A 70,454-nucleotide genomic window follows, 5' to 3' on the forward strand; every position below is an offset into this window, starting at 1 on the left:
TCCAAAGAATTATTTTGCTTAAAGAGGCTGCCATCTTATACATTCTCATCCTTCAAAATGTGGGGGCCATGAAAGCTAAGTCTGGGCAGGTCATCCAAAGGGAGCTCTTAACTTCCAACCATCATCACCTGGGACTCTGGCCATCCATAGATTTAAATGGAGTCTGGAGTCTCAATAGTTTACCCTGAGATGATGCCTGGTACTGAAATTACCCGACCTCCACCCAAGAGCAGACCATTCAAAGGAAATCCCTGCATTCCAAGCACCATAGATAGAAACATCTGCCAGTATTTCACCAGGACACCCCTAGACAAATGTCAGCCAATCAGGGGTCCTGAACCTCAGAGACCCCTCACCCCCACCCCCCCACCTTTACTACTATAAAAACCCAATTCTAATTGAATTCGGGGCTCTCTGGATATCCCAATACGTTGGACATGCGGAGAGACCGAGTTTGCAAACTTGATTAAAATAAAGGCTCTTTGCTTTTACATATGGGACTCGGTCTTCTCTGTTGGCTTTTGTGGGGACCCCACGGATTTGGGCATAAGGAAAGTCCACACCAAATTTCCCAAAGGGAAAGGGTATAAAGAAACTGTTATGCCCATTTGCAGCCCCCCCCCCCAACACCAACAAGAACACTGAGTCCTGTGTGTAAAAGCAAAGAGCCTTTATTTATTCAAGTTCAAACTTGGACTCCCTATGTGCCCAATGCATTAACACAATCAGAGAACCTTGGGCTAAGTTGAGGTAGGGCTTTTATAATAACAGAGTTTGGGGTGAGGGATTTCTAAGGTTCAGGACCCCTCATTAGCTGACATTTTTCTAGGGGTGTCTTGGTGAAGGAGGATGGGTGTGCTGGGCCAAGAGACATCAGGTGATTAAATCTACAAATCTAGAAATTTCCCTTGGGTGGTCTGTTCCTGGGTGGTACCTGGGTGGTCTCAGTTTGTGGAATCAGGTATTGCTTTAGGGCAAACTTCTGAGCCTCAGGCCTCTTTTGAGCTTGTAGTGGCTGGGCCCAACAGAAACTCCCCAGAACACATAGGGAGAATCATTAAAAACGAAAGTGAAAAAGTGTTGGGAAATTGTGATCCAAAAAGTCGGAATACTGGAACTTTGTCAAGCAGCAATGGTCTCCATGAAGTTCATGCTACAACTCTTGAGCCCCTTTGTTAGGTTTTTGAGACAGGACCTCCTTTGGGCTAGCCTTATAATTGATATGTAGCCGAGGTTGGCCTTGTGCTCCAGACCCCCTCACGTCCTAAGACTAAAGCATACGCCATCACCCACGGAATTCTTCGCTCAGCCTGTGGCTTTTAAGTCCTCACTTGGCTTTCTGGTAGTCACGAATTGAGCAGCATCTGTGCCTCCTTCAGTCTTGACAAAAGTCTTCTTAACCTGTGACTCTATCTTAGTGTGGTCTTGGGCTCAAGGCAGTCCTCCTGCCTCAGCCTCCCAAGAGCAATATTACAGGCATGAACCACCAGGGTGGCTGCTACTCTTTTTTTTTTTTTTTTTAATTACCCACGAGATACTAAATGCATGCTGTCTATGGAAGGTTTAAAGTGTCCCTTCTCAAAGGCATTCCCACAGTTGAATCTGGGAACCAATGCTCTGTCATGTAACCAGGGCATTTAGGCTTCTGAAGCTATTTTAGATTCCAGACAGGCGGGAGAAGAATCCTGCCTTTTACAAACATCTAGTTTGCCCTCACGCTTGCTCTTTGAATGCCTTCTGTGAAGTCTGAGTTAGTCCGCAGGAGGATCGTTTGCTGTACAATCCTGGGAACTTGAATTCTATCCCGAAGCCCAAGTCGAGGCAAAAGGAAGAAAACCAACACCACAAAGTAGTTGAACCCTGTGTGTGCAGCGGTATGATGCAACCCCCTTCGTGACCATGCAGCCACATGGTAACAATAAACACATTTTAATGTTGGAAAAGAAAAATTGAGAAAATAAGGACTTTCTGCCCACAGTCAGGCAAATAGTTGCCAAATCTATTAAGATCAAGAAAAGTACAGGAGGGCCCAGCGGTGGGAGGGCCCATCCCAACACTAGGGAGGCAGAGGCAGGTGAATCCCTGTGAGTTCGAGGCCAGCCTGGTCTACAAGAGCTAGTTCCAGGGCAGCTAGGACTGTTACACAGGGAAACCTTGTCTCAAAAAGAAAGAAAGAAAGAAAGAAAGAAAGAAAGAGAGAGAGAGAGAGAGAGAGAGAGAGAGAGAGAAAGAAAGAAAAGGAAAATTACAGGAAAGTGTGTGGGGGGGATCCAGCTGTGGAGGGGGGAGGTACTAGTGGAATAGACAGGTGGCTCAGAGGTTAAGAGCATTGAATACGCCTCTTCTGGGAGGTCCTGAGTTCAATTCCCAGAAACCACATGATGGCTGGCAGTCATCTATGATGAGATATGGTAACTTCTGTCCTGCAGGCATACAGGCAGACAGAACACTGTATACATAATGAGAAATGCTGAGTACGGGGTCACACGGCTTTAATCCCAGCACTTGGGGGACAAAGGCAAGCTGAAGCTAGCCAGGAGTAAACCCTGTTTCCACACACACAGCTGCTGCTGGGCCTACGTGCACACACACACACACACACACACACACACACACACACACACAAAAGGAAGACTTGCCAGTCATGCCTGCAGTTTCAACACTAGGGAGACAGGCAGAGGCAGATCTTTGAAAGTTCGGGGTAACCTGAGCTACATAGTGAGTTCTGGGCTAGCCAGAGTTACTTAGAGAGACCTTGCCTGGAAAAAAAAAAAAAAAAAAAAAAACAAAAAAAACAAAGCACAGAGCTGGAGAGCTGGCTCAGCACTTGAGTACCTGCTCAAGTGCTTAGAATCTTGCATGGAATGTGGGTTTGATTCCCAGCACTCACACGATTGCTCACAAAACTGTAACTCCAGTTCCAGGGGTGTCCTTTTCTTAATTACTTGACACCCACTTTTGACCTCCTTGGTGTCCAGGTATGCATAGATAACATACCAAGTACTGCTTAGATAACATACATAGGCAAAACATTCAAACACAAAGAAACTAAAATAGGCTTGCCGGGCGTGGTGGCATGCTTCTGCAGAGGCGGGGGGGGGGGGGGGGGGGGGGGGGGGGGGGGGGGGGGGGGGGGGGGGGGGGGGGGGGGGGGGGGGGGGGGGGGGGGGGGGGGGGGGGGGGGGGGGGGGGGGGGGGGGCAAAGGTGGGCAAATCTCTGTGAGTTCAAGGCTAGCCTGGTCTCTGCAGGGAGTTCAGGGACAGCCAAAGACTCACGTACAAAGAAAGCTTATCTTGAAAAAAACCAAAATTAAGCCAGGCGGTGGTGGCTGGCACACGCCTTTAATCCCAGCACTTGGGAGGCGGAGGCAGGTGGATCTCTGTGAGTTCTAGGCCAGCCTGGTCTACAAGAGCTAGTTCCAGGACAGGCTCCAAAGCTACAGAGAAACCCTGTCTCGAAAAACTAAATTAAAAAAAAAGAAAAGAAAAGAAAAAGAAAAAAAAACAAAATTAAATTAAATTAAGTTAAATAATTGGTTTGAAGATTTGATTTGTGTTCTTTCTCTTTTGCCGTATCTTACGTGACTCTGCCTTGGAACCTGACTAGAGGCCGTGAGGTGGGGATAAAGAAAGGGCAGATGCACAGACCATGAACAGCAAAGCTGAGATCAGGTAGCTACACTCAGACAGAGTCCCACCAATACCAACCCAGAACCTCAGAGTGTTATGTTCGGCACGGAGGCAAGAGTTGGTCTACACAGGCGGAACCAGTGGGTGAGCAGCCTCAGTCTGTGAACATCTGGGAGGGGAAGCAGTAGTTGCTACACCCTGACCAATCTTTCTCACTTGGACCCCCAGGAAGCCTTTGTCACCCCTCTGAACCTGGCCAAGAGAAGGCTTTGCCACTCCCACGGGGCTGAGGCATCAGGGTCTTTGGTATAGCAATGCCCCGGTCAGCAATACACATTCACTCTGGATTTTACTTACTCAGCGATTCTTCCGCTCCCTACATTTAAAATACATATTTATAATGCATGATTGTGGGGGTGGCCATGGTACCCCATGTGCGCATGAGTACAGGTGCCCGTGGAGGCCAGAGGAGGCGTCAGATACCCTGGAGCTGGAGTAACAGGCAGTGGTAAGCCAACCGGCTGCAGGTGTTAGGAACTGAACCTGGGTCTTCTGCAAGAGCAATATGTGCCCTAAACTGCCCAGCCATTTCTGCAGTCCTTCACTTTCTTTTTCATGTATAAAAACTCTATGTGAAGCCAGGTGGTGATGGCGCACACCTTTAATCCCAGCACTTGGGAGGCAGAGGCAGGCGGATCTCTGTGAGTTTGAGGCCATCCTGGTCTACAAGAGCTAGTTCCAGGACAGGCACCAAAAACTACAGAGAAACTATCTCGAAAATCAAAAACAAACAAAAAACCAACTCTATGTGATAGTTCCAGCTGGAGCCTGGGTCCTCTGCACTAGCAGTACTGGGGTTCACATCATGCTTGGTGGTTTCCTAACAGGGAGACTTGGGAAACAGATTCTTTTTACACGGGTCAGTGGTCAGATACTTGTAGGTCTTGGAGATAGCATCAAAGGTGGCCTTGGTGAAGTTGCCCGGGGTGGCAGTGCAGTCTGGGCAGTGGTCTGTCACCTTGCATGGGACAGCATGGGACTTTTCACTCTTGTTCCCCTGATAGTCTCTCCACATAAAAACATTGGAAAGCTTTGGCAAGATGGCAGGCTCTGGGATGGCCAGTGGCTACCTCCTTAGAGGACTCAATGCCCAAACCAAGGTGACCATTTTAGTTCCCAGCAGTGACAAAAGACAAAACAAACAAACATTGAACCTGGTTCGTTTCTTCTCTACTGCCACGATTTTTCAAAACTTCGACCTTAAGGTATGCAACCCAGAAAAAAAATTCATGATCTCAGACTGTTTGATGGCAAGGAGAACAGAGATCCATCTCTCCCAGGGACTGGATCTGTTTGTCCTTGACAGGAGGCCCAGCTTGGTGTCATGGATGCCTTCACAAGGATGCCCCCCCCACCTCAGCCCAAAGCTGGGGTCCCCTGGTCACGGTGGCTCTCCAGCAGCACTAGGGTTACCTACTATTTCTATTTGGTGGTTTCCCTTTTTAAAATTATTTATTTATTTATTTGGTTTTTCGAGACAGGGTTTCTCTGTGGTTTTGGAGCCTGTCGTGGAACTAGCTCTAGACCAGGCTGGCCTTGAACTTACAGAGGTCTCCCTGCTTCTACCTCCGGAGTGCTGGGATTAAAGGTGCGTGTCACCACTGCCCAGCATATTTTCCCAAAGAGACCTTAGATAACTTTGTGGAACTGCTTCTTTGTTTTCCCTTTATTGTGGGTTCTGGGATTCAAAACCAGGTCATCAGGCCATCCTGCTAGCCCAGAGAAAATACATTTTTATGTATTTTAAATTAAAATAGACAGAGGTAAGTGTCCATTGTCTTGGCTAGTACAGATGACTGCCTCTGGGTGAACCAGATGTGGACAATTGGAAGAAGGAAGAGTAAGTGACCAGTGTGGGAGCATCCTTGCTAATATTAGTTGTTTGGTAGCAATTGCTGCCTTCTCTCTACCTTTAGTCCTGCCCAGCCAGGCCCTTCCCATCGGAAATGACTTGGGCTTTTTGGACTTTCAGTTCCTTGGGACAAGAGGGTGCCGAGGGACTTTTCTCCAACATTTAGATTCCTGTCTCTGGAATTACACAGGGTTCCCAGGGTGTAGATTGTTTCCGAGCCCGGGTTGAGGAAGATAGCACTGAATGAATGATCAGAGGAAGAAGAGTCTGCGGATTCCACTGAGATATCACTGGGGTTTTGCTTGCTTGCTTGCTTGCTTGGTTTGGTTTTCCAAGACAGGGTTTCTCTGTGTAGCCCTGGTTGTCCTGGAACCCTCTTGGTAGACCAGGCTGGCCTCGAACTCACAGAGATTCACTTGCCTTTGCCTCTGAGTGCTGGGACTGCAGGCACATGCCACCACGCCCAGCTGTTATCACTGGTTTCTAATATACATGCTATTTTATAAACTGCTAGCTTAAACACTTGGGCTAAGCAAAAATTTCATTAAATAAACCTGAGACGTTATGGGTCATGCCAGTTACCCCAGGACACAGAAGTTTGAGGGAGGAGGATAAAAAGCACAGGGTAACCCTCAGCTACATAGCAAGTTTGAGGCCAGCCTGGGCTATATGAAATCCTACATCCTCCAAAAAAAAAAAAAAAAAAAAAAAAAAGAAAGAAAGAAAGAAAGAAAGAAAGAAAGAAAGAAATCCTACATCCTGCCTTACTCCATCACCCGTAAGTATTATTGAGAAATGGATGCTCAAAGCACTTTGACAAAAATATAACAAGGCAGCTTCACAGAGGTGTTTTAGCCCATGTAGTAGACGGTTGTATGTGTCCCCTGGCACACAGAAGGGCTCATGGACTATCTCTGGCCTGGGGATATGATCAGTGATCTGTTGTGGCCGCACCACGGGACCCCCAAACAAGACCACCACAGAGTCAGTATTCAAGGCAAACATACTGGGGTTTATTGATTACAAGCTGGATTGACCTCAATCCAACACACCACCACAGAGGGTGGGGGAGATCAGCCCCGAGGCTTCAGGATAAGGAGACTGATTTTAAAAGGAAAACCGGCAAGGTGGGGTAGTATCAGCCTTGGCGCGTTTTGGGATTGGGTAAAAGTATACATTTTTTGAATTCATTGATGGGGGTATAAGGGAATTTCAAAACAGTAGTCATCAAAATAACAAATAAATAAAAGCACAAGAAAAACAGTAGTCACTTTGATCAGGGCAGGAACAGTTCCTTGGGAATGTTTATGACTTTGCTGGGCTGAATTCACCGACCCCACCCCTTCCCCCAGTTAGGTCCTGTCTAAAATGGAGTTCTTTTTCAAAATGGAGTTTGTTCTGCTCCTTCAGTACAGTGGTTTCCTAGCATTCCTGAGGCTTTGGGTTCTATCCCCAGGGCTAGGGGAAGAAAGGGGATGCTGGGCTTGTAGCTCATGCTTATAACAGCAGCACTTGGAGGCCTAGGACTACCCTCAGTGTGAGGCCATCATGGACGAGACAACTGTAAGACTTTAAGACAATCCTGAAGCCATTTTTGACAATTCTGAATCCTCTCAGCCTCTGTGCCATAGTGCTTCCCCTCCTCCCCTGGGAACCAAGGACCTAACAGCTACACTCGCATATACTCAGTTCCTGAACAATTACCCATATACATATGTTTTGATTCAGTCGCCTGGGAAACGGGGTCAAAATGACCTCTTACCTCATCTGATCTGGCAACAGCTCTCCAGTCAATTATTGGTAATAGCCCTTTCAAATAAGCCAATCAGAATAGTCAAAGAACAACCCCCCCTTGCTTCTGTGGCCCCTTTAAAAGTAGACTGTACCAGCTATTCGAGGTCTCTCGGCTTCTCGAATGCTGAGGGACCCTGTCATGACAGAATTAATAAAATCCTCATGCTTTTGCATCGGCTGTGGTGTATGAGGTGGTCTCTGGGGACGACTCCTCCTCGGTGTTTGGACTCTACAGTCCAACACAGCAAGGCCCTGTCTCAGGAAAGCCAAAGAAAAAATAAAGGAATCTGCCAACGATCTCCCTTGTGGTGCAGGTGCTTTTATAGAACACGTTTCTTGGTTTCAGGGAGACTTCCACACCAAGGAAGGATGCCTGAAAAGCAGCCATGAAGAGCTCTTTCCCTGGAAGGTATAAGGGAGGAAGACAAGAAGATGAAGGCTGGGAGCTCATGGTGCAGACCCATTCCAGGGCCTCTGTCTTTCAGCCCCCAGACACGGTGAAACTCGGGAACTGAGGAGAGACCGCAGTTTCTGTTTCTACTTCTCTGCATTCTAAGTGAGAACGAGCAGAAGAGTGGGCTCTAGGGGGGCTAAGGCCGTCGATGGTCATCTCACTTTCTAGGCCTTCTCTTCCTCATCATAAAATAAGTTCGAGGGTAGGGGATGTATCTTTAAGAACTCATGCCGGGCTGGGTGGTGGTGGCACAAACCTTTAATCCCAGCACTCAGGAAGCAGAGGCAGGTGGATCTCTGTGAGTTCCAGGCCAGCCTAGTCTTCAAGAGTTAGTTCCAGGACAGGCTCCAAAGCTACAGAGAAACCCTGTCTCGAAAAATAAAAACAAACAAAGAAACAAACAAAAAGAATTCTTATGACTTAGCAAGAATCCTAAAATCCTAATTGTGTGATTGCACACATTTCTTTTTTTCTTTTTTCTTTCTTTTTCTTTTACTTTTGGTTTGTTTCCATGTGTAACAGTCCTAGCTGTCCTGGAACTAGCCCTTGTAGACCAGGGTGGCCTCGAACTCACAGGGATCCGCCTGCCTCTGCCTCCTGAGTGCTGGGATTAAAGGCGCGTGCCATCACCTCCCAGCACTACTGTGTTTTTAAATAGTGGGGGTTTTGTTTTAGCCAAGGCTTTTAAGCCTGGACAGCCTGATCCTTTTGTCTCTACATCTGGGACCACAGGTGTGCCTTGTTACACCTGGGTTAGTCTTGCTACTGGGGTTTGATCCATGGCTTTGAAGAGGCAGGATCTCTGCCAATCAACCGAGCTACAGTTCCACATTCCTATTCCTCATCCTCCTTCTTCTTTTGGTGCTTGACTTGATGTCACTGAAATGTGCCCATTACTTTGGTAAAGTTTTAGTCTCAAGAAGTAAGACAGAGCCAGGCGGTGGTGGCACACGCCTTTAATCCCAGCACTTGGGAGGCAGAGGCAGGTGGATCTCCATGAGTTCAAGGCCAGCCTGGTCTACAGGAGCTAGTTCCAGGACAGAAACCAAAAGCTACGGAGAAACCCCGTCTCAAAAATCAAAAAAAAAAAAAAAAAAAAAAAAAAAAAAAAAAAGAAGTAAGACAGTGAGCAATCCTTATTGCTGAGAACTTTTGCAAACCACTTGAGAGGAAACACAGGCAAGAGAAGCACAGAAACATTATCTTCAAGCACCAAGGGAAGTGGCAGGAGCAACATATCTGATGGAGAGACTGTCCAAATTAATCCAGGGTTGTTGCAGAATATTCCTTTACCCTGTGTGACGATGCGTCACGGTGATTAGTTTAATAAAGAGCTGAATGGCCAATAGCTAGGCAGGAAGAAATTAGGCGGGACTTCTGGGGACAAAGAGGCTCAGAGGAAGAAGAGAGGCACAGTCATTGGCCAATAAGAAGTCTCTGTGTTGTTATTTGGGAGATGGCAGTACAGCGAAAGACTTCCTACATGCTACAGGTCTCAGCAGCTTTACTGAGAACAGTGTGCCCTGGAGTTATACAGTAATGGGTAAATGCAGGTGAAGGGGGGTAAGGGGACAGCACCAAGGTAGGAATGGTAGCACGAATCTCTAATCTGTCATCCCAGGCCAAAAAAAAAACCTCACCAATGAGGGCTGGAGAAATGGCTCAGTGGTTAAGAGCACTGACTGCTCTTCCAGAGGTCCTGAGTTCAATTCCCAGCAACCACATGGTGGCTCATAGCCATCTATAATGAGACCTGGCGCCCCCTTCTGGCATGCAGGCACATATGGAAGGAATGTTGTACACATAATAAATAAAAAGCTTCTTTCTCATTGCCCAGGGAAGAAAGGTTCGGAGCACTTAAGTTAGGAAGTCAGGAACAGCAACAAAACCCCCACCAACATAGTCTAAAACCATTTCAGAGTGAAAGCACTACAGGCACAGTGACTGGAGAGGAATTTCTTTTGTTTTTGGTCTTCAAGATAGAGGTTATCTGTGGCTTTGGATCCTGTCCAGCAACTCATTCTGTAGACCAGGCTGGCCTCAAACTTACAGAGATCCACCTGCCTCTGCCACCTAAGTGCACTGTCACCGCCTCAGAATTTCTCATTATCTGAACAAAGCATTCATCATAAAGATAGTTTAGCCCTGAGGACAATGGCAGCCTGTGTTCTGTTTACATTTATCCTGGAGTAAATAGAGGAATCAAGGTGAATCAAGAGCCATCTGCTACTCTTCCATAAACCTCCACACCATCCACACCCCGCCCCCGCCCGCCTTCTCTCTTCCCAGCCTCCTCTCTGGTGCCTTAAGGGCCCAAGTGACCTCCACCAACTAGCCAGCCACCCGGCAGCAGCTTCAGCTCCGTCACCCTCCCCACCCCTCCCCCACCATCTTTTTACTTTCCCAGTATTTCACCAATCTGTTCTACTGGGCTGAGGTTTCAGCTTCCATGCATCCCACCCCCACCCCATCCCTCTGGAGCCATATTGTGATGGAAATGAAGGAGAGGAACTGGACCGAACAGCAAAGATTTACGGTTTGCAGAGGATCTCCATAAACCCCCCTGACGGCCAGTTATTTATGAAAGAATAGGCTGCAAAGGGAACTACTAGGCTGACGTCTTGCGAGGCTGTCCTTTCAGGGGTGGTGACAGGAACAAGCAAGGTGAGCCTTAGAGCCGCCCCAACAGTAGGCCAAAGCAGCAGGCTCCTACATTCAGGCACACCCGCAGGCCCAAGACCAGCAGTTGAGAAGTCCTTTGTGCTACCTGTGTTTTCCAGAGACTGGGAAACCAGCTGGGTGGAGTATGTCACTGATTCGTAAGGCTAGAAGCAACCTGGAAATGGCTGAAGCAGAATTGGGAACCCGATAGCCAGGATTACACGAAAATTCTATCTCAGCATTGGTGACAAAGGGAGACCCTGACTCAAAAACAAAAACAAAAATGTGAAAACTCAAACAGAGCCCATGTGGTTTTTATATGCCTCTATTCCCAGCACTCAGAAGTATCTCAGCCAGCACAGGCGAAGTGTTGAAAGTTTGAGGCCGCACCTTGGGCTGCATAGGGAGTTCTAGGCCAGCCAGAATCACAGAGTGAGACTCTGTCCCAAAGAATAAGTTTATCCATTGCACTCCCAAATGGGCTCTTCCCCGTGATTTCCCCAAACGCGGGAAATTTGCCAGCATGGAGTGGGAGGTGGCGTGGCATGCACCCTTTCCCCCTAAGAACAAAGGAAAACTACATTAGTAAATAAATAAATAAGCAGGGAAGGGGAACTGAAAGAAGAGAGGGGAGTGCAAAGGGAGATAAAGGAGGGAAGGAAAGGAGCGCTGGAGACATAGCTCAATTGGCAGAGTGCTTCCCTAGCAAGCTCGAAGTCCTGGGTTCAATTCCCCGGCAGCTCTTAAACAGGGTGTTGTGGTACATGCACTCAGGAAGCAGAGGCATCACTAAGTAGGGGAATCAGAAATTCAACATCATCTTCAGCTATCTCATTAGTTCAAGGTCTGCCTGGATACTGAGACTCTGTCTTGGGACAAAGAGACAAAGAAGAAATGCCTCTTTTGAGTTAGGAGCGCTTTTTAGGCCTAGGTGTGAGAAATTGAAGCAGAGTGTTGAGAGTCTTCCCAGCTGTCAAAATATTTAAATTGGGTCCCCGCCTGAACACTCCAAATAAGCAACAACTGTGTTTGTGTGTGTGTGTGTGTGTGAGAGAGAGAGAGAGAGAGAGTGAGAGAGAGAGAGAGAGAGAGAGAGAGCAGCCTGTTATTTTCACTGTTGCTTTTGTTCCTAAGGCACCCACCTGACTCTGACTCAGTAAATAGCGAGGCAACAAAGAACTTAAGAAGTTTCATTTGCCCAGCAACCGACATGCAGTCTCTTTTCCAGGATCAGGGTTTCAAGTTTTTAATTACAAAAAAAAAAAATTTTTATTCTGATCCCCAAATCAGAGTCCATCCCAACAATGCTTTCTTCCTGGGATGGTCGAAATAAAGCCAAAGACAGATTGAGGGTAGAGAATGGGGAAGAAGCAGGGGTACTAAGGTGGTGAAACTTTGCATACCACCAATGTATTTTTCTTCAAGTCTATAGTTCCCGTGGGGATGTTGTAGAAACGTATACAACTGGGTGGGGACAATATCTCATTCCATTAAGTCCCTGTAGCACAAACATAAATTCAGACCCCTATTAGAAAGTCAGGCGGGATAGTGTGTATGTGCCTATAATTCTAATATGGGAGAGGTAGAGTCAGGAGGATTGCTGGAGCTTGCTGGGTGGTTAGTTAGTCTTGCCTGATTGCTGAGCTTCAGATTCAGGAACAGACCCTACCTCAGCGAGTAAGGATGGAAATCATGGAAAGCTATGATGACGTGGGTTGCCTCCTCACAGAGAGATTTGCCACACTTGGACCTGAGCTCTTACATATTTGTTGTTTCTGTTACTGAGATAAAACATCATGACTGAGGAAATTAGAAGGAGAAAGGGTTTATTTGATCTCACAGTTATCGAAAGAGGACCCATGATGGCAGAGTGGAGGTAGTAGGCGTGGCTGCTGGAGGAACAGCTAAGAGTGCACATCTTGTACCTCAGCAAGAAGCAGAGGGAACAAACTAGCAATGGTGTGAGTTTTTAAACTCTCAAAGCCTGCTGTAGGCAGACTTTATGGCTGTCAGTTCACAAATACAGAGACTTAATATAATTTAGAAATGCTTGCCAGGTGGTGTTGGCAGCACACACCTTTAATTCCACACCTGGGAGGCAGAGGTAGGCAGATCTCTATGAGTTCGAGGCCAACCTAACTACAGAGCAAGTTCCAGGACAGGCTCCAAAGCTACAGAGAAAATCTATCTCGAAAAACCAAAAAGTAAAAAAAAAGTAAAAAATTATAAATGCTTGCCCGGTAGTTCAGGCTTATTACTAACCAGCTCTTACAACTTAAATTCACCTGTTTCTATTAGCCTATGTATTGCCATGAGGCTCATGGCTTTACCTGTCCTCCAGCACGTCTTACTCCCTCTGTTTCTCCTGCTGAGCTCTCAGACTTTGCCCTTTTTCTTCCCAGTCTTCTTAGTCTGGTTTTTCTGCCTAACCTTATCCTGTCCAGCTATTGAGCAGTCAGCTTCTTTATTAAATTAAGCACAGCATAATTTGCACAGTGTACAGAAGGATTATTCCTCAGCAGCCTGCTACCAGTGACAGGTTTCCTCCACTAAGACCACATCTCCTAAACCTTTCAAGTAGTGCTGCCAGATGGGAGTCAAGTGTTCAAATGCCTGAGACTATGGGGGGCCATCATGGAATTGCTAATGGCTATAAGGCAGCCCAATATGGTCTCCTTTGCTACCAGTATGTGCCTTGAATTGTCTTAGACACTGTGTCTATAATCTGGAGACTAGACTGCATCCCTTTGGCAATAAGTAAAGATTAAAAACTAATAATGAAGTAGAGATGGGCTGGGGAGATTAAAGTGCTTGCTGGACAAACATGAAGACCAGAGTTCTGATCCCCAGTAACCCACTTAAATAATATGTAAGCGTGGGTGTTGTCTGTAATTCCTGCCCCAGAGGGTGTTCACAGGATTACCCAGAACAAACTGACTAGCAAGGCTAAGCATGAACTCTGGGATTGACTGAGAGACCTTGCCTCGGTGAAAAGGGTGGGAAAGCATTCTTGAATATTTTCTTGCTGGCCTTGAACTCACAGAGACCCTCCCGCCTCTGGCTCCTGACTGCTGGGATGAAGGCTTGTGCCACCACAGCCCAGCTATGAGTGATTTTTAAAATGTAATATGTGTCTTTTTAAAAAAGATTTATTTAGGGCTGGAGAGATGGCTCAGTGGTTAAGAGCATTGCCTGCCCTTCCTAAGGTCCTGAGTTCAATTCCTGGCAACCACATGGTGGCTCACAGCCATCTGTAGTGAGGTCTGGTGCCCTCTTCTGGCCTGCAGGCATACACACAGACAGAATATTGTACGCATGATAAATAAAAAATATTAAAAAAAATAATTTTTTAAAAATGTTTTAAAAAATTAAATAAATAAAAGATTTATTTATTATGTATACAGTGTTCTGCCTACACATATTCCTGTATTCCCACGGGCCAGAAGAGGGCACCTGATCTCATTATGGATTGTTGTGAGTCACCATGTGGTTGCTAGGAATTGAACGTAGGTCCTGTGGAAGAGCAGCCCGTGTTCTTAACTGCTGAGACATCTCTCCAGCCCAGTGAATAATTCTTTTTTTTTTCCTTCTTAAAAAGAGAGAATTGCACTTGGGAGGCAGAGGCAGGCGGATCTCTGTGAGTTCGAGACCAGCCTGGTCTACAAGAACTAGTTCTAGGACAGGCTCCAAAGCCACAGAAATACCCTGTCTCGAAAAACCAAAAGAGAGAGAGAGAGAGAGAGAGAGAGAGAGAGAGAGAGAGAGAGAATTATTTCTGTTATTTTGCTCTTTGCTTTCTTTTTTTTTTTTTTTTTTTTTTTGGTTTTTTTCAAGACAGGATTTCTCTGTGGTTTTGGTTCCTGTCCTGGAACTAGCTCTTGTAGACCAGGCTGGTCTTGAACTCACAGAGATCCGCTTGCCTCTGCCTCCCAAGTACAGTGAATAATTCTTGATATCAGCTTTGAACCTCCACATGTGTTCGCACACACATCCACACAAGTGTACCTACACACACACACACAAAAACTATTTTTACATAAACCCCCCCCACAAAAATAATAAGGAAAAAAAGGGCAAGAAAATATGATGGGGTGTGATGGGGAAGGTACCCACCTCACCTATGTCTTGCACATGTACACATTCAAGTGTGCACACAGATGGCATGCATACAACATGCACATACATAAAAAGAAATGTATGCGGCCAAAACCAAAAAAGAAAAAAAATTAAAAACACAGTAGCTTCAAATCAATCCTTTTTTTTTTTTTTTTTTGAGATAGGGTTTCTCTGTGGCTTTGGAGCCTGTCCTGGAACTAGCTCTGTAGACCAGGCTGGTCTCGAACGCACAGAGATCCGCCTGCCTCTGCCTCCCGAGTGAATCCTTTGGTCTTTTAGCAAATTCTGAATCAACACTTGCAGGAACAGCAGGGTTTGTTGTTGCTTTTGTTTTTGTTTTGTTTTTATGCCTGTCTTTCTTTGCAAGCAGTTTGACAGGTGGGCAGTATAGGTCAAAACAGGAGGAATCCAGTCACTACCGAGGTTCCCCACTATAAATACAATCATATGAGACCCCTGCCCTCCTGCCCCCTTAAGTCTCAACTGACTCTTCAGTCGGGTGTGGGCAGATCTTTTACTGGTCAGTTCAGGGCAAACCATGACCCATCCAAATTCTGGAGGGGACGTCATGATTCAAAATGTCCGAGCGCCTCTTTATAGCTTTACAATACTCATTTTACTGTGAAAGAAAACCCTCGGAGAGCCAAAGGCCTCCACAGTTACAAAAATGTCTGATAAACTACTGAGTTCACTCCCTCAATCCACGGCTCTCTCGCAGAGCATCCAGCTTCTAATCTGGAGTAAATACCGTCTCTAGAGAATCTAAAAGCAAAGCAAGCCTCTCTCCCAGTCGACTTTCCACCCGCATCTGCGCAGGGGTCCCCACAACGCCCGAACCCAGCCGCACGCCTGCAGGGGGCGCGGACGGGGCGGGGCCAGTCAGAGCGTCCTCCGCGTCTCCAGGGACAACCTAGGCGCTACCCTCTGCGGGCACTGCGACGGTTAATCAGATTCCCGACGGAGGGGGCATGGCCGCCAGCTGCAGGGGCCAATCGAAACCCTGGGAGGCCCTATATGCAAATATGGGGACCGGGAGGACCCGAGGTTAGGAGGGGCGCGGGTTGGGGTCGCCGTACCGACCGTGAGGCCCCCAGAGGGAACCTGGTTCCTAGCACCGATGAAGTGTGGGCCAGATAGGGTGGATCAGAATCGTCCAGCCGGGGAGAGCCGGGGCAGTAGCTATCGCGGGTAAGGAAGCTCGGAAACCGGGTGCTGGCCCTAAATCGCCGCCTCCCGGTGCCGTCTCCCTAAATACTGGCTCTACCCAGGGCCACCCCTCTGGCTTTCTCGGTGGCGTTCCACGTTGTCAGCCTCCCACCCTCATGAGAAGTAGTCCATCACTTCTCTGTCCCTGGTGCTGGTACTCACTTCTCGCTCTTCCCAATTTTTCATACCTAAGGCAGCCTGGGGGCAGGCCCTTAGATACCAATCATCTCTGGGACATCATCCCTCCCCCTTTGTCCGAAGAGTCCTTCCAGAAAGACAGTTTTGTTTATTTTTCATGCCTGGAATAACCCTATGCCTACATCGACCCGTCCTGAATAATCTTCTACCCTCGAGAAAGTTATCTAGAATTTGAGCCCCAGGGAAATGCATCCTTTACATTTGAGAATGAAAGGGAACTAAATGTTCATTAATTACTGTTGTGTGCCAGGAGCTCCAACAATTTTACTTAGAGTTTGTACCAGTTCTATCATCGTCGTCGTCGTCGTCATCTTTTTGGGGTGCTGGGGATTGAACCCAGGGACCTGGACAGGCGCTTCAACACTGAACCCCTCCCCCCATATCCTCACTTGACAATAGGATACTTATTTTGAGCCATGCACAGCTTGAAGAGCAGTAGAAATACCAGCTGGATCTTTAGAACGAGATGAGTAGTGTCCATTTATTTAGGAGGACAGCGAAGTATAGAGAGGCCATTACCCAGGGTCCCCACTGTAGAAAGCAAGAGAATGGAAGGCATGGCTGTCACTCATCTGCCATCCCAGCCTCGTGGGAGGCTGAGGCGAGAGAACTTCAACTGGGGTCAGCCTAGGCTGCATAGGGAGACCCTGTGAAAAGGAAAATCAAGGAGAGATGGGATGTGGACCCAGGATTGTCTTGGCTAATATTCTCCTGAGTGTCGTGGAGGAAATGGCTGGCCATGACCCTGGCCTGAAAACTGCATTTTTAAAAATAATTAATTTACTTTTATTTTATGTGCATTAGTGTGAGGGTGTCAGATTCCTTGGAACTGGAGTTGCAGACAGTTGTGAGCTGCCATGTGGGTGCTGGGAATTGAACCTGGGTCGTCTGGAAGAGCAGCCAGTGTTCTTAACTGTTGAGCCATCTCTCTAGCCCTGAAAACTGCATCTTCAAAACAAACAAATGTATGAAAGAAAGAAAATTGCATCTTCTAATATCACAAATTTCCCCTGTTTCTAGCAGAATAAAAGGTGATGTCTGAGTGGGCAAGAATCTTATTGTCCCCAGTACGTCTGGCTGGCCTGTTATTCTCCACACTAGCTGGACTGCCTGGGTAGATCTAATGAAATCACTAGGTCCTCCTCTGGCTCCTTTCTGAGAGTCTTGCCATGTTTCTCAGCTAACCTGGAGCTTGTCATGTAGCCCCAGCTCTCAGCTCTCTTGCTGCCTCAGCCTCCCGCGTCCTGAGCTTACACACAGGAGCCACTGTGCCTCTGGGTGTGACATTTCTTCCTCCTGGTGCGCCTGTATTCACAGAGAAGACGAGAATGAATAAGGAAATAATAACTCTGGCCAGGCGGTGGCACACAACTTTAATCCCAGCACTCGGGAGGCAGAAGCAAGTGGATCTCTGTGAGTTCGAGGCCAGCCTGGTCTGCAAAGTGAGTTCCAGGGCAGCCAAGGCTGTTATGCAGAGAAACCCTGGCTCGAAACCCGCCCACCCACATACACACAAAGGAAAAAGGAAATAATAACTCAGCTGTTTGTGCTCTGTTTATTCAGAAGGCTAAGCCAAAACTAGATCCGGGGAGCTCACTGCCACTGAGTATTTTCCCCACGGTTGTCCGCTGGAGACCTTCATAAGGATGCTGCCTACTGGGAAATGACAGAAAGGGGTTGATGAAGGAAAGTCTATTGTTGAGGAAGGAGAAGGAAGTCATGGGCAGACATTACAGGAAAGCCTTTGACTATATGTGTTCCTGCGGACTCAAAAGTGTGGCCTGTGAGACTCAGAGATGAAAGAGCTTGGCTGACTGTTGAGATAGCGCCCTCCAGCATTCTTGTTAGTCAACCCTCCAACCATCCTTTCCTGCTGTGGAGGGGACTCTGGTATTCGTTCAGTCTTGCAAAAGAAAGTGCTAAAAAATTTTCCGCCCTTTGGATCAGTGCCAGGGGACGAAGAGTAGAAAGCATTTACAGTCCCTCAGATGTGAACACAAAAGCCTGCTTGGTGGGAGATCAAGGCCAACCAGCCTGGGTTACAGGAGACCCTAAGGCACAAAGCAAAAACAAAAACATAACGCAAAAAAAAAACACAAACTTTCCCTCAAAAAAAAAAAAAGTAAATAAAAGAAAAAGAACCTAGTTACCAACTGTTCTCCTAGACAACCAGCAGAACGTTTGTTCTGGCCATGGCATTACTCATTGCTTCCCCCTGGTGGCCAGTGCATGCCACTGTCATGCTGTCAGTCTAGATTTGGTTGGCCTGGAAGATCTCAAAATCAAACCGGTGCTACCATGGGAGGAGTCTTCAGTGTCTTTTTTTTTGGGGGGGGGGAATTGTTTGCTTTTGTATTTTGGGTTTTAGAGACAGGGTTTCTCTGTAGGTTTGGAGCCTGTACTGGCACTCACTTTGTAGACCAGGCTGGCCTAGAACTAATTCACAGAGATCTGCCTGCCTCTGCCTCTCAAGTACTGGGACTAAAGGTGTGCACCCCCACCACCCCACTTGTTATGTTTTTGAGGTAGGGTCTCACTATGTATTTCTGACTGGCCTGCAACTTTACAATTAGACCAGGCTGGCCTTGAACTCACAGAAATCTGACTGCTTCTGCTTCCCAAGTGTTGCGATTAAAACTGTGTATTATCTTGCTTAATGTGTGTATATAAACATACTTTTTGCTTGTAACCCAGGCTTGCCTGGAACTCCTCCCACGCGCTTGGGTTGTAGGCCTACACCACACAGTGCCTAACTTTAACCTTCTCTCCCGAGCTCTCCAAGGGTCTTGGTTTATTTTGTCTGCTGCTGTCTTCACTAAAAGAAAGACAATGGGATGGGCGCTTGAATTTTGGTTCTGGTCTCTATGACTTAGTCTCTTAGCTATAGTCAGTTACCCTTCCCTAATCCAGGCACGTGTAGGTGTGTGCAGGCTTTTGCCCGAGAGAAAGCTGTTCTGAGAGTAAGTGGGTGGTTGATTAGACTTTCTTCAAGGTCTCTCCCTCTGGTAAAGTTGAGGATTTCCTTGAGATCTTAGAATCTCAAGGTTGTTTTTGAAACCATTCTTGGGTGACCCTCGGCATTCCATAAACTGGGTGTGATGGCTCACGCCTTAATTCCCGCACTTGGGAGGCAGAGGCAGGTGGGTTTCAGTGAGATCAAGGCCAGTTTGGTCTACAGATTAAGTTCCAGGACAGCTAGGACTACACGCAGAAACCTCGTGTCTTGAAAAAAAAAAGAAAAGAAAGAAAGAAAAGGAGAAAGTTAAAGGTCATTCTTGGTTGCTTAGTGAGTTTGAGTCTAGCCTGGATTTAGCTGGGTCAATTCTAATTCATTTTTCTGATATCGGAAAATTAAAATGATTTAGGGGGATAATGGGGGTATGGATTAATGGTAGACCATGTACCTAGTTTTTTAAGTACCCTGGTTCAATCCCCGTATAACAAAGATGATTTTTTTTTTTTTTATTCAGCCCTGGGTGAAGCAGCTTTTATTCTAAGTCAGAGCTGCCTGGAAAAAAAAAGTAGGGTTCAGGAGCAGAGTGCTCACCCACCATCCTGTTGAGGTCTGGACTCAATCCCCCACCCCCCCCCCCAATCCTACAAAAGGAAACAAAGCGAACAGACCCCTGCTGACGGGCTAATAACAGGCAGGAACAAAACCAGTAAATTTTTGGTGGTGGTGGCGCTCTCCTTTAATCCCAGCACTTGGGAGGCAGAGGCAGGCGATCTCTGTGAGTTCGAGACCAGCCTGGTCTACAAGTTCCAGGACAGGCTCCAAAACCACAGAGAAACCCTGTCTCGAAAAACCAAAACCAAAACAAAACAAACAAAAAACAAACAAACAAACAAACAAAAAAAACCCCAGTAAGTTCGTCTGTGATGTAGTCAGGCCTGTAGTGACAGTGAGGAAATCAGGTCAGGCACGGTGGCTCAGTTTATGATCCCAGCCTCAGGAGGCTGAGGCAGGGGCTTTGAATTGAAGGCCACCTACTGCTACATAGAGTTCCAGCTATTATGAGAAAACGAATACACTCACCATGGTCAAGAAAGAGAGGAGTGGGTGGGTGGTGGCTCAGAAGGCAAAAGGACCTGGTGACCCAACTTTAATCCCTGAGATCCACATGTTTGAAGGAGAGAACTGTTTTCAATAAAGTTGTTCTTTGACCTCCACACACACACACACCCCTGTACATACATAAAATAAAAAGTTTTTAAAAAAAATTTAAAAAAAACTTTAAAAAGGGGGGGTTTGAATCTAAGTGTGGTAGTACAAGCTTGTAATCCCAGCACTTGGAGTCTGGGTGACCATGAGGACCCGAGTCCCCCAGTGCATCTGTGATCCCAGCACGGGCAGATCTCGGGCTCACTGGCCAGCCAGGTGAACCAAAATGGCAGGCTGCAGCTTCAGTGAGAAACCCTGCCTCAAAAAATGAAGTGGTGAGCAATGGAAGACATTGACCTCTGACCTCTACACATGCACACATGGGCAGGTGCACCTGCACAAACAAGTGTGCATACACACACACACACACACACACACACACACACACACACACACCCCACATATGCACAGACCAAAAAGTCAGTTCTTTGAGTGCTGCTGTAAACAGCTACTTGCCACGTGGTTTCTGTGTCACAGACACTACCAAAATGTGAAAGAAATATTAAGGAGTCACTCGGCTGCTCGTAATTGTTGGCATGAAGGAACGTAGACCTACTTTGACAAGAGAAATAGGAATCTGTGTTTTTAATAAAAATGTGCATTTTCTACTTGGAAAGTACTCCTCCTGAGCAACTGTAGCATCTAAGGGGAGAGAAAACAAGGGAAGGGGGGGGACATGGTGGCTCACATCTGTAATCCTAACTCTTGGGAATCTGAGCCAAGAAACAACAACCACCATGGCTGGGCTGGGCGTACTGGATCTGGGTTTGGTTTCCAGCATCCCTGTGGCAGCTAACAGTTATTTTTAAGTTCAGTTCCAGAGAACCTGCTGCCCTCCTCTGGCCTTCACAGGCACTGCACAGATGGGCTGCCCAAATAGATGCAAGCAAAACACCCATACACATAAAATGAAAATAAATGAGGACTGGAGAGATGGCTCAGAGGTTAAGAGCACTGGCTGCTCTTCCAGAGGTCCTGAGTTCAATTCTCAGCAACCACATGGTGGCGAACAACCATCTGTAATGAGATCTGGTGCCCTCTTCTGGCCTGCAGGCAGAACACTGCATACATAATATATAAATATGTAAATAAATAAATAGATACACCTGAAGAAAGGGACCAAGCTAATTTACACGAAGAAAGAAAGGGCATTTTCATGTAGCAAGGACTGTTGTTTGCCATGTTGCACCTGTCTCAGGTTCCCCCTAGGTGGCTCTTGTGTGTAGCCTAGGCTACAGGCCAGGCCCGATGGAGGCAGGAGTGCATTGGTTTGGTCTCCTGTTCTGTGTGCTGGGGCTCTGCCACACAAGAGCAAACGAAGTTTGACTGTGTGTGTTTGTCACGGGGCCCCATCACTTAAGCCACTCTACTCTAGAATTCATGGTTTGCAGCCCCACAACTGCTTTTTTTTTTTTTTTTTTAACACCTTCATGTTCTGTTCTTTGAGGCAGATGTGATGTACTCTTACCACTTGGGGCAAGGTCCTAAAAAAAGGCAACAACAACCCACAACTCCAGAGTTCAAATTTGGGGTCAGTTTTTCCCCAAGTTAACATTAACCTTTAGGTAAACGAGCCACTCCTGCACAAGGGCTTGGTAAAGAGGCACATTGTTGAAGGCCTGGGGAGTGGAACTGGTCGTTCCTGTGAGGAAGGGAGCAGCCCAAGGCCAAGACTTGACGTTCCCCTGTTCTCTTGAATGGTGCCAAGTTCACTGGGGACGTTGACTCATATGACCAGCCGAGGTCTTCTCGGTCGTTTGTCCTGAGGGCAACCATGTTTTCCAAGAGTGAAGGAATAAGCACAACCCTTGGCCAGTCGTGTCCTCCTTCCCAGGGATGGTGGTGGGCATTTATTTACTCAGGAGCTGTATTTGAAAATCCTTGGCAAAGTCGCAGCAATATGTCGCACGGCGGGTCATGGTGAAATTATTCATAGGTGGCCTTCATAGTCAGAGTTTTACCTGTCATCACCAGGTTAGGGTCAGGCAAAGGGGAAGGGTGCCGTGGTGTCAAAGACATGAGGGGTTGCCAAAACTAGCGAGTGTGGATGGAAAAGGGAGATGATTCCTAGGAGATCCAGGGGCCCTGGTGAGATTGCTGTAATTGCCGGCTGCTGAAGATAGTTAGCTGAAATGGTTCAAATTCCCTTGGGATGGAACATGGTGAACACACACACACACACACACACACACACAAAACCAGGAGCTACATAACCCTCTGAGCCATTTCATCCCTGAATATTGCCTTTTGTTTGAAGACAGAGACTCATTGTCCAGGCTGGCCTCTACTGACTTCACTGAGGATGATCTCGAACTCCTGATCCTCCTGCAGCCACCTGCCAAGTGCTAGGAATTGCAGGCTCAAGAATCAACTTCAAAAGCTGGGTGTGGGGGTACACACCTGTAACTCCAGCCTTTGGGGGGAATGAGAAAGGAGAATTGCCATGAGTTGCAGGCCAGCCTGGGCTATATAGTGAGATTCTGTCCCAAACAAACAGACAAACAAGAGACAAAATAATCCCCAAAGAAGTAAAAGACCCTCTGTACATGAAAATGTGGTTTTTTGTTTTTCTTCTTTAGGAGATGGGGTTCAGGGATCCTCTTGCCTCATATTCTGTAGTAGCCCAGACCCTAGCTACCACCCCCAGCTTGACAATGTGTTTTAGGATATTTGGATAACATCAAAATTGGAAGCAACTTATTTGTCCAATAATAAGGAAAGGATTGTTTTACTTTAGGCACATTCCTTCTATAGAATGTTTCATAGCCATTAAAAGCCAGGAATATGCTGGCCATTAAGATGACTCAGCAGGTTAAGTGTGTGTCACCAAAAGCCTGACTACCTGAGTTTGAATCCAAACTCACCTCTAGGGACATGCAAATTTTGCCAACATAAATGGGCCTTTGCCTTTATGGTGTGACATTAAATGGGCAGAAAGAAGCCCTAAAAATAGTTAATATAAGGCCAGGCGGTGGTGGCGCACGCCTTTAATCCCAGCACTCGGGAGGCAGAGGCAGGCGGATCTCTGTGAGTTCGAGGCCAGCCTGGTCTACAAGAGCTAGTTCAGGGACAGGCTCCAAAGCTTCAGAGAAACCGTCTCCAAAAACAAAACAAAACAAAATAGTTAATATAATGTCAGAATAATTACAATTAGAATTTAAGAATTAAAGAGAATTCATAGCCAAGGCAAAGTTGCTTTGTTAGAGTAGGCAAGCCACAGGTGGTGTCTACCTTCCTTTTTTCGTTGGTTGTTTTTGTTTGTTTGTTTGTTTTCTAAGACAGGGTTTCTCTGTGTAACCCTGACTGTCCTGAAACTTACTCTGTAGACCAGGCTGGCCTCGAACTCACAGACATCTGCCTACCTCTGCCTCCCGAGTGCTGGGATTAAGGACGTGTACTGCCATCACCCAGCTGCCCTCTCATTTTTAAGGTCATCTTTAACATGATTGCACTAATAATCTGAATGATAATAATCTTTTTTCCCTTTTCAATCCAAAGAATAGAACAGGTAGCAAGTGTGTGAACAGAACAGGTAGCAAGGAGCAAAAGGCCTGTGGCCATCAAAGGAGAGGGGCTGGGGTGCTGAGGTTAGTGGGGGGAGGAAGAGAGGAAGCGGGAGTAGTTTATGGCCATAGGAGCCTTGCCTATTAGGGTGTAATCTGAATGGGGCCCAAAGACTTGATTTAGGTAGAGGGTGGACTAAGTGCGTTCCTGAAGAGCTGTGGAGGCTGAACACTGGATATATTTTAATATATATTCGGGGGCTGGAGAGATGTCTCAGCAGTTCAGAGCAGGTACTAGTTTTCCAGAAGCCCTGAGTTCCGTTCCAGCTCCGTACCCACATCCATGGATTTACAACCACCTATGTGCCCTAATTCATGCCTGCGTCCTGCTGAATGTAGCCTGGCTACGGTTACCAGACTCAGCCTGCCTCCAGTGCACCCTCGGGACTCAATACCCTTAGCTAGGAAAACTTGAGGCTCAGTTCTGAGGCTGTCTCCAGACACACGCTTTAATAATAAGTTTGTTTACCAGCTGGTACCGTGCGGAGCGGCTCAGCCTCTCTCCGAAAACCCCAGATGGCCAAAACCAAGGCCGCAGTTGGCTAAGGGAGTCCCCAAGGTCAGAGCCCTTGGCAAAGGTGGAATTGGCGTGCACCAAGAGTTTAGCTGGAGAGGGCTGCATTTTTTATTTTTTATAAACTACTGTCCGTTGTCTGGGAACCCTGGTTTACCGCCCAGAGGAGCAGGGGAGGAGGGCCCTCTGCAGGTGGAACCACGCAACTTCCGTTCGCTCTGCCCTCTCTCCAGGGAGGGCTGGTGTTTCCCCAGAGGCTCCTCCAGGGCTAGGAAGATGCCACAGTGCCTGACTTCGGAAAGTGAGGAAGGGGGCGAAGAGAGGGAGGAAAGCAGTAGTTCCACAGAAGATCTAGAAGAGCTGAGAGAACTCGTCACCCTGGCTTTTGTGAGAGAGAACACACAAAAGAGGCTTCAGAATGCCCAGCAGCTTGGCAAGAAGAAGAGGAAGAGAAAAAGGTTAGTATCGGGAAACGAGGGGGGGGGGGGATGGAGACGGGGTCAGTGTTGATGAGAACAGGAAGGACCGGAGGGAAGAGGGCCTTGGCGGCTGAGAGGAGGAGACTCCACGGGCTTGGCTTGTCAAGATCACACTGCTTTCAGTTGACATAACAGAAGCCACGCTCAGTGTTCTGTTTTATGGAATCTCATAATAGCGTGTATAACCTGGAGTCACACCTTGTTTGAGTGTTCGCGCTGTTTGTGTGTAAGTGCTTTTTAAAGACTGGGTGGGGAGGGAGCTCCTTGCTGAAGGAGTGTAAGCGCAGCGCGGGCGCGCGCAGGTCCTGGGAATTTGACTTACTTCCAGAGAAACGGGAGCAGGGTGACTTCCAGCCCCGGCTGCAGCTTGTCCACTCTGGTTCTGGGTTCACACTCGGCTGTGCTCCTCTACTGTTTAAATAGCGTCCCTTAGTGGGGAGAGAAGAAGGAGACAATATTTTAGCCAAAATGTGTGATTTTAAAAATCCCTGTCCCTGTCGGGCTGATGGTGTAAAAAGCAGAGGGACCCTGGGAATGTAGCTTGGAGTTAAAGACTGTTTACCTTTTGGGTGGGAGGGCCTGGGTTCAAATTCCAATCCTGACAAAATTAAAAAGGGGGTGTGGGCAATGATGCTAACATGAAGCTGAAAGCAAAATTAACCCAATTGTAATTTATAGACAGTAACAGAATGTGTAAGTATATACAAATAATAACAGAATAGATAAGTCCACAGTTCCTGCCACTCCGTGCCCCTTTGCACCCCCATCCTCAGTGATGGGATGGGTAGGCCCTGCAGGCTCCCTGTGACAGCTGGGACATGTGTGTCTGGTTCCAGCCCCCTGTTCTGGTCAGGGGATCTGTCTCTGTCTTGCTGTTTGCCCTTTTCTCTTTTCCAGATGATTGGTGATCAATCTATCCAACTGCCGGTACGACAGTGGTGAGCATCTGTGTTCAAGGGATCCAGGCTGGGGACCGAAGGGCGGGAATGGGTCACCTCTGTGTGTTCCCCGAGGGTGAAAAACAGGGCCTCAAATCCTTGGTTCTCCTGGCTCCACAGACTGTTAGAGGAAACTGGGAAATCTCATTCTAAGAGTCGCAGGTTTGGGCCACAGTGGCGTGCACCACCTATAGTCGTAATTTATGTATGTATGTATTTATGACAGGGTTTCACTAGGTAGCTCAGGCTAGCCCGAGACTCACTGTGTTTTCTCCCGACCAGTTTATCTCACGGATTAAGCCTGGCTCTAGATTATGGCTAAGGATCGCCCTACATTCAGGGGTTAGTGTTTGGAGGCAAGCCAGAGGCCTGCATCCTGGGAAAGGGAAGCCAGGCTAGGCCTGACATCCATCCCACACAGCCCGGGATATTACCACTGTTACACCCCTTCACTGCCCTGCCCACGAGGCAAGATGGCTTCCGGTCCCCAGGAGCCAGCTCTCTTGTTGCAAAACTCGGTCTGGGAGCGCATGGAGCCCATGCCTGCTTCTGTGACCCGCAGCCCTTTCTTCCTTTAACACCTCACAGTGCGCAGGGCTGCCCAGCAGTATGGCCTTCGAGAGGCCGGTGACAGTGAGGACTGGACTCTCTACTGGACCGACTACTCGGTGTCGCTCGAGCGCGTGATGGAAATGAAGAGTTACCAGGTGCGTCCCTCCCCGGATGGGTGGCATCTAGCCAAAGCTGACCTCATTTTGACCACGGCCCTCCCGCAACCCCGCTTCCACGCAGCCAGAACTGCTCGTGAATTCCGGCTTCCTTTGCAGAAAATCAATCATTTTCCTGGCATGAGTGAGATCTGTCGCAAGGACTTGCTGGCCCGGAATATGAGTCGTATGCTAAAGCTCTTTCCTAAGGACTTCCACTTCTTCCCTAGGACCTGGTGTCTTCCTGCCGAGTAAGTCCCCACTACTTGCTACTTGTGTCTCTTCTCTGCATCCCACTGTTCTTTCTTCTCCCTGATTCCCTGGCTGCCGCTCTCCCTTCCCGTGTTACCTTCTATATTTCTTCCTACTGTTCGGAGAGCAAAAGGTAAAGGGTGTGTCCAAGGCTGAGACAACACAGGCTCTGCCTGTAAAATAAAATGACGATTAGCGGCTGAGTGCCCTGGAGGTTGGACCCACAGTTAGGATGAAAGTTTGTTCTGATCTTGAAAGCTGTTAGATTTGAACTTATTCCAACAACTTCCTTGTACAGTTTCTGAATTTCTAAGGAGAAAGTGAGGTTGTGGTTGGGTCCTAGAACAGGAGCAAAGAAGGCTGCCTAGCCTGTCCCATTTGACGGCATGAACAGCCGCCAACCCTTCCTTCCACTCCAGAATGTGCAGTTCTTTAGATCAGTGGTTCTCAACCTCCCTAATGCTGCGACCCTTTAATACAATTTCTCATGTTGTGGTGACCTCAACCATAAACTTGTTTTTGTTGCTACTTCATAATTGTAATTTTGCTGTGGTTATGAATCAGATTGTAAATACCTGTGTTTTCCTCTGGTCTTAGGTAACCCCTGAGAAAGGGTCATTCAACCCCCAGAGGGGTTGCAATCCACAGGTTGAGAACCCTGCCCTAGATCCTTCCCTAAGTAGCAAGAAAAAAACAAAAGACCTGGGGTACAATGAGTCCTCGTGAAAGGGTGGTGGTGGTGAAGAAATGTCACCTTCAGAATTACATTCAAACGGACTGGAGAGTTGAGTCGGCAACCAAGAGCACTTGTTGCTCTTGCAGAGGATCCAGGTTTCGGTGCATATATACATATATCTAGGCAAAACTCACACGTAAAATTTTAAAAATCTAAGAAGATGTTTTAAAAAGAATTGCATTCACAGAGCACAGGATCCCATCCTCTCCTAGCCACCAGTCTTCCCTAAGCTAAGAGCCCTGGGGCTTGAAGACTTTTTTTTTTTAAATATTTATTTATTTATTATGTATACAATATTCTGTCTGTATGTATGCCTGCAGGCCAGAAGAGGGCACCAGACCCCATTACAGATGGTTGTGAGCCACCATGTGGTTGCTGGGAATTGAACGCAGGACCTTTGGAAGAGCAGACAATGCTCTTAACCTCTGAGCCATCTCTCCAGCCCTTGAAGACTCTTTAGAACGTGTCTGAACAGTCTTCTGGGCTCAGCATCCACTTCAAAGGAAGCGTGTTTACCATTCCGACTGCAGGAGCCTCCAGATTTCACAGCCATTGTGGACTGTAGTTCGCTGACTTCCTCAATGGACAGATGATTCCTTTGAGATAAAGCATAAAACACGTGCATAGCAAGACTGAGACCCATATAATCCGTTAATTCGGTTTCTTTCCTTTTCATCCATCTTTGTTTATTAACTTTCATTTTTTATTTCTTTTGGTTTTTCGAGACAGGCTTTCTCTATGTAAGAGTCTATGGAACTCAGTCTGTAGACCAGGCTAGCTTTGAACTCAGAGATCTGCCTGCCTCTGTCTCCTAAGTGCTGGGATGAAAGGCGTGTGCCACCACCACCCGGCCCACCTTTATTTTTTGAGAAAAGACCTCAGTATATAGCCAAGGCTAGCCCAAACTCTCAGTCTGCCTGTTTCACCTCCTAAATGTTGGAAGTATAGGTACATACCACCATATCACTTAAAAAAAACATTATTTTTATTTTATATACACTGGTGTTTTGCCTGCATGTATGTCTGTGTGAGGGTGTCAGATCTTGGAGTTACAGACAGTTGTGAGCTGCCATATGGGTGCTGAAAATTGAACCTGGGACCCATGGAAGAACAGTCAATGCTCTTAACCACTGAGTCATCTCTCCAGCCCGCATATCACCATTTTTCTTCCTTCTTTCCTTCCTTCCTTCCTTCCTTCCTTCCTTCCTTCCTTCCTTCCTTCCTGCCTGCCTGCCTGCCTGCCTGCACACCAGAAGAAGGCACCAGATCTCTTTACAGATGCTTGTGAGCCACCATGTAGTTGCTGGGAATTGAACTCAGAACCTCCGGAAGCACAGCCAGTGTTCTTAACCTCTGAGCCATCTCTCCAGCGCCGCCCCCTCACAGACCTTGGTTTTTGTTTTGTTTTGAGACAGGGTTTCTCTGTGTAGTCCTGGAACTTTTCTCTGGCTGTCCTGGAACTTGCTCTGTAGACCAGGCTAGCCTCAGACTCACAGAGATCTGCCTGCCTCTGCCTCCCATGTGCTAGGATTAAAGGTGAGCTCCACCACAACCTGGCTGACCATGTCACTTTTAATTTAGTTTCTTTCTTTCTTCTGAGTACACTTTTTTTTTTTTCTTTTTTGAGACACGACATCATGTAACCCAGGCTGGCTTTGCATTTAATATGTAAATAAGGAGGTTCTGGAGCTGCTTGCTAATCCTTTGCCTCCACCACCGCCTGAGTGCTGGGATCACAGCTGTGTGCAATTCTACCCAGTCTGTATGGTTGTGGAGGCTGAACCCGGAGCTTCGTGCATGCTCGGCGAGCACTCCATCCGCTGACCTCCACCGCCAGCCTTAAGCATACTTTCTTCAGACTACATTCAAGGGTGTGATTTGCCTTCCTGGCCTCCTGGCTTCAGTGGCGGCATCACAGTGAGACACTGAAGTCCAGACAGGAGGAAGCGACATTTCTCCAAGTCACATTTTTGTAAGCCGGGTGCAAAACTCCAAATCTCCTATGCATAAGCCCAAGTCAAGCTACCTGGAGCACCTCACATCACCCAGGCCAAGTTCTGTCGTGTAACTAAGGAACACGTGAGCCAGGTCTCATTGTTCACAAGGTGGAGATGATGGAGATGGAAGAAACGAAACCAGTAAAGGGTTACACAGCTGGGATGTGGTGTAGGCTGGGTTCGAATCCAGTGTCAGTTTTCCTTGAAGCTCGGTGTCTCCCACTGCTGGACTACTGTGTGTCTGTCTGTCAACACCAGGGCTTTGTCCCATCCATAGCTTCTCTCTTCTGTTTTTCATAGAGAGTCTCCTGGGGCTAGAAAAAGGGCTCAGCAGTTAAGAGCACTTACTGGTCTTCCAGAGACCAAGGTTCGATTCCCAGTATCCACAGATATGGTGCCTCACAGTTGCCCGGGACTCCAGTCCCAGGGGACCTAACACACTCTTCTGGCCCCCTCAGGCACCGGACACACAGACACAGGGCCCAGACAGACATGTAGACAAAACACCCATACACATAAAAAGAATGAAGATAAATAGTTTTCCTTCCTTCGCCTTGCTCCCGAGCTAACGGTGTGTCTTGTCCCCTCCCTGCTATGGCAGCTGGGGAGATTTGCAGACTTACAGCAGGTCAAGAAAAAATAAGACATACATTTGCAAACCGGACTCGGGCTGCCAAGGGAGAGGCATATTCATCACCCGGACGGTGAAAGAGATCAAGCCCGGGGAGGATATGATCTGTCAGCTTTATATTTCAAAGGTACTTCCTCGCCGCCGTTACGGATTTATTGCCCACAGCAGCTTCAGGCTCTGTGGGACAGAAAGCAGTGGAAGGCAGAGGCGGAGGTGAAACTGAGTCTGCCTTGTGCCTTGGATTTGCTCAGACCCAAGCCTTCTGGGGTCACCATGTCCCTCGCTCGCCCTGGCAGTCTCCACCACCTCCCCCTCGAGTGGATGAAAGCATGGAGTGTGGGGGGTCCCCGCCTCACTTGAGAGAGGGGAGTCATCTGAAAGAGCTCATAGTCACCAGCTTTCCCCCCTGCCTGGGACAGAGGGAGTCACGGACCACAGTGATATAGCCCACTGCAGACAGGGGTCCTTCTAGAAGTTTGGGTGAGAAGAGGAAGTGCTGGCTTCCCCAAGACAAAATGTCTAGGAGCCCCTTGATAGAAGAGCATCTGGAGAGATGGCTCAGTGGTTAAGACCATTGCCTGCTCTCCCAAAGGTTCTGAGTTCAATTCCCGGCAACCACATGGTGGCTCACAATCATCTGTAATGAGGTCTGGTGCCCTCTTCTGGCCTGCAGACATACACACAGACAAACAATATTATTGTATACATAATAATTAATCAATTAATTAATTAATTAAAAAAAGAAAAAAAAGAGAAGAGCTCTAGAGCTTTTGGAGAAGGCACCTGTGATGTTGCCCTGGAAACCACAGGTCCTGTCTTGGAAGGATTTCTGAACTGCCATCTACATCTCTTAGAGGGGGGCTGCTTGCACAGTGTGGTTTGGTGACCTCCCCAATGTCAGAACCCAGAGAGACTAAACCTCTTTATCCTGCTCCCCACACTGGGCATGCCCGCACTTTACACCACTAGGCAATGCCGGAGCTGGCTCCAAGAGAGAGGTGGGAGCTAGCCGCCTTTACCTGGGACTGTCACCTCCAGATGCTTGCGTGACTTCTCTCCTCTCGCCCAGCCCTTCATCATTGACGGGTTCAAGTTTGACTTGCGGATCTACGTGCTGGTGACCTCCTGTGACCCTCTCAGGGTTTTTGTGTACAATGAAGGACTGGCTCGCTTTGCCACCACCTCTTACTCCCACCCCAGCACAGACAACCTGGTGAGCTGAAGGGGACACGCTGCCTTCCCTTTTCCCTTGGCACGAGGGCATCCTCAGATTCCATGGAGCTGGCAGACACCCCATGAACACTTATTGTGTTCCAAGTTCCAGGGGTTTCTCATTTAGTCCCCCCAGGAGCCCTCCAAGATAGGGGTTATTAGCCCCGTTTTACAGACAAGGTTCAAACCTGCAGGGTATAGGGGACTTGTCTGGGGTCACTCAGCTAGAAAGTGGGACGATGGCCAGGCCTTCCTGACACCAGCACCGGAACTACAGTGCAGAGGTGCTCAAGGAGAGAAGGTCATGGGTGGTTTCCAATCTTCCTCTCCCTCCCTCAGTCTCAGAAAGAGTTGGAATCTCTTGTACTCCAGGCTATGGGATATCCCTTTTTACCTCCTGTCCGCCCCTTTACGTATGCCTATAAATCCCTTCCCCCTATCCCTTTAGGCTTCAGGGACGATTGGAGTGGGGTGGGGGACAGTGCACGGAGAGGACACAGGAGGCCCGTGCTTCAGCCTGACCCCCAGTCTTGTGTCTCTTTCCCCAGGATGAGATTTGCATGCACCTGACGAACTATTCCATCAACAAGCACAGTTCCAACTTCGTTCAAGACGCTCATTCTGGCAGCAAGAGGTAGGAGGGATGGACGCTTCACTCGGTTTTCCAGGGTTCTTCCCAAACCCACTCAGACCCTGCCAGGATTTCCGCCTCGGGTCACACGATCTGGCAAAGCCGGCTTTGCCTCTCAGCCCAGAAGAGACAGTTCATCTCATGTCAGAGCTCTGGGCTGTTAATCATTAAAAGAAGGCCATGCTGTAAACCCTGGGAGGCTGGGAGGAGGGAGATAAACCGAACGGTTTCCCCGGCAGAAAACATACACACATCGAAACATACCTTGTGACAGTTGCCCTCTTGACGTTTCCAGACCAACAGCCTTTAGGGATTGCTGGGCTGCCAAGTGAGAAGGACTTGGCAGCTGTGATCCCTCGCTCTGTAGTTCCCTGGGGTGTTGGTCCATTACAGATTCTCAACCCATGTGTCATGATGCCCTGGAGTCACTTGACCCGTGGCTAGTCAGCCTTCAGGTTGGGGAAATTAAGGGATTCCTGAGGGTTTGGGTTTCTTCCCCCCATAAGCAGCTTTTCTGCTCCTGGTATTTGAGAGGAAGGTAGACCGAGTTGTATGAGCTTGGCTGGGCAGAGATGGGGAGGCCAAGGGAGCATCAGGGTGCCGGTGCAGGTGCCTGTGTGTTCGTTGTTGGGTTTTCACCACCACGCTGGCCAGGGCGACACCAGAGCACTCAGGAACTTGGGTAGGGAGGTGTTAGGTCCTATCTCCAATTCACAGATGAGGGAACTGAGTCACAGAGAGGTTAAGCTGCCCAAGGTCACACCACTCAGCTCTGAGTGCTACAATTGCAGCTCTGTTCACTATGCCAACGTCATGGTGCCCGCAGGGAGGCATAGGGCATCTTAGTATATGGGCTATGACTGGTAGAGCCTTCTTGGGAGGAGGATGTATGTGTGTGTACGTGCGCACATGTGCACATGTGTTGTACCAGAGCTGGCCTCAAATTTGCTTCTGGTTGAAGGTGATGATTTTTACCTCCTGATCGTCTTGCCTTGGTTTTGTTTGTTTGTTTATTTTTCAAGACAGGGTTTCTCTGTGCAGCTTTTCAGCCTGTCCTGGAACTAGCTTTTTAGACCAGGCTGGCCTCGAACTCACAGAGATCCCCCTGCCTCTGCCTCCCGAGTGGTGGGATTAAAGGTGTGCGCCACCACCACCGCCTGGTCCCCTAGTATTTTTGAGACAAGTCTTGATATGTAGTAACTAAGGCTGGTTAGAAGGCATTCTGTAGCCCAGGGTAGCCTCAAATTCCCAATCCTCCTGCCTCGAGGGCTGAGACTGCAGGTGTGCATTATCACGTGCAACTTCAGCCACGCCCTCTTTTAGAGGATGCCAGTGCCACGTCTGAAACTTTGTCACTTCTTCTTCCCACCCAGTGCGGGTGCCATGGAGCCTCCTGCACTGATGTGTGTTCAGCATCCCTGGTGGGGCAGGCCTGCCAGTAACCCCCACTTGGATCTTTTTTTGTTGTTGTTGTTTTGTTTTGTTTTTTGTTTTTTTGAGACAGGGTTTCTCTGTAGCTTTGGTGCCTGTCCTGGAACTAGCTCTTGTAGACCAGGCTGGCCTCGAACTCCCAGAGATCCGCCTGCCTCTGCCTCCCGAGTGCTGGGATTAAAGGCGTGCGCCAACACCCCCCCCACTTTGATCTTTATCTGCAGAGTTAGCCTAGACAAGTTTCTTTGTCTCCGAGCCTCCATCCCTGGGTTTTAAGATACAACCAATGAGATAACCTGCCCTGTGCTGCCCTCCTCATGGTGTCCCTGTGAGACTCGAGTGACCTGCGCTGCAGCCTAGAATTCTGGCACTACTAATTTTTTGTAGTCGAAGAGACTTTATTTGCCTTCTTTTAATATTATTTCCAGGTGTTGTGGTGTGGTTGGCATACAGTGGTGCTGGGTCCTAGGACTCAGGGGCTCTCTAGACTGAGGCAGGAGGATTATAAATTTCAGGCTAGCTTATATGGGCTATATAGTAAGACCCTGAGCTAGAGATAGAAACACACACATTTAACCCAGGGCCTCTCACATGCTACACAAGTGTTCTCGTATGGAGCCTCTCATACCGCCCAGCTTGTCCTCTCTCCCCCTCTGACTCTGCTCTTCTCTGGGTCAGCTCTACATTGGAGCAGTCTTCTGCCCCCAGGGCTTCCATCCTGGCCTCTTCTGGCTCAGTCTCTCTCTCCCCTAGAGGCCCATCTATCCTCAGCTCAGCAAGTGTGCCAGAGAGCCTGATTTTATAATAGAGCCACACCCACAACCCTTTCAACCACACACAGATTAATCCACTTAAGAGCACAGAGGCCTTCCAAAGGTCAGGTCTCCCAACAGTACGGCACTAGAGGCCCTGTTTCTAACGCTTGAACTGGGAGGGACATATTCAACCCATAATGCGTCCTGCTCTTCAGTGCGCTTCTCTTATTGCCCCTTACTCCTCCCCCTTCCTTTCTCTTTTTCCCATCCATCCCTCCTCCTCTTCTTCCTCCTCTCCCTTTCTCTTCTTGAAAGGCCTCCTCCCTCATGCTCTCTTGTCTCCTCAAAGTTAGCAACTGACGCAAACTGAGGCACTCCAGCCTCCCCCCACCTTCTCCATGGAGTTCTAGGTCAGTGGGAGCAGGACTCCAGTCAGTTGGAGAGGAAAAGAGAAAACCTGTGAGCACGGAGGGACTCCGGCCAGACACCAGATATTGTCATCTTTTGGCATGCCTGGCACAGACCCGATGTTAAAGTGAACTGAGTCACTGCTGGGCGTCAGGAAATTGCCAGGCAGAGAATATTCATGGTGATGGGCCTTGAGTCATCAAGTAAAGGTTATGTTGTGCTTTGTAACCCGTGTAGTCTATTCCAGGAAAGTTTATTTGCCAATTAGGCAAATTAAATGTTTTTTTTCCTACTAGAAAGTCTTATGCCGGGCGGTGGTGGCACACGCCTTTAATCCCAGCACTCAGGAGGCAGAGGCAGGCGGATCTCTGTGAGTTCGAGACCAGCCTGGTCTACAAGAGCTAGTTCCAGGACAGGGTCCAAAACCACAGAGAAACCCTGTCTCAGGAAAAAAAAAAAAAAAGAAAGTCTTGGCTTTTCCAACAATATAGAAATTCTGTTTAAGCACAATGCTTCTACCTGACAAAGGAGGGGAGGGAAATGGGCTTTGTGTTGAGTTTGCTTATCTGTCCTTACATAAACACATCCTGGGTGTTTCACGCGTGTTGACTTGTGGTCCTCGGGTTTCCTAGGACAGAAGTGGCAGTTGTACAGACCTCCACTTGCATGGTCCCTTAACATCAGCTCCTTGCCTGGCAGGCCTGCTCCTTCCTTTCTGGCCCTCACTGCAGTCCAGTGAGATGACTTTTTTTATTTTATTTTTTTTAAATATTTATTTATTTATTATGAATACAATATTCTGTTTGTTTGTATGCTAGTAGACCAGAAGAGGGCACCAGGCCCCATTACAGAATGTTGTGAGCCACCATGTGGTTGCTGGGAATTGAACTCAGGATCTTTGGAAGAGCAGGCAATGCTCTTAACATCTGAGCCATCTCTCCAGCCCCCGAGATGACTTTTTTTAAAAAATATTTTTTTTTGCCAGGCAATGGTGATGCACACCTTTAATCCCAGCCCTCAGGAGGCAGAGACAAGTGAATGTCTGAGTTCTAGGCAAGCCTGGTCTACAAAGCGAGTTCCGGGACAGCCAGAGCAGTTACACAGAGAAACCCTGTGTCATTTAAAAAAAACCAACACTGAAACCCAAAACTTTTAGCTGGGCCTGGTGGCTCACATTTTTAATCCCAGCAGTTATGAGGCAGAGGCAGGTGAATCTCTGGGTTTGAGGCTAGCCTGGTCTACAGAATGAGATCTAGGATGGCCAGCACCACATAGAAAAACCCTGTCTTGAAAAACAAAGGAACAAAATTTTAATTACATTTATTTATTGGGGGGTGCCATGATGGGGGGATCCCATGGTGCCACAGTGTACCTGTGAGGACAGAGGACAGTCTATAGGAATCAGCTCTCTCCTTCCACCTTGTGAATGCTGAGCCCAAACTCTGGCTGTGAGCCTTGGCAACTGTCTCTCTCTATGGCTGGGTGACCAGGCACCACAGGCCACCAGAGACGGAGAAGTTTCCGGGACCTGGGACTTTGTGTTTAAATTGGGGACAGTACAGATTGCCTAGGACAGTAGTGACTCTAGGTATGGAAACGCCTTGGGGCTGCTCTTGTCTGTAGGCAGTCCTAAAGCAGGATTTTGTTTTCAGTGATCCCAGAATCTCCTCAGAGGACGGAAGTGTGACCAAAGTGTCAGTGTCCTTCAAAGGCCCCCACATGGTTCTTTCTTCCTTTCTAGACAGGGTTTCTCTGCGTAGCCCTAGCTGTCTTGGAACTTGCTCTGTAGACCAGGCTGGCCTTGAACTCAGAGATCCGCCTACCTCTGCCTCCGGAGTGCTGGGATTAAAGGCTTGCGCCACCATCACCCAGCCATCCCACGTTTCCAAAGATCACCAAAGGCTGAGAAACTTACTGCTGCCAAAGCAGAAGCAAAACAGTAATGTGAGGAGTGTGTGTGTGTGTGTTTGTTCTTGTAGCTCTCCATCCAATACCCAGCCCTCTTTCCAGCCCACAGATGCTTTTTTTTTTTTTTTTTTTTTTTAAGAATGTTCCCAGGCTGTGTATCTGCCTGCCCTGAGGTTCTGGAGACCCGAGGAGTCTGCCGCTGTGACTCCTCCAGGGCCCCTCCCATTTGGATCCAGCCTCAGTATCGCTCTGGATTCTGGGTGGTCTTCAGCCCTGCACCTGGAGCCTTCATCTCCAGAAGTTTCTGGATTTCACCATGCTTGTGCATGGTCTCGCTGACTGGGAGTAACTCTCCCGCCTGCCTGATGCCCTGTACGTCCTTCTCAGGAAACTCTCCACCTTCAACTTGTACATGAAGACCCACGGCTATGACGTCGAGCAGATATGGAGGGCCATTGAGGATGTCATCATCAAAACACTCATCTCGGCTTACCCCGTCATCAAGCACAACTACCACACCTGCTTCCCTAGCCACACGCTCAACAGTGCCTGCTTCGAAATCCTGGGCTTTGACATCTTGCTGGACCGCAAACTCAAACCCTGGCTGCTGGAGGTAAGGAAGTTAGGGGTGTGAGCTGTCCCCGTTCCTGGGGTACATCAGCTCTGGGGACTCTGTCTTCCAGGCTCACTTGTATTGTTTAGATCAATCCTGCCCCTCCTTTCCCTGGTGCTCGCTGTTCCCGGGGCGTGATGCGTAGCTTGAGAAGTGGCCACCAGAGGGGGGTAGACGGCTGGAAATTAGAGGATTCCCTGTGCCTTCTTGAGGTCCAGCCAGCTTTACAGCTGCCTCCAGTCTCAGGCCCAGAGTGACTGCGATGACCACTCTGCTTCCTGTGTTCCCCACAAAGAGGCTGTTCCTTCTCAACGTTGCCTCCTGGCTCTCGGGGACCTGAGCAACCCAGTTCCAGACACCGGTCCAGGTGATTCAACTCCATGTGAGAGTGGAAAGAGGCAGAGATTTCTGAGCAGCTTCATTTCCTGACTAGATTGGTCCTCTGGAACCTTAAGCAGCCATTCAACACACACGAGGAACAAGGATACGGAGTTGTAGCTGGAATACCAGGGGCTGTGACCTCCCTTACACTAAACCCTTATTCTCAGGTCCATGAAGGGGGCACTGTTTGGAGCTCCCACCCCAAAGAGAGAACGAGCATCAGCAGCGAGCCTCCAGAAGCTGCTGGAAACCCACAAATGTAACACAAATGTAAATGAACAATATTGATTATTTGTGGGCGGGAACTAGGCTTCTGGCCTTCTTCAGCTGTCTCTTCTAGAGTGAATCACTCTGCTTCCAAACTTAGAGTAGGCCTCTGTATTTCTCTCTTATGCTCTCTCCTTCCCTCATTCTCTTTACAGTTTTTAAAAATGTATTTATTTTTAATTTATGTGCACTAGTGTTTTGCCTGCATATATGTCTGAGGATGCTGGATCCCTTAGAATTGGAGTTACAGACAGGCATGAGCTGCCATGTGTGTGCTGGGAATTGAATCTGGGTCCTCTGGAAGAGCAGCCCATGCTCTTAACCACTGAGCCATCTCTCCAGCCCCCCTTCTTCCTTCCTTCCTTCCTTCCTTCCTTCCTTCCTTCCTTCCTTCCTTCCTTCCTTCTTTCCTCACCATGTAGCTCTGTTTGACCTGGAACTCATTTTGTAGACTAGACTGGTCTCAGTCTCAGAGATCCACCTGCCTCTGCCTTCCTAGTGCAGGGATTAAATAAAGCATGTGTCATTTCCTCCGGTGTTCTTTCCTCTTTTTCTTTTCCTCTCCCCTCCTCTTCCACAACCCCCTTTTCTTTTTGCTTTTTGAGACAGAGTTTCTCTATGTAGCCCTGTCTGTTCTAGAACTAGCTCTGTAGATCAGGCTGGTCTCAAACTCAAAGATCCACCCACCTCTGCCTCCCAAATTCTGGGATTGTGGTGTGCACAGCCACTGCTGGGCTCACATCTCTCTTCTTCCCTTCCCCATTCCTTCCTTCCCTTCCTTATTCCTCCCGACCTTCCTTCTCTCCTACCTTTTGTTTGTATTTGCTTGTTTATTTGAGACAGGGTACCATTTCAGAGCGCAAGTTATTCTGGAACTTAATGCATTGCCTAGTTTGGCCCCAAACTGGTGACAGTTCTCTTGCCTCCGCCTCCTGAGGGGGCTTACAGGCACTGCAGGCTTCTTCTCCGGGCTGTGGAGAGCACAAGCGGGAGGACACACACTCGTGTGGCCGAGGACCTGCCGAGCGGTGACAGCGGTAGTGCGGCCTTTAATCCCAGTCCTCAGGCAGCTGAAGCAGGCGCATCTCTGCTCCAGGTCGGCCTGGCCTACATCCTGAGTTCCAGGCCAGCTAAGGCAATAAAGAGAGACTCTGTTTCAAAAAACAAACAAAATCCCACCTGCTTACACTAGAGGAAATTCTACTTCCTGCTCTCCTTGCTCTCTTCACAAGGGTTCCAGTGTAGACCTCTCTCGGCTCCCTGACAATCACAGCTAGGACCATGAGGCAGGCCCTGAAGGTGGCATCTTGGCCTCACCTCCGCTTTCACACTGGTCTGCCTCATCCCCAAATGCTGTTTTGTCGCCACAGGTCAACCATTCTCCAAGCTTCTCCACTGACTCCAAGCTGGATAAAGAGGTGAAAGACAGTCTCCTCTATGACGCTTTGGTCCTCATCAACCTGGGGAACTGTGACAAAAAGAAAGTCTTGGAGGAAGAGAGACAGCGGGGACGGTTCCTGCAGCAGTGCCCGTCTCGGGAGATCAGGTACGGCAGCGCCCCGTCCCCAGGCAGCCTTCTCTTTCTGCCCTGCCCTCAGTGAGGCTGGCTGTGCTGGTCCCAGCTGTAACTAAGGTCTACCAATTCTGTGGCCTTCCTGTCACTTCCTTAAGCTTTGGGGCTCTTTCTGTGAAGTGGGACTGCATTTACATAAGCTAGTAGGGGACTGAATGCCATCATGATATGAAGCTTTACCACAGTGCCTGGCACCACAGTTTGTTAGAAGTTAAGGTTCTAGACTGTTGGGCCGGTGAGATGCTGTCAGCTGGATGACCTGGATTCCAGCCTTAGAGTCCATGTGACGGAAGGAGAGGACCAGCTCCCCCAAGTTGTCCTTTGACCTCCGTGTGCCCTCTGTGGCATGTATGCATATATGCATACGTATGTACTAAATAAATACATATTTTTAAAAGAGCCCTAATTGTATCCTATTGTGGAAGCCCTTGAGTAGTAAGCCTAAGGTACCGGTCTCAAGCTCATGGCATTACCTATAGTAGGCAAACAGCAAACCCTCAATCACTGAGCTACATTCTCTGGCCTTTTGCTGTTGTGACGGTCTTCTTCTTTTTTTATTTTTGAGACAGGGTCTCTGCTGTAGTCTTTAACACATGCACGTGTGCATGCGTGTGTTTGTGTGTGTGGTATGTGCACATGTGCAGAGGCCACAGAAGGCCATCAGGTATTTTATTCTGTGTCTCTCTATCTCATTCCTTTGAGACAGGGTCCCTTCCTGACTCTGGAGCTAGACAGCTGTTCAGCCAGCCCAGAGTTCCTCCTCTTTCCACCTACTTCCGCATCAGGGTTTTAGGCTGGTTGCATGCATGCGCATGCTTATGTCTGCTCAGCCACGCATGCTCAGCCACGCCCAGCTTTTTATGAGACTGCTGGGCTCTGACCGAGGATCCTCAAGCTAGCAAACCATCTCTTCAGCCAGTCCTTGGTTTTTATCTTTTGGAGTTTTGTTTTGATGCATTCTTCATGTGTTCTTGTTTTGTTTTTTTGAGGTAGCCTCAAAGGTACCTCAGGCTCCCACAGAATTTGCAGTCCTGTTGCCCCAGCTTCAAAAGTGCTGGGATTACAGATGTGTATCACCATGCCCAACAGAGTGGATCATTGCTAACAAATGGGAATCCTGTATGGAAAGCTGCTTTACGGTGGAGAATTTAGCAATCTGGACAGTTCTGTTAAGACTGTGTGTGTCTTTGTTCCTGGAAACTGGAGGTTAAAATGGACACATATAATTATATGAAATAAAATGATTAGTATCATGTGTGGAGTTAGACATTACCAGCATAAGAAACCAAAGAATTCATGTTTTTGTTGGAAAGCAAGCTTTGTCAACTCGGCCTGTCGTGTGCTGACAGGAGTTGCTTTGGCCTCTCCTAGGGCAGCATTTGCACTAGAAGCAGGGTCTTCTTCCTTCAGAGAGATTCTGCCCCCAGAAGGCCCTGAGCCCGCGCAAGGTGGTGCCTGATTGCTTTTCAGTTTGTACCACCCCTTCTCAGAGCCTAGGACAGTACATCGTGTCTGCTCACGGCCACTTTATCATGTGATTCCTGCTCTACGTGCTGGGTGGAAAGGAGGTAGAGTGTTGTGCTGTGTGGTTCTGTCCAAGGAACCAAGGACACCACGATTCCCATCAGGAGACTGTCATGGGGAGATTCGACTGGCTGGGGATAGCTCTAATTAGATCCAGAGTCCAGGGTCCCTGCTGCGGGGGACCCCAGAAGGCCTTGTACTGTGCTGCTGTCCTTGATGCCCTCAGGAAGAAGGTGTCAGCTGGCACACCGAAGGCCTCCTTTGTGTTACTTGGCTGGAAAGCTCAGTGGTTTTTGACATCGCTGCAGTGTAGGAAGCTTCTCTACCTGAGCTCCTCCTGGGGGTGGGGTGAGGATGCTTCAGAGCATCCTGGCTCACAAAGGCTCCTTAAGTCCATCTCAGAAGTCCTCCCATTTAGCAAAACACAAGCTGCTGTTCTCCAGAGAAGGGCAATGGGGGCTGTGAATGGGAAGGTGGCCAAAGTCTGCCTGGTCTGATTGTGCCAAGGGGGAGGTGGATGAGACTTGGGTGGAACTGTCAGGCCTTGCAAGCGCCTCCCTGGAGCAATGTGACGCCGGCTGTCTTGGGAGTCCTAGAACCCCTGGTCCCAAACATTCTTGCTTTTATTTGGCAAATCCTGATCAACTACTGTTACATGAAGGGCCCTAGATGGCACCCAGCTTGGACATGACCCTTGCAAGAAGACACAAGGGCAGCCCTGCTTTCACTTTCCCAACAGGATGGAAGAGGTCAAGGGTTTCCAGGCAGTGCGGTTACAGAAAACCGAGGAATACGAAAAGAAAAACTGTGGCGGGTTCCGGCTCATCTACCCGAGTGTGAATTTAGAGAAGTACGAGAAGTTCTTCCAGGACAATAGCTCCCTCTTCCAGAATACTGTTGCTTCCCGAGCCCGAGAGCTGTATGCCCGGTAGGAAGACTTCCGCTCAGGTCGAGGTGGGCTGGGGATTGTAGCGACCGACCACCTGTGGCCCAGGTGGTAGGGAGAACTTCCGGGTCTCAGTTCCCAACCTTGCCGTGAGAGAGGAGCATTCGGTCCGGGTCTCATAAAGACCAGGAACTGGAAGATTCCACAGTGCAGTGAGTGGACGGATGCCCCGCCCCACTGCCCAGAAGTGTGTTATGTGTTCAGGCTATATGAAATCCGAGCGCTCGAAGGGAACCATCTGATTAGGCCCACTTCCCACCAAATTCCCCATTGATGAGAGGGGATGCCAGAGCAGGAAGTAGGTCATAGAAAAAGATGACCCCGGAGGATTACCCTGTCTCCTGACTCCTGAGACCAGGTGATGTGCCCTGGTGTACCACCTTTGGTCCAGTCCCAGGATTCACTGGCCAGAGAGCCCAGCTTATGAAGTGGCCCAAAATGGGAGCCCCTGGCCTTAGTCCTCCTACCCAAATCCTCTTTCCAGGGAAGGGGGAAGTAAATGCCCCCCTTTCAGTGCGATCTTCCTTGAAAGGGTGCTATTCCCTAGTCTGGGGGTGGTTGGAAGGACGGCTCTTTGTTCCCTAGTCTGGGGGTAGTTGGAAGGGACAGCTCTTTATTCCCTAGTCTGGGGATGGTTGGAAGGATGGTTCTTTATTCCCTAGTCAGGAGATGGTCAGAAGGACGGCTCCTTCTTACCCAACGCCGTTCTTGGCCTTCAGTCACTTGTGCAGGAACCTGTTTCTCCCTCCCATCTATTTCACTTTACTTTGTGTCTGTGGGTGTTTTGCGCATGTACGTCTGTGCAGTATGTGCATTCAGTGTTTGCAGAATCCCCTGGAGCTGGAGTTACAGATAGTAGTGAGCTGCCATGTGGGTGCTGGGATTTGAACCAGGGTCCTATAGAAGAGCAACAGGTGCTCTTAACCACTGAGCTATGTCTTTAGCCCCTCTCCACTCTGTCCATGATACTCACCTGCTCTTCAACCAACAGGCAGCTGATCCAGGAGCTGAGGCAGAAACAGGAAAAAAAATCATTCCTAAAGAAAGAAAAGAAGACAGAGATGCCGGGCGAGTCTGTGGGTGAGCAGGCAAGAGACAGGATCCTGAAAACCGGGCAACAGAGACAGCAGCAGAAGTGCAAGACAGCCATCCCTCCCCCCAAACAAGTAAACTCAGATGAGGGGGGTGTGTGTCTAACCAGCACCTTGCCCCAGCTTGGGCCGATCCGTGGGAGGGTACCCCGGAGACCTCTGCTCCGGGCACTGACTCACTGACGGGCTGCGAACTACAAAGAAGGGATCTAGAAGGCACACAGACCTGGCGTCTGTTAGAGGATCCCTCCATCCTGACAGTAGAGAATGCTGTCCTTTCTGCCTCTGGAAGTAAGAGCAGCCTCGCTGTGGGGGGGGGGGGGGGGGGGGGGGGGGGGGGGGGGGGGGGGGGGGGGGGGGGGGGGGCCTGACCTGAGCCCCATAGGGAGTGTGCTCCACTGCCCTCATCTCTGACCTGGCTGGGAATGGCCCTCGGGCAGGGTCCTGAGGAGCGCTGCTGGGAGACGTAGTCCTCAGAATACTTCTTGGGGATGCCTGAAAAGGGGCTTCCTGCCTGCTCGCTCTCTGCACAAGGTGGTGGCCCAGCCCTTGGTGAGCTGCCTCATTGTCCTGGGAGCTATGTCTGTGGCTTCTATTTCCTCCAGCTCTGGTTCTTAGTGAATGACTTTCTGTACATCTCTGTACCATTCTTGGGTTTTGTTTTTTGTGTTTTTTTTGTTTGCTTGTTTAAGGTGGGGGTCTCATGTAGCACAGGCTGACCCCAAACTTGTTCTGTTGCACAAGATAATATAGAACTGATTCTCCGGCCTGCACCTCCTAAGTGCTGGGATTACAGGCATGCGGCACAAGGCCTGGTTAGTAAAGCTCTGGAGACCAAACCAGGGCCTCCCGTACCCTGGGCTGCTAACTGAGCACTAGAATGCCAGCCCCCTCTCTCTAATCTTTTGTTTCTTTTCAAAATGTCTCACTCTCACTGGCTGGCCTGGAACTCACTCAGTAGACAATGCTATCACTTGTGGTGATCCTCCTGCTCCCACTAGTGGGGTGCTGGGATTGCAGGAGTGTGCCACCATCCCTAACTGTCTCCTTAGTCTTGAAGACTCTCCTGGGATTGCAGGAGTGTGCCACCATCCCTAACTGTCTCCTTAGTCTTGAAGACTCGCCTGGAAGGACAGGACTAGAGCTGGCTTGGGGTTTTCAACTTTGTTGGGTCACAGACTCTTTAGGAATCTGGTGGAAGCTGTGGAGTACCTTCCATCAAGTACACACCGTACTGTTTGAAATCTCAGTTTCAAGTTGCTAACAACTCACTCCCGGGCTTTTGTAAGGCTTCCGGAACCCCGGGCTAAGAGTTCCAGACTAGAAACTCTCTGGTGCATCCTGTTTCCTTTCTCTTCACCTCTTTTGCACCTTCGCTGGGGTGCAGATGAGTCCGATGGCGGACGGGACTGCGGTCCCCACGGGCTGTGTGTCTGGTTTCCTCCTTCTCAGAGCTACCACCCAGTGGCTTTAGTATCCTGCACACCTGGCCTGTTCTTGAACATCAGAGGCATAAGGAACACTGAAACTGCCGGTAGCCTCCACCAGAAGGACTCCAAGAAGGAGGCCACCCTCGCTCCCTGCAAGCCCATGTCTGCGAGGCACTACAGTTCTGTCCCTGACCTGAGGAGTTCAAATCCCAGCAGCTCTGGGACAGAGCTCCGTAAATGCAATTCCACAATCAAGGAAGTGAAGTCGGCCCATTCAGTGAATGTAGTCAGCAATGGCCTGGTAAGTCAAGGGCCATGCTGAGGGGCGGAGGGGCTTTCCCTGTCCCCAACTTGTAGCTCTTTGAGTACCCACTGTTGCTACTGGAGTCTCAGTTCCCTAGTTGTGGAGCTGACACAGTAGGATGACATTCCCTGCTGGAGGGTAAGCCTGGAATGGCTTTGAGGAAGACTCTTCCCCACCTGCTTTCGTAGGCAGGTTTCCCCCTTCGTGCTCCTTTTCTCCGTGGGGGTGGGGTGGGGTAGGGTGGGGTAGGGGTGGGGTGGGAGTAGGGTGGGGGTGTCACAAATCTAGGTGCTGCTGTCAGCACCGCGTGCGGGGCAGTGGTGGCACGCGCTTTTAATCCCAGCACTCAGGAGGCAGAGGCAGGCGGATCTCTGTAAGTTCGAGGCCAGCCTGGTCTACAAGAGCTGGTTCCAGGACAGGCTCCAAAGCTACAGAGGAACCCTGTCTCGAAAAACCAAAAAAAAAAGAAAGAGAAAAAGGAGATNTCGAAAAACCAAAAAAAAAAAAAAAAAAAAAAAAAAGAAAGAAAAGAAAAGAAAGAAAGAAAGAAAGAAAGAAAGAAAGAAAGAAAGAAAGAGCCCTATCTCAAAAGCAGCAACAAAAATTTAGACTCAAATCACTTAAACAAAGAATGTGCCTTGGGGCTTCATGACCTTGGGTTTGGCAGAAATAGTCTAGGATAGCAGCAAAAACATTAGACAAGCAAGACTTCATCAAACTCAGACTCTCGGCAAAAACAACAATAGAGTAAAAAGTTGACCTACAGGGGCTGGAGAGATGGCTCAGTGGTTAAGAGCACTAGCTGCTCTTCCAGAGGACCACATGGCAGCTCACAGCTGTCTGTAGCTCCAGTTTCAGGGGGTCTGATGCCCTCACACAGACAACACAAGCAGGCAAAACACCAATGCACACAAAATAAAAATAAATAATAAAGTTATTGTATGCTAATGGAACAATGCTCGGGTTATCTATCCTAGAACCAACTTTTTTTTTTTTTTTTTTGAGACATTCTATGTAGCTCTGGCTGCCCTGGAACTCACTATGCAAACCAGCTTGAATTTATAGAGATCTGGCTGCCTCTGCCTCTTGAGTGCTGGGATTAAAGGCATGTGCCACCACCATACCCTGCCCAGAGCCAACTTTAGGATTAATTTTTAAAAATTGTGTGCATCTGTGTATGTGTGTGTTTGCATGTGCATCATGTGTGCCAGGTGTTCACAGAGACCAGAAGAGGTTATCAGATCTTGTGGAACTGGAGCAGCCTCTTAACCACCAGGCCACCTCTCCAGTCACCACCGGGACCATTTCCGCCCTTTCTTTCTAGAGGAGCTAGAAGGGAGTCCTCCGCCTACTGTAATCTCATTCCAGGCTGTTTTCTCTTTCAGCCCTTAACACCTGTAGAAACTTCCCCAGAACCCACAGCCCAGCTATCAACCTCTCTGGAATCCCTGGCCAGCCTGAGCCTGACCTCCAGCCCTGAGTGCAGCAGTTCGGAGAGTGTCCAAACGGTCTCCTGGAAGGGCAAGCAGCGGAGGGCCCCCCAGAAGCTGGTCCAGGAGAAAAAATCCAAACCTCCCGTGTCTTCCAAACCCAGGAGTTTGGACGTGAGTTTGACCCTGATCAAGAATGAAGTGAGGCGGCAGCACCTGATGTCGGAGATTCTGCAGAAGGTTCAGATGAAGAAGAAGCGCTCCTTGTTCCCGGCCCCCAAATCACGTGAGTGCTGGAGCATGCAGACAAAACGACTCCTGTCATTAGCTTCTGGAGAGAATATAGTTTGTAGGCCCATGGCTTTCAAGGTCTGCATTGGTGATGGGGCAGACATTGCTTTAGGGTCTTGGATGTGAGAGTGTCTGGACAGCAATGGTGGGGAGCGGAAGGGGAATGAAGCTCACCCATGGCTAGCCACTGTAGGTTCCATTTTCCTTTAGGAACATCGGGTGACTAAACCTTAACTCTAGCATTAGGGCCAGGTCTGGTGGGGCATGCCTGAAATATCAGTAATCAGAATCAGGGGTTGAGACAAGAGGACCATGAGCTTGCAGCCAGCCTGAGCTACACAACAAGACACTTTCTCAAAGAGATAAATAATGGCCAGCACCCTTGCTGGACGGCTCAGAACTGTCTGTGTAGCTCCAGCGCCAGGATAGCCAAAGCCCTCTTCTGGCCTCCTTGAGTTCCTGTACCCAAGTGGTTCTCATATAGACGTGTGGGTATATACACATCATAAAAACAAATAAGATTTATTTTAATTAATTTTATTCCTTGGTTTTATGTGTATGGGTGTTTTGTCTACATATATATCTGCATACCACGTTTGTACCAGATGCCTTTGGGGGCCAGTGGGGACCAGAAGAGGGAGTTGGATTCCCTGGGATTGGCCTGACAGACAATTACAAGCCACTCTATGGGTGATAGGATTTGAACCTGGGTTCTCTGGAAGAGTAGCCAGTGTCTCACCTGTTGGGCTATAGCTCTAGCCTTAACAACTTTTAATTTTTTTTTTTTTTTTTTGCAGGGATGACAGGGTTTCTCTGTGTAGCCTTGGCTATCCTGTCTGTAGAACAGGTTGACTTCAAACTCACAGAGATCCTCCTGCCTCTGCCTCTCTAGTGCTGGGATTAAAGGCCTGTGCCACCACTGCCTAGCATTAAAATTTTTAGAAAAATAAATAAAAATTAACAGGACTGGTGATATGGCTCAGCAGATGCAAGGGTGTTTGCCACATCACTCTGGTGACCTGAATTTGATCACTGGAACCTACATAAAGGTGGGTGGAAAGAACTGGTTCCACAAAATTATTCTCTGACCCCCACTTGTATGTTGTAGCATGCTAACCCACACATATGCACACATACACAACAATAATAAAGTATTTCCAATTATAAAAGTAAAGCTTGGAGAAATGGCTTAACAGTTAAGATCACTGGCTATTTTTGACGCACCCACAAGGCTGCTCACAACTGTCTATAACTTCATCCTAGGGAATCTGATGCCCTCTTTTGGCCTCTGCGGGCATCAGGCACACATCAGATGCACAGACAGACATACAGGCAAAACACCCATATACATAAAAATAATACTAAAAACAATCACAAAACTAGCAATGGCAAATTCAAACTAGCGCAACATTAGAGAGGAACCAGATGAAAGAAGCCCCAGGTTTGGGGATTCCCAGAGCAAGAGAAGGTTTAGATCCTTCTCTCTGTCTGATGATGGAGACATGGCCCATACTCTTTCTTTTTTAATTTTTTAAAAATTATTTATTGGTGGCTGGAGAGATGGCTCAGTGGTTAAGAGCATTTCCTACCCTTCCAAAGGTCCTGAGTTCAGTTCCCGGCAAACACATGGTGGCTCACAACCATCTGTAATGAGGTCTGGTGTCCTCTTCTGGCCTGCAGACATACACACAGACAGAATATTCTATACATAATAAATAAATATTTTTAAAAATTATTTATTTAATGTGTACTGGTGTTTTGCCTGCATGTCTGGGTGAGGGTGTCAGATCCTCTGGAACTGGAGTTATAGAGAATTCTGAATTGCCATATAGGTCCTCTGGAAGAACAGCCAGTGCTCTTAACCACTGAGCCATCCCTCCAGCCCCTGACCCATTCGCTTTATTAAAGAGTCCCTATCCCCACGGAACCAAAGAGTCAATAGAGTGCTGGCTGATAGTCAATATTCCCAGCTCTTGTTCACATGAGACCCATTGTCTTGGACCACAGAAACTGTGTGAAGGAAGGAGCAATGGCTGACTCTGATTCCAAGCCCATTGGGAGCCTCGCGGGAGGTGGCCTTCGCCAGGAGATTGTGCTAACTATAGCAGCACAGTTGATGATGCCAATGACTTTGCCTTTCCAGAAAGCCTGTCCTTGCCCAAGGAGTGGTGCTCCCAGAGCCACAGCTCTGGCAGGAAGAGAGAGATGCATGTGCCCTCCGTCCTCCTCCTGCAGGGTTCTCACAGCCATGCCAAATCTCTGAATGACCTTCTGGTAGTTGCCACTCAGGCCCGGCTGGACCCTCGGCCTAGCAGAAGCCATTCAGGTACGACAAGGGACCCAGGTACGACAAGGGACCCGCGCACACAGGACCCTCAGCACACTGCCACTGCCTGACTCTGGTCAGAAAGATGTGAGAGCTCAGGTAGGTGCCTCCCCTTCTTCCCTGGATAGGTTGGCGCGCTGTCCGCTCTTCTCTTGATCTTTCTGGAGTGTTGAGTATGTAGGAGGGCGGATAGATTGATGGAGACCTATAGTTAAGTCAACAGCTGAGATTCTCCTCAAAAGATGACCCTGGCTTGGCCTATTTCTGTAGTGCTGACCGCCCCCACCACGAAGTGCACTTTAGATCGCTGTTGTCAGATAAGGCTGGCTCCGTAATGAGAAGGGAAGGGACAGAATGACAGGGTCAGGGAGACTGTAAGGAGCGCTCTTTCAAAGCCTAGGTGTCTCTGAAGGAACGTCATATACAAAAATCCATGAGAAGAGGCTAGCGCTGCTCAGTCACCCTCATTCCTGCCATAGAAACGAGATTGTTACCAGATATGCCGCCCTGACCCCCTGGGCGTCGCCTGGGTGTTGTGAAAACACATGTTCTAGAGCCAGTGAGCTGGCTCAGCCCATAAAGCATCTGCTGCCAAGTCTGAGGCCCGAGTTCGATCGCTGGTACTCACATAGCGGAAGGCGAGCACTGGTTCCTGCCAGTTATCCTCTGCCCTCCACAAATGTGACCCCCACAGTGATGTAATGAAATTTTTAGTGCATATTCAGCTCAGATAGCGTGGTGCTGAGGCATGGGGAGCAGCAGCTCTATGAGCAAGCAAGGGATAGACGCCACAAGACCCGGTAAAAGGAATTTTAAAACGCAGCAAGGGAACCAGGAGTTGAGTATATAGGCTTGTAATCCCAGCACTTGGAAAGCAAAAGGCAGGAGGATCACCACAAGTTCAAAGCCAACTTGGTTTACAGAACAAATTTCAGACCAGCCAGGGCTACAGAGTGAGACCCTGATTCAAAGAAAAACAGGCCTGGTGGTTCACAGCTGTGATTCACACTACAGGGAAGCATCGAAGATGGGGAGTAAAAGAAATCCAAGGATGGGGGCTGGAGAGATGGCTCAGAGGTTAAGAGCACTGACTGCTCTTCTGTGGGGGTCCTGAGTTCAATTCCCAGCAACCACATGGTGGCTCACAACCATCTATAATGAGACCTGGTGCCCTCTTCTGGTGAGCAGGGATACACATATACATAATAAATTTAAAAACTGAATGAATAAATAAATCTTTAAAATAATCTTCTAGTCTTTATTTTTATTTTATGTGTGGGTGTGTTTAGCCTGCATATATGTCTATACACCATGTTCATGCAGTACCCTTGAGTCACTGTGTGGGTGCTGGGAACTGAACTCGGGTCTGCAGAAAGAGTAGCCAGGGCTCTTAACTGGTGAACCATCTCTTGCGGTCCCTTTTATTAATTTTAATTATGTGTACGTATCAGCATGCGGATTTGTACATGTAAGTACTTGTGCCCAGAATGGCCAGGGGCATTGCATCCCCTGGGTTGGAGCTAAAGGTGGTTGTAAGCTGTGTGGGTACTGGAAACCAAGCTTCACTCCTCTGGGAAAGCAATGAGTGCTCTTAACCACTAAGTTATCTTTCTAGCCAAAGAAAAGTTTTATTTAATAAGTCTGTCAATATGAATTAATAGGGGTTGGAGATGTAGCTCTGATGTAGAATACTTGCCTAGAATGCACAAGGACTCAAGTTCTGTCCCCAGTGCCACAGAAAACAATAACGACAAAAACAATAGTAAAAATCAGAACACACACACACATAGAGAGAAAGAGAGGGTTGTATAGGAACAGCCTGAAGGGTCAGTGTGGTGTGGTGTGGTGTGGTGTGGTGTGGAGAGGCTGGGGCAGACAGATTATCTCCATCCCCGGTTTAAGCCGGTCTAGGATACAGAGTGAAGCTTTTTCTCAAACAAACAAAACAATTAAGAACAATACAAGCAAAATCATGGAGAGAGGGTGTGGCAGAGTACTTCCTGCACTGACTGTCGGATAGAACTGAACCCACAGAAAAGGCTAAACATAGCTTTGCTCTTTCTTCCCCTAACCAGACTGTTGATCCTCTCTGAGCACAAACTGTCTCCACATTTGACCAGAGTGGTCCTTCCGTCAGCTCTTCTTTCTGCCTATCTAAAGATTTTATTCTGATTCTCTTTAAAGATTTATGTATTTAAGCCAGATGTGGTGGTGTGCTCCTTTAATCCCAGCACTCGGAAAGGCGGAGGCCAGTGGATAGCTGTGAATTCCAGGCTAGCTAGGACTATGTAAAGATTTACGTATTCTTTTAATGTGTATGAGTGTTTTGCCTGCATTTATGTTATGTGTACCATGTGGATGTCTGGTACTCGTGGAGGCCAGAAGAGGGCATCAGATCCCCTGGAACTGGAGTTACAGATGGTTGTGAGCTGCCCTGAGGATGCTGGGAATGGAACAAGAACAAGAGAGGTGGGGCTGGAGAGATGGCTCAGTGGTTAAGAGCATTGCCTGCTCTTTCAAAGGTCCTGAGTTCAATTCCCAGCAACCACATGGTGGCTCACAACCATCTGTAATGGTGCCTTCTTCTGGCCTTCAGGCATACATACAGAAAGAATATTGCATAAAAAATAAATAAATTAAAAAAAAGAACAAGAGAGGTGAGTGCTCAAAACCTCTGAGCATCTCTTCAGCCCCTTCTCTTTATTTTTACCTATGTATGTATGTATGTATCTGGGTGGGGTTTGCGCGTGTGAGGGCAGTACTCTCAGGGCCCGGGGACCATTTCCGATGCCCTGTAGCTAGCGTTACAGGTACAGTGTGGGTGCTGGGAACCAAACTCACAGCCTCCTCAAGAGCAGCACATGGTCTTGGCTGCTGGCTGCTGAACTACCCCTCTATTCCCTTTTCCTTCCTTTCCTCTTTTTCTTCTCTCCTCCTACCCTTCTCAGTCTAGCCTAGTTCTTGGGAGCCTCCTGCCTCAGCCTTTCACCTGCCTGGATTATCGTGTGAGCCACACTTCCTGCTTAGAGTCAAATATTTCTGATGCCCAAGTCCCAAGATCTTTCAAATATCTATCTGTTCCATTATTATTCTTGAGTCAGAACTGAGGGTGTAACCAATGATTCCCCAGTGAAGGCATTTTTGCAGGAGGCCGGGAGAGCACAGGTTGAGAGGGCTCTGAGGATATGAGGGGTGACCACATGGCAGATCTGGCCCTCTGCTTTCAGGACAAATAATGGATTCTAACAATTGTCCCTGAAGTCAGCAGACCACGATAACTGATAGATAAGAAAGCAAGCTCACAAAAGATGAGTTGTATTCAGCAGAATGCCTAACTCTCAGGTGTGGACTAAAAAACCCGAGAGCCCTGTAAGAAAAGGGCTTTCGTGTGATAAACGGTGGTTGAGTGAGGGGAGGAGCAGCGCAGGGGATCACATGGTGGACCAGGGCTTTGTTCCGTAAATATAATAACAATTTACTTTCCATATAGCAGATTTGCAAACTATAGCTCCTGGAATCCCCATGGCAGTGCTGAGGTTGGCAAGGCAGGTGTTATTTGAGCCACAGTTTGTAGGTAAAGAAAGTCAAGGTTTGTCTAATGGCTTGCCCAACCTTACTCAAGTGATGGACTCAGGACAGATAGCATTTCTTCCCCTTTACCGTGCTGCTGTAAGCTTAAAGCCTGTTCTGACCCACGAGAGCCCTGGAGCCCTGGAAGTTCCTTCCATCTGTCTGCAGAAGTCACCACAGACCCATCGTCCTTCCCTGGATGCACAGAGAGAAGGAATGGGTTGGTCACTGGGGCCAGGTGTGGATCTCGGGGTTAGAGAGCCCAGTTAACAAGATCGCAAGGACGATTAAGGTGACCTCGGCGATGATGACCATTGTGACCGTGGTTATCTGCTCTTGCTGCGGCTTGGACAAAGGCATTTACTTTTGCTTTTGGAAATGTGCGCTCAGTCCTCTCAGATGTGTCTTTGTCAAATGGGGAGACCAAGGCAGAGAGGCTAAGTAACTACTGTCTGAAAGCATGCTGCCACTGCCTCCTCTTTCCTCCCCTTAAAAAAAAAGCATTATTATTTCAAGAAATTGTTTTGGACAAAGTCACCCTAGTTTCAAGCTCCCCGTCCTCCTATCTCTGTTCTTCAAATGCTGGAGTTACAAATCTGTGCCCTGACATCCAGTTCTTGGCACACAGCTTCTTTGGTTTTAGTTTTCTTTTCTTTTCTTTTTGTTTTTTTCTTTTTAATTTATCTATTTTTACTTTATGTGCATTGGTGTTTTGCTTGTATGTATGTTTGTGAGAAGGTGTCAGATCTTGGGGTTACAGATAGTTGTGAGCTGGCATGTGGATGCTGGAAATTGAATCCGGATCCTCTGAAAGACCAGCTAGTACTCTTAACCACTGAGCCATCTCTCCAACCCCTTCTTTTTGGGTTTTCAAGATAGGGTTTCTTTGTATAGTTCCAGTTGTTCTAGAAATACCTCTGTATACCAGGCTGGCCTCAAACTCACAGAGATCTGCATGCCTCTGCCTCCCAAGTACTGGGACTAAAGGTGTGAGCTACTACCACCCTGCCGTGTTCTTTTATTAAAACATTTTTTCTTTTTTTAATATTTATTTATTTATTATGTATACAACATTCTGTCTGTGTGTATGCTTGCAGGCTAGAAGAGGGCACCGGACCCCATTACAGATGGTTGTGAGCCACCATGTGGTTGCTGGGAATTGAACTCAGGACCTTTGGAAGAACAAGCAATGCTCTTAACCTCTGAGCCATCTCTCCAGCCCTAAAACATTTTTTCATACAATATATCTTGATCATGTGTCTCCTTCCTCAACTCCTCCCACATCTTCTGAACCTCTCTCGCCACCCAATTTTGTTCTTTCTCTCTTTTTCTCAAAAAAAAAAAAAAAAAACCCACCATCCAGGTGGTGGTGGTGCATGCCTTTAATCCCAGCACTCAGGAGGCAGAGGCAGGGGGAATCTCTGTGAGTTTGAGGCCAGCCTGGTCTACAAGAGCTAGTTCCAGGACAGGCTCCAAAGCTACAGAAAAACCCTGTCTCAAAAAAAAAAAAACCAAACCAAAACAACAACAACCAAAAGTACCAAAACAAGCAAAAAAAAAAAAAAAAAAAAAAACTACAAAAATGAAAATCAAAACAGGGAAAAGACCAATAAGAGTGCCAAAAAAAATGAAACAAAAAAATCAAAAAAACACCACCAAGATTGTTTATGTTGACCAACTGCCTCTGAACATTGGGCCTGCCCTGGAATATGGCTGATAAATCCGGTGAGACTGCTTTCTAGAAAACTCATTTCCCCTTTTCTAGCAGGTGTGAACTGCAGGCAGCTTCTTAGTTAGGGAGGGGCCCTGTGTGCCCTTGTCCCTATTAGGTGTGCAGCTTTTAACCAGTACTGTACGCTGTCTATAGTTGGCCCACTTTTGACAATCCGTATCAAATGTCCCGGTGGTCAGGCTGTAGGTGGCGCGGGTGGTAGTTACCCAGGTAAATGTTCTGGTGGTCAGGCGGGAGGTGGCGCGGGTGATAGTTGGTGTGGGTGGTAGTTACCCGAATAAAATGAGTTCCTGGTGCACTAGGATGTGACTCCTGAGCGCCTCCTGATTCACTAGGTAGAAATGATGAAGATGACTTTAGGGCTGGGTGTGGTCTAAGTGGCAGAGCACTTGCCCTGCTTCATCCTCAACTTCACAAGGAGGGAAAGGGGGGGAATAATTAGCTTTACCATTCCAGAGGCCTTTGTAAAAGATAACCTAAGAAAAATCTTTGTTTTTTTTCTCCTTTCTAGAATCAGAGTGAGTCTTTGCTGTTTTTCCTTTCCTACCTCTTACTCCAGGAAATGATTTGTCTCCAGCCAGTATCTTCAGAATGGACTGGAAGATTCATTCCCTCATCTAGAAATTCTGGTCTGATAAATAGGTCTCATTGGCACCTTTGAGGACAGCGGCCTTTCGTGCTGTCCCTTAGTTCACAGTGCTGCCTGTGGGATCAGGACTTCTAGGGATCAAGTGCTGCTCCCCTAGAACGGTTGCCTCAGCTGTGGAGCGCCTCTGGGTCCCTCACAGGATGGCCACCGTCATCCAGAACATTCCCCCAGGCTAAGCAGCTCGAGGGAGGAGTGAGGGGAGGACTCCCTGTTTCCAGAGTCCAGAGCCCTCATTCTACCGGCTGGCCTGTGTTAGTCCGCCCTTCCCTCTAAAGAAAAGAAGGCAGAGCTAGGACTGAGTGTGGTGGAATTCTGAGTCTTGATGGAAAGAATCAGGACAGTTGGAAATTCACCAGCAAAAGTGGTCATCTCCTTCCAGCCGGCCCAAAGGCCTGCCACCACGGGCCCCAGGCTGCCTCTTGCTGCCACCTCCCCTTCAGTCTTGCTGGCAAAGACGGTAGCATGAGAGTACCTAGCCTGCAGGGGATGCTTCCATTGACCTGCAGAAATTATATATCTTCCCTCATGTTTACATTAATAAAATAAATTGCCATGCTCGATACTAGGAAGGAGCCTGGTCTAGAATGGGAGGCGGGATGGTAGTTCCCCTGGGCACCGCTCACTGATCTACTGAAACGTGCCAGGAGCTTTGGAAGACTTTGGAATGGATGATCCACGGGAAGCCCTGTCCTTTCCTTAGGATCCAAGAGCCTGGAATGACCTTGTCTGCCACAGAATGGAGACCCCTTTCCTTCCATCAAGCAGAGAAAGCTAGTTTCCAAGTGTAACAGCTCGTCCTACCTACTAGCTCTCCCTGCGTTCTAGAATGTGACATGAGCCCTTTGTCTCCTTTGCTCGCCTGGAGTTGGATTTAGGGGTGGGGGGAAGGGTTTTGTAGGGAAGTATGGAGAAGGTAGACGTGAGTCTAAGAGTGAGCACCACCTCACTGAGTTGGATGTTTGTGGGAATGGATTTCCCACCTCAGCAAGGTCTGAGGCATTTAACCCCACCGTCCTCTCCAAGGAAAGGACCTGAATTATCCAAGGTATTGAAGTCTGTTAATAAGGTAAAGCCAGGTTTGTTCTCCCTAACAGACATTTTGGTTCCAGTACCCTTGCTTCTTGCTTCCAGAGCCACGGCCAGCTTCACGCTGCTGTCTGGAATCAGTGTAGTCACTCAGCGCCCCGTGCACAGAGGGACTCTACCCGTGGTGCAGCGCTCTGCGGGCCCCATCTTGAAATGTGCAGTGAATTCTGGACAGCGAGTCTTGGGCTGGCATCTTGCCCTTGCCCGTCCCTGTTATTTAGCATGTGCTGTTCTGCCTAAAGTGCTAAAAACCTCTGGGTTCTCCAGTGAGAAGGGGAAACAGCAGGCTGTCTTCCTGACTCTGCCCATCCATCGGCTGTGGAGAGTAGTTATCTGCCGAATGCTAATGGGTCAAGGGAGGATATGGGGGTGGGGGGAATGGGGGCAGAGGAGGCCTTGCTCTGTGGAGTGTGCAGTAGAACACCGCAAGTTCACAGATGGAGCCCGAGTTAAACGCCAGTATCTGTGGATGATGGTGGCCAAGTCCACTTCTAGCCAAGGGGTCAGAAAAGGATAAAGAAAATTTTAAACCTGTATGGGATGTAGATTGCAGTATAGAAGCCTAGGAGATGATAACTATGGAAGGCCCGGTGCCATTCGGCTGCGTTAGCAAGGGATGTTGGGAGATGAAGATGGAGACAGCTTGAGAGACCGCACTGCGGACCCCAGGGGCCCTTTGCTCCTTCCCCGTAACTGCTTCCCTCATGATAGTGAATTGTCTGTGACTGAATTGTATGTTTTTACATGTGTTCCTAGTGCCTGTGGCAGTCAAAAGAGGGCTGTGATCCCCTGGAATTGGATTTACAGATGGTTGTGAACCATCACGTGGGTAGTAGGACTCTAACTGAGGTTCTCTGGAAGAAAAGCCAGTGCTTTTAGCCACTGAGCCATCTCTCCAGCCCCTTACTACTTGAGCTTAAACCAAAGTAACAAGGACTTCATGGGGGAATTCAATAAATGTTTGTTCAAGGGATTATGAAGAGGATCTAAAATGTTATCCTAGGAACTGTTTAACCCAGAGTGTAGTGGAGACCTTCGAAGGGTTTGGATGGGAGAGAGATTTTATTCAGTGTTAGAAGATGTCTCTGTAGTGACGGTGGAATGATGGATTAGAAGGAAGAGGCCCACAGAGGAAGGAAGCTGGAAGCCTCATAGGGTGCTCCTGCCTTCAAGCCTTCACAACACCTAAAAAGATGAGAGATTGTGGGGAAGTGGGGAAAGGACAGTTGTACCTCAGAGAAGTAGACAAAAAAAGAAAGTAGCAAATGACAGACACACCAGAGAGCAGGCACACAGCGGCTGGGGGCATGGAAGCAAAAAGAAAGGAATTGCGAGTCCCCTGAGAAAAGCTAGGGTGACTTGGGAGGACATAGATCACTTCATCTGCTTCAGAAGGCATCTAAATGCATCTCTGCCTTCTGGCAGACCTCAAAGAGCAACCCCCATAGAGAAGGTCCAAGCACAGACGTGAATATACACACACACACACACACACACACACACACACACATATATATATATATATCCATCCTGGGGACCAGAGGGATGGCTCAGTGGGAAGGGGGCACTTACCAACAAGCTGACAATCTGAGTTCAAGCCCCTGAATCCATATGGTAGAAAGAGACAACTAACCCCTGTAAATCGTCCTCTGATGGTCACGTATGTGCTGTAGCTTGCATGCCCACACACATCTTCACACAGACACAATGTAGATAGAGTCTTGAGAGATGGCTCAATGGTTGAGAGTCCTTACTGGTCCTGGAGAACACCTGGATTAGGTCCCCAGCACAGTTCACAACCATCTATGAATCTGGTTCCAGGATATTCAGCGACCTCTTCTGTCCTCCTCAGGCACAACATAGGCAAAACACTAATAAAAGCAAAACATTCTCTGGATCAGACTGGCATTGTCTTTACTCCGTGTTAGAGCGCCTCCTTAGCATGCTGAGGCTCTGGGTTCAGTCCTGAGCGTCTCATATGGAAAGGACCCGGACAGTTCATGTATATGTGCTTCTCCCTAGACTGAGAGAGTCCCTTTGGCTGAGAGAGATGTTTGTCTGAACTAGGAGCTGGGGAGACGGAGGGTAAAAGGGCCTGCTGTTCAAGAATGAAGATTTCCCAAACCCACACAAGAAACCAGGCATGGCTGCTCGTATCTGTAATCCCAACTCTCAGAGGGTAGAGTTGTACAGATCCCAAGACCTGATCGATCATGAGTTCACATGTATCACACACAAACACACACACACACACTGCTCTCTGGTAGTAATGGGTGCTTGGTGTAAGTGGAGCCCTGGGCTCATTCCCAAGCCCATCAATCATAAACCTTCCCCGAAGGTTCTGATGCATGGCCATCGTTTGGGTAAATGCATGACCAGTTTTAGGAATGATTTGGTCCGCCCCAGCTCTGGATGGCCCTATCCGCTGCAGGCTGGGTGGCCCTTGCTGACCTTAAAAGGCTGACTGCTGACTCCCTGTTCCCTCCACCCGGTAGGGAGTATAAGTGAGGCAGATAGGCAGCTGTTCCAGGCCCCCCTCCCAGCCAAGCTGGATGATCACATGAGCCAAATGCAATCATTCACAACCCTTGTCCGTACAGCTGGCATGTCACTTAGCTTAATTACAGCACCCAGTGGCATTTCAACCCGAGGAATCTAAAAAAGCAATAAAGTGAGTTTTGCAAATTGTTAGGAAGGCAATGACGACCTTGAAACTGCAATCCACTAAGCATTGCTTTCAATTATTTTGCCTTCTCCTGCCATGACTCTCAAGTCATTAACAAGCAGCCTGGGGAAGCCAGAGGCAGCCTTGTCATGTGGCGGGCACTTCATCTCTCTAGTGAGCACACCGTGTGCTCCCGAGGTGGCTGGAGGCTCTAGCAGTGGCCTTGGACTGGGTGGGGATGAGATTACCGTGAGTAAAAGTTCTTCCCCGTCTGGTCAGGCACTAATCACGCTCCCTCCACCCTGCCACAAAACCATGCATCCGGACTGGTCCAGCACAGCCTTCAGCACAAGTCTTTCTTGCCTCCTTGCTCCTCGCTATGCCTCCAGCACTGACTGCTGCCCCCAGAAAACAAAGGCACGTTGAGAAGCAAAGCCTTCCCATATCTTTTTGGCTCATTCCTTTTCCGAGTTTACTTCCTTTTAGTCCTCGGGTTTGTACCTCAGGGCCAGCTGTTTCAAAGGGCAAGAAGGCTGGGCTGTGGGCACAGCACACACCCTTCTTTCAAAAAACCCAGCAGCCTTGCGGTGGTGATGACCCAGTGGGACCCATCCATCTGAGAAAGGGGCAGCCGCATGAGAAAATGGGCAGCGGCCTGGAGACAGATTTCACTTGCCTGGAGCAATGTTAGCCAGCGCGGTTATCAGAAGCAGAGCACCAGCTGCCTCAGCAGCCATGCCAGCGGGACAGCAAACACCAAAATCCTGTTGGCAGAGCCAGCAAGACCATTACAACGTGGCCAAAGCAAACAGAGGCTGAGACAGGCTTGCTACAACGGACTCTCATTTCCCCTTGGATATGGCAGAGGGAGAGGATGAGCCAGCTAACCTCACGTGTCAGAACATCCAGTAGCCATAGCGTGCTTGCTGGCATCCATTCCCCAGGCCCTGGCATCCAGGCTAGGTTCCCATACCCTCCTTTCAGCTCAGCCCCAGATGGAAGAAAGGCTACTGAAGATGAAAGTGGTTCAGATTGCCTTGGTGTGCTCTTCCCAGCAGTCCTAGGAGCTTAGTATTCTTCCCACGCTACAGAGGTGGAAATTGAGGCTGGGGACAGCAAGATCAGAGTCTTCAGTCAGGTTCTGACCCAGTGTGCACCGCTTTTCCTTTCTCTCCCACCCCAAATTCCGTATCCCAGAGTCCCTTCACAGGCAGAGCCCCCCACATTCTAAGAGGCAAGTTGCATTCTTTTTCTCTCTCTTCCCATTTAGTAGCTCAGAAGCAAAAGCACAGAACAGGGACAGTTATTTAGCTTTTTACAGCAAACAGCCAATTGATAACCCCCCCCCATTTTGTCTCCCACACCCATCAACACAAATGGAATCCCAGTGAGGAAAAATATGCTTTTGTATGTATATTTCTTTATTTGGATATTTCTGCAGTGTTTTCCTGCATTTAAATGTGAGAAAGATCTGAATCAGGACCATTGGAGCTTGAGCATTGTTTGCTTCTGTTTGGGCAGAGTCTGAATGGGTCCCTTATGGCCTGCAGCCCTTTTGACGTCTCTAGAGTCCAATGTACCCATGAAAAGCTGCCTGGTTGGAAATTTCTATATAATAGCTATATTCATATCCAGTGAAAGGCTGCTTCCTATAGAAGGAAGAGGTATTGCTCCTTCTGGGTCTTCATTTTCTTAGTTGATTTTCTTTCTTTCCTTTCTTTTCTTTTTTCTTTTTTTTTCTTTTTTTTTCCCCCGAGACAGGGTCTCTCTGTGTAGCTTTGGACCCTGTTGTCCTGGAACTTGCTCTGTAAACCAAGTTGGCCTTGAACTCACAGAGATCTGACAGCTTTTGCCTCCCAAGTGCTGGGATTTAAGGCACGCACCACTGCCGCCCGGCTCTTAGTAGACTTTCTAATAATTTGCTTCCAGAGAAAGGGCCAGAAAATTTCTTTCTCATAAGGAGCTCTGGATGGAGGGCCATGTGGGTGGATTTCTTTTCCCCGTTTCTGCACGGGGGGGATTAGGGGATAGTTTGCCGGGGGCCCCTGTTCGGGAGAGGGAGGCCTGTGAGGGGCTGAACGTCCTGTAGAGAAGAATCGCTAAGGGAAGGCTCCTTCAGACGAATTTGCTCAGTTGGAACATCGCTTCGTCCTCACCTAAACCGGGATTGCTGCTGCTAGTGTCGACGCAGGGCCTAGATCCGGGTAGCAGCTGTACCCGGACCCTGTGCTCAGGGTCCCTCGCTGAGTCCCTGGCGGCCCTCTGACTCCGCTCTTCCGGCCCAGCGCCGCGCAGCTCCTGAAGGCTCCCAGCAAAGCCAGACCTTCGCCCCAGCAGGGTGGGAGGAGAATCCTCCCCAGACGGGAAGGAGTAGAGCTTGGATTCGGGTGGAAATACTCAGGGTTGGGCCCAGTCGCCGGTTTCCAAACTCTTTCCTGTCCCATCTCTGCCTGATTCACTCTTGGCAAAGCCACCCAGAGTACAAATTGGTCGCCTTCAAGCACTAACCCCTCCCCCGAATCTCCCGCTCCCCTCAAGCATCTAATTGAACCCGGGATGCAGCACCGGAATAAACCAGTGTCTGTCTGCGGCGGCGGCAAGAATGAATTTGACGGTGACTCCAGGTCCCAGTGGGACCTGCCCCAACCCCAAAAGGGTTGTTTAAGTTGCCCTGCACGCACGAAATTGCTTTCGTTCAGGGAGCAGGCTGGACGGTCCAGCGCGGTCACCTCAACTGCCACGGTTCCCGTTGGTGTCTTGACACAGTTACTCCAATTGTACAGTGTAGAAAATTTCCCAACCAATCCAGTCGAGAGCTCCAAGTCTTCTGATGCCCCAAACCCCAAAAGGCCCAAGTTTTCTTCTACGTTGCTCTTTTGAATTGTTCATCTACAGGGTAAATGAGGGTGGTGAAGCCAGGCTGCTTGTAGACGGGTTTCTGTCGGCTTAATTGCGCTGTGCTCAGAGCAGCTGAACCTCCTATTGTAGGCAGCTACAGCAGGAAAGGCAAAGGAAAGGGAATGGAGCCCTTTCGCTCCTTCTTTTGCTTAGGGACTGTGGAAAAGAGACTTCTCAGACCCTCTAATCCGCTTCCTTTTCATTCTTTCCCGTCAATTGTTTGGAATTGGGTGGAGAACAAGCAGCCATGGCTTCTGGGCATCGCGTGCAGTTTAATCTTGGCAAAGTCAGAAAGAAAAAAAAAAAAAAAAAAAAAAAGCCCAGGCACAGTGACATTCTTTTTTTGAGCCCGTGAGTGCTGGGGCTGGTCTTTGTGCTTAAGAACATCACCGAACTGATCTGGTTCCAGCAGCGACACTGAAATTGTGTGAACAAAAGAAGCTATGCTGAGGGAGAGGAGAATGCTGTGGGGCCTGGACCTGGGGAAGAAGTCAGCTCTGCCCTAGGCTGGGTTTATTTGGCCTCACAGCGTCTCCCAGGTCCTGGACCGAGACTGGAGAGCAAATAGGAGTCATACAGGCCTCCGCACCATCTCCAACATCGGGAGTAGCCAATAGTCGCCCTTGTCTTTGAATTTCCTGGGTCCCTTTCTAAGAGTAAGGCTCTCCACCTTGTTCTGGGGAAAGTAGACTATTCCTGCCCTTAACACTCCAGAGAAGCCCCTGCGGTGATTCTCAACAAATAAGACTGGGAATCTGCCCTTCCTGTTTATCTCATTCACTCGACCTGACCGGTCTTTGTCTAATTTGTGAGGTTCCTGTGAGCCCTTCTGTAGCTGGGGACAGGCAACCACCCATTTTCTACTTCAAGTGGCAGCAGTACTGTCTCCCTGAAAAGCCACTGAGAATATTAGAGAATTTCCAGTCCTCACTCTTTCTTGAAGCCTAGATCTTTCCTTCCCTCCTTCTCCTTGTCACCCCCCCCCCCCGGACTTTCTTGTCCCTCCAGTTTCCAAAGTGTAGAGGATGTTTACCCTGTAGAACTAAGCCAGAATGGCTGAGGTCAGAATCCTGATTCAGGGCCAGGAGACTCCCGAGCCTAGCCCGCATCCAGCTCTATGGTGGAGGGTGGGGATGGAGGTCTGGAAACCCCACCCTGCTGGGCCAAGAAATGTCCTGTGTGGCCCTTCTCCCCACTCCAGCCAGCTTACAGCCACAGGCCTTTCCTCCCAAAGGCGCCCGCCACGATACAGTGGGAGGACTCTAGGGGGACCCTGAGCTTTCCTCATACTCCACTGGGTCCCTGTCACCCGGTGTCCAGGATTGAGGCTCGGACTTGATAGGAGAGATGTCCCAGAATGTACTCCACCCCACAGTTAGTTCTCTTTCCGGCTTGTCTGAACCTACATAGAGCATTCCTTGCCCAAAGAGAAGAGAGTTCCCTCACCCATCCCTTCAGCCCTCCCAACCTGCGCCACTTTTCCTTCACTCCGAGGAGGAGCGTGGGACAGAGGAGATCCGGCGAACTAGGTGTCCAAGGCCGAGATTGAGTACTTCTGGGCTATTTAGAAGTGAACCTGCGGGTGGCGGCAAGGAGAGGCTCGGCCCTGCTTCCTGTGTAGTTCTGCGGGCACCCTCCCCCATCTTCAGGACCGGGAAAGTGTTAATCATTCACCAGCCACCTCTTCCTTTTCCTTTCACCTGCGAGCTCCAAAAAGACACATCTCAAGTCTCAAGACTGTGCCGACAGGGTCAGTGGGGGTGACGGAGCAGCCCCTCCTCACCTGTACAGTCCTAACCCTGGCAGGCGGCTGCCTCCGCGCGCGTCGCCTCGGCCGCCGCCTGACCCCAGCGACGCTGATAAGCCCCCAGACGGCCAAACATCGTTAATTTCTTTGCCTTTCTAGGCTGCACTGCCTGTCCTTTCTCCGACCCCTGGGCCGAGGGGGCCAAATGGGATGCGTCTGCCTCCCTAGTCTGCGGGACTCAAGCACAGCACCTCAGGCTCCTGTCTCGGAATAAACCTTCTGTGTCATCCCACGTCCCCTCGCCCTCCTCTCTGCCACAACCGGCTTTGCCCATGTGGATGCAAACTTAGGAGAGCTCCAGGAAATAGTAAAAGCTAAAAGAGAGAAAGGGGAAATTGATGTCAGAGAATGTCAACAATGATTTCAGAAATGAACTTTAAAAAAAATCTCAGCCCGTCCCTGAGTCCGGCAAGGGACTGGGCTGTCCACACAAGATGAACAACCAAATTCTATCTTCAATTTCCTAAATTTTTTCCTTTGTTTTTGTTCTTTGACCTTGTGCGCAACTAAGTAGGGCTTTGACCAAAAGGATACATAGTGTCTACACTGAGCCAACTGATTGCTGAGAAACATGACCATGATTTCTCATGGCACACTGGAGTGTAGACAAAATCCATCTTGGTCAAGGCCTTGGGTTCAAAGACCATTAGTCAGGATGGAGGGAGCTGCCATTAGAAAACTAGTCTTGGGGCTCGAGAGATGCCTCAGAGGTTAAGAACACTTGCTGCTTTTCCAGAGGATGGAGTTCTAGTCTCAGCACCATGCAGTAGGTCAGCCCAGCCCTTGCAGCAGACCACCCAAGGGATTTGACTGTCTTCAAGTCTTCAAGGGCCCTTGCACTTGCACTCACGGGTCACACCCACGACATTCAATTCAAATATGTAAAAATAAAAGCAAATCTTTTAAAAAGAAAGAAAGCCAGTCTTTCCCTTCAGCTCTCTTCTGGCAGTCAAGCCCCATCCAGACCTGTACACTGCCCTACCCTCAGGGAGAGTTTCCCAATCTCTCCTTCCCCTGAGCCCCCCACCAAAGAGGGAGAGGCTTGTGGGGAGACCCTGGAAGACAGGTTCTGCCCAGAGAGATGGGGGAGGCAGCATCCACAAGGATGAGCTGGTGGATTCCTAGGATAGGGAAGATGAGCTCTTCTCTCTTAGGAAGGCCACCTCCTTTCCTAGACAGGGCAGATGGCCTTAGCCCAGGTATGTGCTTCCCCAGCCCCATTTTAAAAGTTTGATTTTGTTGTTGTTGTAATTTTGCGTCTGGAGTGCTGGTATTAAAAGCATGAACCACACTCCCAGCTAAAAGTTTTTTTTTTTTTGAACTCACAGAGATCTGCCTGCCTCTGCCTCCCAAGTGCTGGGATGAAAGTTGTGCACCACCATGGCCTGGCAAAAGTTTATTTTAAAGTGGTGTTGGAACTCATCTTTAATCCCAGCACTTGGGAGACAGAGGCAGGCAGGTCTCTGTGAGCTCGAGGCCAGCCTGGTCTACAGAGAGTGTTCCAGGAGAGCCAAAGTTATCCAGAGAAATTTTGCTTCGGGAAAAAAAATCATACATAAATAGCATTTTAAAAACACCTATTTATTCATGTGGGCTCCTGCATGCTACAGTCCCCATGTGGTGGCCAAAGGGCAACTTGGGGGTGTTCTCTTCTTCAACCACATGGGTTCTAGGGGTCTAATTGAGCTTACTAGTTTTATGCAAGGATCCCTTTACTCTCTGAGCTGTCTTGAATATGAAGTTTATATCAGTTCTAGCAATTGAACTAATTTATATTCATTCAAACAGTTATTTGGCTAGAATGCAACATTTTTTCCCCTTTGAAATAACCTAACTAGAAAGGTGAATATCATTTTGGTTATAAATTAGCACCTTCACCCTCAGGGCGGCTTCCCTGAAAGACCTTTTTAAAAGTAATAATGGTGAGCTCTGGGTAGATGGGGACCTGGCTGTAGATCCCTAGCACCCTACGCTGTAAAAAGCTAGGTGTGCCCACTGAGACTGTTTCCACAGCACTGGGGAAGCGGGACCCTGGGGCTTGCCAGCCTGTCTAGCCAAACCAATGAGCTCCTGGCACCCCTTCTTGCATGGGTAACCCCTGCTCAGAACTGAGGGGTTCTGCAAGGCAAGAATTGTCTCTTTGTCTTTTCTCTAAACATCTGCCATCTTTTTTTCTGCCCAAGAGAGGAAAAGTCAAAAAGCATTTTGTCTTCCAGAGATTCCCTGAAAGTAAGGGGAATGCCAAGCTGGAGCCTAAAGCCCCACCCCATTCTGGCCACCCTGGTCTCCTCAGGGGCAGGTTCTCTAGTGTGATCCCAAAGGGCTGCCTATGAGGACAGAGCTTGGGAAAGCGGAAAAACTTCACTTTCCTACTACACCCAATTTCAACCTCGTGAACCCCAAGCCTGGTTCCTGCTGTCCCGTTCCCATGAGCCCCATCCTCAGATACCCCATCCTCAGAGAACCTAAATGTGCTGAATGCCTGTTCCTTCATTGAGAATTGGAGTCTGGGAGGATACACACAACTCTGATGGAAGGATCTCAAATGACCTTCTGTCTGGTACATGGAAGGACAATCCTGAGAACCCTAGCTACTTCTCCTTCCAGTAATTTTTCCCCACAGGAAGCTCCTTCAGAGGAGCTAGTGACCCATAATTTGCCCAAGAGCTGAAGTTGAATTCGGAAGAAATGAGGAAAGGTTTCTGCCCCACAGCTTTAGCCATCACAGTCCCCTAAGGGACTTTTCCCTGCGTCTTTTAATTTTAAAGGGTCAGAGATGGCGAAAATTGTTAAGAAATTTGTTAAGAAAATTGTTAGGAAAAAAATCAGACCTCTTTCCTCATTTTCCAAAAAGCCATTTCCTGGGGTGGTGGTGTCCAAATGAGCACTAGTTAGCCCCTTGTCCTCCCTCCAGCCTCTCCTCCACCTCCTAGGAAGAATCATCAGAAAAATTCCAATCTATCATGAACACAGTCTTTGTAGACCGAACCAGACCTCGCAATTCAGCAAAATATTATACAAACAAAATTATTAACAAATTGTATTTTAAAATAGAAAAAAATGGAATCATTCTTCTATAAAGAACACGCCGGGCTAGTGAAATGGTTTAGCTGGTAAAGATGGTTTTGTCAGTCTTGAAGATTTGAGTTCAACCCCAGTCCCCATGATGGAAGGGAAGAACCGACTTCAGAGAGCTGTCCTCTGACCTTCACACCACTTGGCTTGCCATACACGTCAGCAAATAATGTGCTTTTTATAAAATAAAAATAGGTCGTTTTGTTTTTGTGTGTTTTGCTTTGCTTTGCTTTGAGACAGGGTCTTGTCACGTGTCCACACACCAGGTGGAGTTCCTATTTGTGATTCTTCCTTGGTCTCCTTAGTGCTAGGATTATAGCAAGCAAGGCAAGCTACAGGATGCTTTGAAGCCTATGAAAAGACTGCATATTCAACCTCAACGAAAAGAAAAATTTCTTTGTGTAAGTCCTTCAATTTTATTAATCCCTAAGAATATAAAGTTATGTAAGGTGAAAAAAATCAGAAGCAATCTAATTACCTCCCGATAGTCAAATAAATTAAGGCATAGCCACAGAATAAAATTCAGCCTTTTAAAGGAAAGAAGCGTTAAGTTTCAACCGCATTAGGTTTTTGAAACAAAAGCATAATGCTTTGTATCTGATAAACTGCCCTCTGCGCTAAGGGTGGCTCTGAGAACAGTGGCTTTTACACACGCACACACCCACACACACCACTGTGTAGCTCAGGCTGGTCTCTAATTTGTGACAATCCTGGCTTAGCTTCCTGCGTGCTGTTGGTAACAGTAGGCTCAACCATTCCTTGAGATGCATCTTTCCTTATTCACATACACGTGCCGTTTTAACTTTGGAGCGCTTTAGCAAACGATAGATAAAAATAGGCGAATTGTTGTTTCCAGTGGTTTTTATTTCTAATACATAGGTGGTAAAAGTGAACAAGTTCAAAATGTAAAATGTTTAACTAACTACCTGTTTGTTAAAAGCGCATCTACACAATCTTTCCTCGGGTAATTAGAATAAGAAGAAAATCTGATTTTCTTTGATCATTGACCTGATCAGTCGTTTCTTAAAATAAAAACACGTTATTTTTCGGAAAGCGAGTTTGCCGAGATTAAGTCAATGAGAACAATGCCTAAACTGAGAGATTGGGTAAAAATATTTTTTTCCGGGGGCATAAATACCAATTCTTGTTTATCCCAGACCAGGTCTGTACAACTGAAGGGACGAACCACAATTACTTGTACCGTTTAGACCAAAAATTCCTCCAGGTTCTGAGAGTCATGTTTTAGGTTTAAATTTGTTTCTTCCTGCGGGGCTTCCCTAGTTCTAGGATGTCTTGACAGAGCATCTCTTCTGAACTTTGCGTCCTGAGGCTCCAGAGGCCACTGGTGAAGACACTTGGGTGTGGGAGGGCTTGATTTATCCAAAGGTTCAAGGGAAAGCTGGGGATGCCACGGGTTTGGCGCCAGGGAATGCCCTGGAATGGAGACGCGGCTGTGGGTGCTCACCAAGTTCCCACTGGGAACAAAATGCGTTGTTGCCCTTTCAGGACTCTGAGCTCCCTCCCCACGGCCCGACCCCTTAAGAAATCAGAGTCGTTGGGGAGAGGTAGGAGGCTGGGAGTCCCTTGCTCGTCCTCCTCCCTCCCCTGACTGCTGCAGCCAGCGTAGCACGAGCTTGACTGCTCCCGAGCCCTATTCAAAAGCAAGGCGGCCCTTTGTCCTGGGCACACGAGGGTCTGGTGAGAAGTCAGCCAGAGGCCTGGGATTCTCTTGCCCTTTACTGAACTGGGAGCTCCAGATAAACGCAGGCTGTGGGTCCAGCCTGGGAATCGTGACTCGGCTTGCTCTCCGTGTCCGTACACGCTTTCTGCCCCCATTGCAGGCAGATCAAACACGAGTCTGAGGTCTAACCCTCTCCTCCTTTAAGTTTACTGGAATCTTCCCTTTTCCGACTGGATTGTTGTCTCAGCAGTCTATAACGTCCCCTTTTTGGAGGGTGGGGGGAGCAGGGAAACTGAGGCACAGAAAGATGAGGAGACACAGTGGAAACGGCGTCCTGGAGCCGGTTTTGTGGACACAAGAGCCTCAGAAACTCTGAGGGATGAATCCCAGGGGGCAGAGGCGGGGTGGGAGTGGGGCGGGGGCTAGGCTGTGCGGGGAGGCGTTGGGCCAGGGGAGGGCTTGGCGGAGATCCGGCCTGAAGAAGCCCGGGAAGGACGTACTGTTGCTTCAATTTAGGAGCCAGCTAACCTACCCCCAGGATCCACGGTATTCGTTCCCTCAAAGAGCAGACTTTTGGGAAATTGCAGACAGAACGAATTTATCTCCTAATGAGCAACTTCCCTTCTCTCCTTTCTCCTTGGCGCAGAGGGCAGCCCTCCATCTCCCCCACTCCCTCCCGAGAGAGGTTCTGCTCCCCTCCTTTTGATTCCCCTCAAACTAAGAAAGGTGGACGATCCTAGTCACTCCAGCAGACCCTTGGAATCTAGTTCCTTCTACCCATCCCGAACCCCACCGTACCGATGTGGGTAAACGGGGAAGGAGAAAATCTCAGTTATTTCCCCGAATGCACAAGGTTTTCTTTGTGGTTGGTTGTGGCTTTGCAACACCATGCCACATGAAAACAAAAAATGAAAGTGGAATTCTAGGACTTAAAGCTTGTGGGTCACCGCTAATGATTTAACTCAGTGCCAAGGATGAGGTCCTGAGCTCATCCCAAGAATTGGAAGGGCAAAACCCAAACCAAACAAAGAAAAAAAAATGTGGATAGCTCTCTGGCATTGCTTCTAGGCTTAACCTGGTAAAAGAGATAACATCAGAATTGATAAAATTCTAGGGTCGCTCTAAGTTGTGCTGTTTATAGCCAAGAAATGAAAAGACTTCTTGTCGATATCCAATATTCTCCCTCAGAGGGGCTTGTGAGCCGAAGGGGCATCTATCCTAGATAAGGCTCCGGGTCCCTGATCCGCTCCCAGAACTAACTGCTCAGAGAAAATTCCAGCTGGTCAACTATTGTTCTGTGGAAGGCCAAACAATGGCTCTGGCCGAGGTCTCCCGAACTTGGCAGAGCTGGCTGATTATCTTGGCAGTCACGATATTGGATGCGAAGCCCAACGATTTATATCTGCCTCAAGAAGGCTTCCAAAGCATCCCACCCCCCAGCCCTCCCTCCCGTCCTATCCCACCCATCCCCGTCCCAGCTCCCTTGTGGTGGACCCCCTTTTCTTGGGGTGCTCTTTCACTCTGCTTTCCACCACTCTTCCCGCTATGCTCCTCAGTTCCATCCTGCCTGTCATAGACTTCATCCATTTTTGCAGAGGGCATTCTCTGTATTCGGAACCTCGGGTTCAAGTGATGGTTTTAACTACTCTGCCGTGAACTAGCTCTATCAAAGTGTCGAAGGCTGGCTCAGGTCTTCTGCACGTGATGACATGGCTGCCGTATGTTGTATGCATGTACGCTGTCCCATCTGTGTGTCCACTGTCATTTATGGGTTTTTGGTGTTGGCGCAGTCTGGGATGACTTTTAGAGCAGGCAAACTTGAAGGAAGACTCTCCAGCCTTTGCATTTATTAAATTCTTGCGTGTTTTGAAATTTATAATTTATTTCCCACTAAAGCTGGAAATTCAAGTAGCCTAGGGGCTGGAAGAGGAAGGATTTTGTTTTCTTTCATTTGGGGGGGTTTCTTCTTCTCAAAAATGAACGAGGGAAGTCGGGGTGGGACGATTCCTAGCCATGAGTAAGGGAGTGGGGTCGGGATTTTAGGACAAAGCTTCTTCTAAGCAGAGACTTCACCCGTTTATTTAGAAGCCTCAAGGGAACTTCCGATATTCGGTACAAAATCCTAGGGTTCCGAGGGAACTGAGGGATGATGATTGGAATCCAGTCTCTTTTTAACTTAAAAATAAAACTTGAAAAAAAAAACTAACTTCCAGCCGGATGGTGGTGACACAGATCTTTAATACCAGCACTTGGAGGCAGAGGCGGGTGGATCTCTCTGAGTTCGAAAAAGAAAGAAAGAAAGAAAGAGAGAGAGAGAGAGAGAGAGAGAGAGAGAGAGAGAGAGAAAGATGTCTAGCTTCCAGGTCTTAAAAGAGGCAAAAGAGAAAAGAAAACCAGGAAGGGGGAAACTGCTTTGCTCTGCAGTGCCTAAACTGTCCCCTCTTCTTTAGCTGACTTGGCTTTACTTAATCCAGAGGAACAGGCAACCGCTAAGCACTGCCGGGAGGCAAACACCTCCCTCTAGGTTTCCAGCTTTTGCTCGGTGGAACTGCTTCAGCTCCCCCATCTTACCATCCCCCAAATGGCTTATAAAGCAAAAGTCAGAGCTATTGCCACAGCTCTGCCTTGCCAACAACCCTGAAGATCTGAGTTTGATCCTGTGGGACTCACAAGATGGAAGAGAAGTGCCAACCCTGGCAAGCAGTATATATGCACACACAATAGCAATAGTGACCACAAGAATAATAAAAACAAAACCAAACTGGAGTCTCCCGGATGTGTGGAGCATAGTGCTAATGGCTCTACAGAGACTTGATGCTC

At 48.5% G+C, this 70,454-nt stretch overlaps 1 protein-coding gene across 4 annotated transcripts; it reads left to right on the forward strand.

Moving 5' to 3' along the window:
* Positions 1-24,774: 24,774 nt before the first annotated feature.
* Ttll6 (tubulin tyrosine ligase like 6) lies at positions 24,775-55,818 on the forward strand. Of its 4 annotated transcripts, XM_050157204.1 has the most exons (15): positions 24,775-24,915; positions 25,587-25,627; positions 26,216-26,334; positions 26,455-26,585; positions 29,921-30,077; positions 31,020-31,163; positions 31,711-31,796; positions 36,683-36,908; positions 38,927-39,102; positions 41,393-41,581; positions 42,591-42,765; positions 44,143-44,421; positions 45,810-46,140; positions 48,289-48,570; positions 54,285-55,818. In XM_050157204.1, exons 3-14 carry the CDS (start codon positions 26,314-26,316, stop codon positions 48,540-48,542), a joined length of 2,169 nt encoding a protein of 722 aa, XP_050013161.1. In that variant the 5' UTR covers positions 24,775-24,915; positions 25,587-25,627; positions 26,216-26,313; the 3' UTR covers positions 48,543-48,570; positions 54,285-55,818. The 4 variants fall into 4 exon arrangements, with proteins under 4 accessions (XP_050013161.1, XP_050013160.1, XP_050013163.1 ...); XM_050157203.1 differs by having other exon boundaries at positions 24,775-25,627; XM_050157206.1 differs by lacking the exon at positions 44,143-44,421 and having other exon boundaries at positions 24,775-25,627.
* Positions 55,819-70,454: the final 14,636 nt, after the last annotated feature.

The sequence above is a fragment of the Alexandromys fortis genome, unplaced genomic scaffold (genome assembly GCF_014885135.2).
Source record: "Alexandromys fortis isolate MF-2015 unplaced genomic scaffold, M_Fortis_MF-2015_v1.1 scaffold_31, whole genome shotgun sequence".
Taxonomy (NCBI): Eukaryota; Metazoa; Chordata; class Mammalia; order Rodentia; family Cricetidae; genus Alexandromys; species Alexandromys fortis.

What these genes read in the sequence shown, in the direction of transcription:
- Ttll6 (XM_050157203.1), top strand. Translation starts at nt 26,314, where the DNA reads ATGGAAATGAAGAGTTACCAG. An exon ending in ACCTGGTGTCTTCCTGCCGA is followed by an intron (nt 26,586 to 29,920) that starts GTAAGTCCCCAC and finishes CTGCTATGGCAG; the next exon opens with CTGGGGAGATTTGCAGACTT. An exon ending in GCTCATTCTGGCAGCAAGAG is followed by an intron (nt 31,797 to 36,682) that starts GTAGGAGGGATG and finishes CGTCCTTCTCAG; the next exon opens with GAAACTCTCCACCTTCAACT.